The sequence below is a fragment of the Mus caroli genome, unplaced genomic scaffold, assembly GCF_978045245.1.
Source record: "Mus caroli unplaced genomic scaffold, Mus_caroli_1 scaffold_8, whole genome shotgun sequence".
Classification (NCBI taxonomy): domain Eukaryota; kingdom Metazoa; phylum Chordata; class Mammalia; order Rodentia; family Muridae; genus Mus; species Mus caroli.
The window spans coordinates 2,844,664-2,913,916 of NW_028227263.1; the positions used below are offsets into that span (position 1 = coordinate 2,844,664).

At 51.0% G+C, this 69,253-nt stretch overlaps 5 protein-coding genes across 9 annotated transcripts in view; 1 reads left to right on the top strand and 4 right to left on the bottom strand.

Moving 5' to 3' along the window:
* Tnnt3 (troponin T3, fast skeletal type) overlaps positions 1–190 on the bottom strand; it is a 13,999-nt gene extending 13,809 nt beyond the window's left edge. Inside the window, exons 1-2 of the mRNA XM_021168319.2 lie at positions 174–190; positions 1–10 (exon numbers count right to left, since the gene is read on the bottom strand). The exon at positions 1–10 is cut by the window's left edge and continues 4 nt beyond it. Coding sequence (XP_021023978.1) covers positions 1–10; positions 174–190 — 27 coding nt within the window. The remainder of the gene's footprint in view (positions 11–173) is intronic.
* A 7,033-nt stretch (positions 191–7,223) lies between these two features.
* On the bottom strand, positions 7,224–41,990 carry Lsp1 (lymphocyte specific protein 1). 5 transcript variants are annotated; one of them, XM_021166472.3, is made up of 11 exons: positions 41,886–41,990; positions 17,495–17,641; positions 15,597–15,755; positions 13,607–13,703; positions 13,183–13,257; positions 12,951–12,994; positions 12,717–12,798; positions 11,815–11,949; positions 11,437–11,514; positions 11,193–11,299; positions 7,224–7,592 (listed from the first exon to the last, which is right to left on the bottom strand). In XM_021166472.3, exons 1-10 carry the CDS (start codon positions 41,951–41,953, stop codon positions 11,210–11,212), a joined length of 975 nt encoding a protein of 324 aa, XP_021022131.1. In that variant the 5' UTR covers positions 41,954–41,990; the 3' UTR covers positions 7,224–7,592; positions 11,193–11,209. The 5 variants fall into 5 exon arrangements, with proteins under 5 accessions (XP_021022131.1, XP_085697272.1, XP_021022127.1 ...); XM_085841146.1 differs by having other exon boundaries at positions 12,717–12,792; positions 13,183–13,275; XM_021166468.3 differs by having other exon boundaries at positions 13,183–13,275.
* Positions 8,699–10,021, top strand: Prr33 (proline rich 33). Its single transcript, XM_085841145.1, has one exon. It carries the CDS (start codon positions 8,699–8,701, stop codon positions 10,019–10,021), a length of 1,323 nt encoding a protein of 440 aa, XP_085697271.1.
* Positions 41,991–58,438: 16,448 nt separating the features above from the next.
* Tnni2 (troponin I2, fast skeletal type) lies at positions 58,439–59,738 on the bottom strand. Its single transcript, XM_021168529.3, has 5 exons — positions 59,681–59,738; positions 59,461–59,589; positions 59,232–59,321; positions 58,729–58,905; positions 58,439–58,596 (listed from the first exon to the last, which is right to left on the bottom strand). Exons 2-5 carry the CDS (start codon positions 59,581–59,583, stop codon positions 58,501–58,503), a joined length of 486 nt encoding a protein of 161 aa, XP_021024188.2. The 5' UTR covers positions 59,584–59,589; positions 59,681–59,738; the 3' UTR covers positions 58,439–58,500.
* Positions 59,739–62,536: 2,798 nt separating this feature from the next.
* Positions 62,537–67,447, bottom strand: Syt8 (synaptotagmin 8). Its single transcript, XM_085842495.1, has 9 exons — positions 67,332–67,447; positions 64,603–64,806; positions 64,332–64,501; positions 63,849–63,947; positions 63,567–63,725; positions 63,326–63,493; positions 63,088–63,193; positions 62,866–62,999; positions 62,537–62,782 (listed from the first exon to the last, which is right to left on the bottom strand). Exons 2-9 carry the CDS (start codon positions 64,700–64,702, stop codon positions 62,549–62,551), a joined length of 1,170 nt encoding a protein of 389 aa, XP_085698621.1. The 5' UTR covers positions 64,703–64,806; positions 67,332–67,447; the 3' UTR covers positions 62,537–62,548.
* Positions 67,448–69,253: the final 1,806 nt, after the last annotated feature.

A 69,253-nucleotide genomic window follows, 5' to 3' on the forward strand; every position in this document is an offset into this window, starting at 1 on the left:
AACTTGTTCACTGTCATAGTGGGGTGAGTAGCGGTGGGGTGGGGCGGGTGGGGGAGAGAGAGAGAGAGAGACAGAGAGAGCGAGGTGAGCTTGAGCTGCTGACTTGAGGCAGATGTCTGTAGGTGCCAGGAGTTCCATCCCACCAGCAAGAGAGGTGACCATACAGTACTCACGTTTCCTCGTCAGACATAGTGGCGGTGGGTTGTATCTGGAGAGGGAACATCACCAGAAGGGACAATGAGGAGTTACCTTAGGTTAGAAGCTTCACAAGAGTGGGCTGAGGCCTAGAGGGGATGTGTGTAGACTGCAATTGAGGGCTACCTTTTGATTCCCCTAATTGGCCTTTCTCCCCATGACTTTGATCCCCCTTCCTCTTTTCCTGGCTCCAGCCTGGAACTTAGACTCCATAGCTGATTGGCTATTGAAAGGTTGTCATATGCATTCCACCCTGGACAGATGTCCCCTCTCCAGCATTTTCATGGAATGCCATCCAAACATACACAGGTTGTGGGTAAGCGCTTTGGGATCCTCTGTACCTGGGGATATCCTTGCTTGTCTCAATTGACGGCCTCTGGCTAGGGAATCACCCTAGAATGGCTGAGCTCCACTTTAAGGGTACAGATAGTCTCAGTCTGCCAGCTCTTCTTCCCTGGGTGAGCTCAAACTTTCTACTGTGCCTCACGTTTTCTTTGGGAGTCCAAGCTACATTTGGGGATACCCCAGGTCCTCTTTTGTGTTCTCTGAAATCCTCTGAGGTACCCCTTCAAATTAGAGAGCCCATGAACTTTCAGTTTCTTTGTCTCCATTCCTGTGAAATACATGAAGACTGAACTCACAGGGGTGGGTCTGAGAAACTTCTCTGTGGGAAACCCGAGTTTCACACCCAGGTGCTGAATGGATTGAGCTAACAGAGTCTCAGATCTCCTAGCACTACGTCTGGGACTGGATACACAGGCTCAGGCATGGCGGCTACAGGGAGAGAGAACTTGGTTCCTGTGAACTGGTCACTGTACATGCCTATAGTGTCTGGGGGCCTGGGAACCTTCAAAGAACTATATCAGAATGTTGACTCAGGGTTTGACAAACAAAGGTCATAAAAACACAACACAGCTGACTTAAAGACAATAGCTCTGGTGTCCCCAGGGAGCCCATATAAGAAAACTGTTGTTCAGGGGCTAAAAATGCACCAGCAGCTTGGTGCTAAGATGGGGGCTGTTTCTAGACCCTGTTGATAACATTAGCTTTCCCAGAACAACTGAAATTTCCTGCAGAATTAACCCACAGATACCTGGGAGGCCTGTGGCCAAGCACCAGGCTCAGCCCTGCCTCATCCCAGAGCTCCTGTGTAGACTTCACCAACCACAAGTAAGCCATCTGGCCAGAACTGCCCATCATCTTGCTCTGCTCTGATCCCTACCAGTATTAACTGCCTTCTTTACTGTCTTCTGCACTGCCCCCTCCAACAGGGACACTCTGTGGGGTGGGAAGGCCAGTGGGGTGGATCAGTTGAGCTGAGGCCCCATCTGCTTTGCTACCTCTGGTTTCTACTGGACCCACACACCTGTCAGCAGTGGAGGGAGGGGTAGTACGTTTGCATGGGGTGTCATGCATTTATAAGGAGCCAGTGGCAGCTGAAGTGTCCAAAAATAGGCATCAAAATTAGCAAGACTCCTCTGTCCTGAAACCCAAGATGGCAGGGGGGCAGGGTACTGAGAACAACCTAGCCATCTTGGCTCCTCTCCTGGCTCCTAAAGGCATCCATCCAGCAAGGGCAGCCTTGCACCCTTCCAAAGTGAGGTAGCAATGCCCTTGTTTGAGGTTGAGAAACTGAGGTTCCTGGTCTTCTAAAGAGATCCAGAAGGCCCACTTGAGCATATCTGTGCATCTTCACCCCCATTTCAACATTCCTATAAATTGGGGAGAGGCAGAGGTGGGGTGTCAGGGATGGGACAGAGATGACCAATAAACAACAGAGAGTGAAAACAGTTGTTTTGTAGAGGGTTCTAGGCTTAGAAGAAGGTTCACAAAAATAGCCTGTGAGATCAGTTTCCTTGGGGATCCATGCCAAACTCCTTTCCTTCAAAGGTGAAAAGCCCCAAAAGGGGCAGGGGCCCCTGCCACTCACTTGCTATGGGACCCTTATCACGTCCTGCTTTGGGCCTAGTCTCCTCTGACCAACCTTGCTAGGTCCCGTCTCCTCCAAGGATTCCCAAGGACATCTAGAAAGTTCGACTCAGGAAGTTAGGAATCCCAGCCCGGCAACTTAACAAAGGCGGGAGCCTGGAGGGCTAGGGACCACCTGGTCTCCCAGCCACAAGATCAGATATGAGCTTCCTGCTCAGGCCCAGGCTCCTTTCATTCCCTCTGTCCTGGTTCAGCTTGGCTCCTGTTTGTCTTCACCTGAACCTTAGGAATCTGCCCCCAGGGGTTCACAGATATCTCTCCCCTGAGCTTCTTCCCAGGGTGATCTGAGATAAGCCCAGATCTGCAAAAGGGCAGACCCATGGGCTCCAAGGATGAGTTGAAATCACATTCTTTCTCTAAGGTCATTCTTTCAGAGTCTCAGAGGGGCTCCAGCCAGCTGCCAGGCAGGCAGCTGCAGGCGCCCTTAGAGCTCTGAATGACGTCCTCTGACTCACTCGATCCTTATCTCACCCTCTGCCCTTCTTCCTAGATCCTACCTTAGGAGGTCTCCTTTGTCCTGAGTCACACAGGAGCCCCACTCCTTCTCACTTCCCGTGCCTTTCTATTCTGGTTTAGAACCAGATCTTCTATGTCAGCCCAAGATTCAAGCACCATGCTTCTAGTCACCAAAATACAACACAGCAAGAGGCACAGGACCCATTGAACTCCCCTTAGATGCTAGGCAGCCAAGCCCGGACACAGTCGCACACTCCTATGCGGGCTGTTCACATCCATACACACCTGCAGTTGAGTCTGAGAAAGGCTGGGGGCTCCTTGTGGACAGGACCAGCGGCAGGCACTGTCCAACAGCCTCACCCCTTCATGTTATAGTGACATCTGATCTTCTCTGGCAGCCCATTGGCCAGCAGATGGGTGGCTGGGGCATGGGGCATGGGAAGGGGGAGGGTGTGCCCAAGCAGGCCCCTGACCAAGTATAGGAATGCCCCAGAGGAGACCCAAGGAGGCAAGGATGGAGGAGACATGCCTGGAGGAGGAGGCAAGGTCCCCAACTGTTCCAGAAAGGTGTCAGCTGCTATTTTTACCTACCCTCCCCCTCAGCAATGGGCACATGCTTGACAGGCTGAGGGAGAGAGGAGGAAAGGATTGGGTCTAGACCAAGGCTGTTCTTGAGTCAGGCTGTTGGGGGAAGGGTCATTAGAGCCTGGGTTTTGGGTTCTTTGGTCCTCTGTTCCTCTGCCCGAGGTGGCTTGTAGGAGCAGGTACTTTGTTCAAGATCGGTGTCTAACTCTATATGGCACCTCTTGCAGCTCTGCCCTGCTTCTCCAGCATAGAGACAGCTCAAGATACCCAAATGAAGAACCCTGGGTCCCTGGCCCATGTCACACACAGCCCCTTCTTCGAGGCCAGGCCTATTTTTCAAGTGGACATCACTGGAACACGTCTCATGAAAAGATAGGAGAAATGATGACCTAAACCTTGCCTTTGGTTGTCCATCTTCTTCAGTAACTGGGGAAGGCTGAGCAATGCTTGGGCCTGTTATTGGTCTGGGGGCTCCATACTAAGTAGTGGACCTACCTGGAGGTCATATCTCTGTCCAGGGACGTGGGCCCTGCTGAGCAGACCTGGCCATGAGCTGACCTGGCCATGTGCCTGGCCTTTTTTTCCTCAAGACTCCAGGGGGCACCATCCAACCATGGACACTCTTCTGGGCCTTGTGTGCCTGGTCAGCCTCTAGGGAAACTGAAGCACCAAGTAGCAAGAGACCAACCTGGCATTTGCCATTCACTCTCTTAACCCTCCCAGACCCCATGGCTTGGGCCATGGCTGGTGGGGTCTGTAGATCTGTTCAGTTCAGGGAAAAAGCCAATGTGGAGTGCAAAGTAATGGTAGGTGAGCCCTAGGGGACACAGACAGGGCTCTGGTCCTTTTGCATCCTGAGATTAGAGACATCAGGATGACCAGTAGGAGGCCCACAGTATGCCAGCCTCCACCGAATCTTAAGAGTTTCTGGAAGGTTTGGATTGACCCACCATCCACCTCCTATGTGTTAGAGATGGGGCCATAGAATGCCAGAGACACAAGATCCAGTGTGTGATCAGAAGGAGAGTGGAACCAGTCTTCTAGCCTGCTGGCTCATAGAATAGAGCTTCTCTCCTGCTCTCCTCTGCTCCAAGCACCTGCCCCTTAGAGGCCCCTGGAGTTGTTGGGCCACCCCAACCTTCCTGGACAGGGCCTATGTGTCCCTCCATACCTCCATCTATACCATTAGATAGATAGGGTTCAGTGAGCTCTAAATATTGTGGATGCCCAGCTCAATCTGGCCTTGAGGGTCATGTAGAGTTTATGAAGTCCCACACTAGTACCAAAGGGACTCTAAATCTCTTCTGTGGTGAGGTCGCCCTCCCTTCTCATCTGGCTCTACTGAGACCAACCAAGCACACCAATCAGCTGAAGAACACGGAGAGCAGACATGGGGGATTTTGTCCAGTCTATTGTTGTTGAACCCCTGAATCCAGAAGCTCTTACCTGAGAGGAATGAGGGTCCTTAGAGGTCTATAGATGGCTATGCTACCATCTCTGTAGTGGCTCCTCATGGCCAGCAGGGGAGGGTGGCTACCCACTTCAGAAACCTTTGGCATACGCTTTCAGTGAGGTCAGAGAGACCAGGCAGGTCTTATTTTGAGTAACAGTCACCTCCTCCTCAGGGGATCGGGCCCAAGGTACAGCAGGACAGCATAGAGTGGGCACTGCTGGACCAGCTGCTGCCGTCCACCAAAGACTCAAGCAGGTAACACATGCAAGGTAATACACAAAAGGTCCTACTTGGCCTGGCTGGGGCTTGGTGGGGAAAAGACAGGACAAAAGGCTCCCTGGTAATCTGAGAGAGAACTGGAGCCCCTGGTGGTGGTGGTGGTGGGGCAACAAAGTCCATTGGATGGGACATGGAGACTGTCCCTGTTCTATCCAAGAGACTGAGAGGCAGTGGCTTCGCAGATAGTTGTGAGAGATCCCTCAAAGTTGGTGAACATCCATCCGACTTTGACTGGGCCTGGAGGACAGAGGAGGCTGAGAAGAGCCTGTCCTTTACTCCTATGGCCTATACAGGTGACTCCCAGAATAGTGGGGTTTTCAGAAGCTACTCAATCTGGGTGCTGAGCAGACTGGGAATAGAAGAGCCACTGGACCCTGAGCCTCACCCAGCGCCCCTACTTGACCCACTGTGGCTGGCTCTGCCAAGCCCAGGATAGGATTGGCTGACATGGCACTTGGGACTCAGCCACTGTGATCTGGGCAGCAGCTGTCCCCATGCATGACAGTGCCTCCTGGTTCAAAAAACACTCTGATTGGCTGTAAAGGTATTAGAGCAATTCCCGAATCCCAAAGTGAAGTGGGTCTTTAAGTAGGGCTTGGAGGAAGCAGCAGCAGCTATTGGGCCTTTCAGGAGGCTGGCAGGAAGATGGAAGGGCAGTATCCTGGTGTCCCTGGCAGGGTGGGCAGTGTTACAGCAGAAGGTAGACTCCACATCTGAGGCCCAAGTAAGATTTAGTGAGTTGTACTCTGAAGGCACACCTTGCACTCTCCTCTTGAGGCCAAAGAGAGAGGCAGGGCAAGTCACAGGAGCATAGTGCAATAATACTCTGCTCTGTTACTTGGCATGCCCATTTTGGACTATGCTAGAGTTTAGTTCCCCATCCTGTGATGGACCTTGAAGCAGCTTCTATCTGCTGCTCTTGGTCACCACCTCATTTGAGTAGAAAGGGCAGGGAGTGTCCTTTGGCCAGAGAGAAGTTCCTGGTTGGACAGAGTAGGGTTCTATCATGGTAAGCAGGAGGGATAAGGCCATCTACCTGTCTGCTTCAGCAACTGTACCTGCTGAGCTATGTGTTCCTACCAGTGGGGTTTGAAGCTTCTAAAAAGTCAAGATTCTGAATGTCTAGGTGGATGTCACAGCCAAGGTTAGACCACTGAAGCTGTCAAGAAGCTCCAGATTCTAGAGATACCAGGTTTTAGAGGCAAGCCTAAGGGTAGGCCTGGCAAAGGGAGGGTGCCCCTGAGAAGGACATCCCACTGCCTGCTGCCATTCATCCACTTGTTCAGCCCTTATATGCTTGCTCATCCTCACACATCAGCTCTCACATCCACTATTCTCCTTCCATTCTTCTCTCCTTTTACCATCCATCTACTCATATACTCATCTATCGGTCCATCCATCTATCCACCCATCTTTCCCATCACCCTATCCACTTACCCATCATCTATTCACCCATCCACCTGCCACTGTTTACCACCCATTATCAATTCACTTCTCCATCTATCTATCCATCCATCTCCCCATCCACCCATCCAGCTACTCCTCTGTCTACCCATCAATTATCTGCCCTTCCATCTACATGCTCACCCACTCATCAATATATCTATCCATTTATTCATCTCTCCATCAATTCGTTTTCCCACCCATGAACCCACCCATTCATCCATCTGTCTATCCTAACACCCACCTGTCTATCCATCTATCATCCATCACTCATGCATCTACCCACCCATCCACCTAATAACATCAATCGTTCATCTTTCCACTTTTCCATCTGTCTTCTCACCTATCTACTTACCCACCTGCTCATCCATCCATCCACCCATCTATCCATCCATTAGCTACAATCCACCTAATTGCCTATTCATCCAACAATCCTTCCATCCATCTATTCATCATCACACTTCCAGAGAATAGTCTCTGGATACGAAGATAGGAAATGCCTGGTGGCAGCACTTGTCCTTAGTGGACACTACTAGGAACAGACTAAAGTGCCCTTGTTCAGGTGCTGTGAGGTTTATTTTGGTCCAAGTAAGGAAGGGTCACCGAAGTGTCATGTTCTGGAAGAGGAGTAGGCCACATCCATTATTGATACCCCAGCTTGGGTCACCTCATACCTCAGATCCTCGAGCATAACACACTGCAAGGCCAAAAGACAAGACAGAGTGGTTGCCCACAGAGCTGATCAAGTCTCAAGTGGCCAACAGATGTGGCCCTTTCTGTTTTGATCACCGTGTTCCCTGTTAGTGAGCATAGAAGATCCAAATGCATAGGGGACACTCAATGCACTTTATTACACAAAATGAGGGATCCACAAACAGGGCAGGACTCGAGAGTCCTGAGCATTCAGTATGGGGACAGTGTCCCCTTGGATCTGGTTGGGATGCTTGCCTTCTCTCCTTCATCCTTCCTTGGGAGCTCTTGGCTCCTCTAGGGACTGGTCCCTTTAGCTGATGGTGAGAAGCAGAGTTGGAGGGTTGGTCAAAGGATGAGAGGGCAGAGAAGATGGAGGGTCCAGGAGCAAAAGGAGAGGCTAGCGGCAGCTTAGTTGTTGGAGGCAGGAGAGCAGGCCAGACTGGCAACAGGAAGCCATTTCTTGGTCAGGGCTGGGAGTGGCATCTGGCCGGAGTCTATCCTGGAAACATAGACAAGGGTATGGGGTCCATTAGGCTAGAATTGAGGGAGAGGCATGGTCTGCCCCCTCCACAACCCTACCTTCCTAGTGGTCACCAGACCCTACTATACCCCTTATTATTATCCGGGGAAAGCTCCTGCTTACAGCGGTCAGTCACCTGGAAGACCTGCTGTCAGAGTGAACTCAGTATTCTTGGCCTGGACTGGCTTAGGAAAGAATACTGACTACCTACTGAGGCAGACTTCTGGAATAGAATCCATGGTTGCCCCAATCCCCAAGTGCCAGTTCCCTAGAGGTAGCCCAGAAGCTGGGAGCAAGTGGGAAGACTCCTGCAGCCCCCTTCCAGGGTTTGCTCCTGCTTCAGCAGGGCCAGCCCCTACTGTAACAGCCACAGGCCTCCTTCCACCCCAAACCAGATGGCCTCCAGCTTGGCCCAGATGCCATTTGTCAATGTCCTTGCAAACACGTGGCGCCCAGAAACCAAGATAGGCAGCGTGGCCAAGACCACCCTCAGCAGGAGGGCTATGGGGATATCCCATTTAGTATAGCTCAGCGAAAACTGCTCCCGTCTTCCAGCCAATCTACCTCTAAGAATACAACCTCAGCTTGCCTGAGCCTTTTGGCTGCCACCCCTCACCACTGTCTCAAAGCACACGGACCCGCCTGTGGTCAGGCTGGCAACAGCATGGAGCCCCTCATGTGTCTGCAGACAGCCTGCTCTCCACCACTGTCCGGTAGTTGGCCAGGCAGAGGCAGTTTGCTTGGCGTTCATCAGCGGGTCTCTGTTTCTGTCCTGCATTACTCTGAGTCTGGGGCCAAGCAGGCACTCGAAGGTGGCTGTTTTGTGCTAGGCCATCTTAGAAGACAGAGCTTTGAGGGCAGATACTAGCCATTGTCACTCACAAGTGACCTGGAGCCACTGTAGGTTCACCTCCACACCAAGGTATGGTGAAGCCACACCCACAGTGACTAAGAGGGGTTTCTAGTAGCTGAGTCTACACATTCCCCCACCTCCTCATACAGTAAGAAAATGCCCAGCCTCTCCTGTGGGCAGGGGAGGGAGGGTAGTCTAACCACTGTTTCTCCCCTCTACCCCCAGGCCAGGGATGCTTATTTCGGTTGTGTCGATACCCCCAGCAGCAGGTGGCCCAAGACATGAGCCCTCCCCTGGGCCCCCACCACCCTTGCTGCCCAAACCAGGAAAGGACAACCAGAGACTTCAGAAGCTACTGAGAAAGGCTGCTCGGAAGAAGATGGTGGGCGTGACCCCCACCCCACCTGGGGCCTTCCGTACCTCCCTGTCCCCTGTGAGTGAGGCCAGTCATGACCTGGAGACCACAGTCCTGTGTCCTGCTGAAGCCCCTCACACAGTGGCCCCTTTACCTCACTCCCCACACACCCCCATTATTCACCATGTGGCATCACCCCTGCAGAAATCCACTTTCTCTTTCAGCCTTCCCCAGCAAAGGTCTCTGGCTACTCATTTCAAGGCACCTTCTAGTCTTGAAGCTCCAGCCCCAGAAACTGCCTGCCCCCGCAGTGGCTTTGCCCATGTATCTGCTCCTACAGTGGGTGGTACCCACATCACTCAAGTGCATATTCGGCTGTCACCATCCTCACATACTGGGACTTCTGAGTCCCCCAGAATGGCCCTGGATGGAGATAAAAGCCTGTGTACTTCTAGCACCCAGTCTCTCATCCCAGTTGCTCATATTCGGCCACTGCCTGCTGGGGTACAGACAGTTAGTCCTGGGCCCGAGGAGCCCTCTATAACAAGGCCACCACCTAGCTTTCAGGCCTCAGTGAACAGAGAAAGTGGCGCTAGGGTGGTGGTGCCCATAGCCCCTACATACCGTTCACCTGGACCCTCACCTTATAGCCCACCTCCTGCAGCTCCTGAAGCAAAACATCTAGAGGAGCCGCCCACAGCCAGGCCTGCCATGGAGCCCAGGAATGTCTCTAGCCTCCCCAGAGCCTCAGGCCCCTCAGACCTCCACCCATGCCCTGTTCCCAAAGTTGCACCTAAGCCCTCCTTTAGTGGCTGGACACGGCTAAAGAAGCAGCTGATGGAGGAGGCAAAGGAGCCTGTGTTTCCAGAGCTGAAACCGAACCTGGAGCCAACACAACCAGAGGTGCCAGCCCCTGTGGTGGGCCCGCAGGCCCCTGCTTCCCGAGCATCCAGGATGTGGGATGCAGTGCTGTACCGCATGTCACTGGCTGAGTCCCATAGAGACCGCCCTGTGGGGCCTGGAGATAGGGGCCACCCTCTGGCCTGCCTCAACCGCCTGCCATTTCTATGCCGACCTCGTTTCAATGCACGGAAGCTACAGGAGGTGGTCCGGCCCCCTCCTACCTTCCACCCCATTCTGGAGCTGCATTCTCAGCCCAAGAATTTCAACCGGACAGCAGAAGGTTGGAGACTCCAGTAACAAAGCCAGAGTGGCCTCTGGGACTCTGGACTCTGGTGGACAGAGACTGGCTGAGGCTGAGCATACAGAGCAGAGAGACTTAGCCCTCTCAAGTGAACAGGATGGGTCAGCAGGGTATATGACCTTGGTAGCTGAGTGCTAGCTGCTAAGAGGAGCCTATTGGACAGATACAGATCAGTTGGTGGGAAGAGATATGGCAAAGTGAGAGAAGTGAATGAAGCTGAGAGCATGTGGCTGGAGGTGGTTTGGGGTTGTGGAGAGTGTGCATTGGAGAATGTTCATGGATGGTGGGAGCCTGGCTTCAGGTCTAGGAACTGTGGGGGGGGGGCTCTAGTTCCAGAGAAAGAGGGCTTGGATGAGGAGTATTCAGAGGCACATAGGACTGGGCAATTGAGAAAGAATTTTCTGTGGTTCCATAGGTATCCCTTCTGGTTTCCTGACAGCAAGGGCTTACTGATTAAGACTGCACCAAATGCATGGTGTAGTGAAAAAATCACAGCCAAGTTTCAACAGTTGGGTAAGGGTAGGTCAAGCTAGAGGGCTACAGAGAGGCAGGATCAAGGATTAGAGAAACTCCTAAGATCTGCCAGACTCTCAACAGCTGTGAGAGGAGGGATCCAGAAGAGCCAGGTGTGGCTTCCCCTTACAGCCACCATAACAAGACTCAGCAAGGACTGAGCTGGTAGCCCCACCTGGGATGTGATGGGTATTGTGGTTGTAGATGGAGCCATCCAATAAATGTATGTATACTACATAGATATCACTTTGTCTTCTTAAATGGGATGGGGAAACCCCGCAGAGTTCTCAGGGGCCTTCATTTGGGTAGAGGGGCCAAGGCAAGGTCTCAGCTACTTTACTGGATATATGATAACCCACACTCTTAGAGGCTGTGCCACACCCACCCTCTCCAGTGCTGGTTCACACAATGATGAACCCGACTGAATAGAGTAGAAATTCTTAAATGGAGTTTTGAGTCTCTTATGGACAGTACTGGGTGAACAAGACCCTGCTTATAGGGACCAAATTCTAGGCTTCAGGGAGCCAAAGATAACTGGTAGCCAGACAGAAGATATGGCAACTCTAAGGCCAGGTCTTCAGTCTTCAAGACCTGAGATAGGGTCCACCCATGTCCTCAGGAAGAGCCTTGTCATTCTCTAGTTCTTGGACTCACCAGGATGCAAACATGGTCTATGGTACTGAGCCCTCGTCCACAAGTACTTTCTCGTACTTCCCATGTCCAGTGGCCACGAACTTGTACCGCTTTCCAGATGGGGTGCTCTGTTAGGTGAGACTAAGTGTCAGGGAGAAGCTATGGAAGGAAAGACTGACTCTGGGAAGACTTTGGAGATGGCAGCAGCAATCATCCTTAATTACTATCAATCAGTAATCAGCCTATCACATAGAGTCCTACCTACCTTGATGGTGGATGAGATCTTGGAGCCTCCTTTCTGCTCCCACAGACTTTTCTTGCTCATGTCTCCAGCTACTATATCCTGGGGGCAGACAAGGGTCTATCACAGGACAGATACTCATCATGGGACCTTTCCTTCTGCCTGGTGTTTCCTGGCTGAAAGGTGGAGGATCTACCCGGCTCACTTATGGCATGGAGGAAAGGAGAGTCATACTGCATTCAGGACAGCATGAATTTTTCCTTGAGCCCTGAAGCCTGTCCATCCATGCTCCACTTTGGCTATCTCAGGTTTGCTTTTCCAAAGCACAACCCCCGCCCCCCATGATGGCCAACTTCCCATTCTCAGCCTTCCCAGTTTGGCCATCCTGGAAAGAACTCCTACCTGGCAGGAGGGTGTCTTGGAAGCAGACTGACTCTGCACCTCTCCTGTTTCCCAACGAGTCTTGGTACTGGCTACGGCCATGCTGGGCAGCTCTATGGAGGGCTGGCGGGACAGCTTAGGAGTTCGGCCAGAAGACTGTAGAGGAGATAGAGCCCCAAGACAATTACCATGGTAGACATCAACAGCCTCATTCATCTTTGCATTTGCTGGAGGTAGGGATTCAGGAGAGATGTCCTACCTTTATCTGGCACCCTATGAGCTACCCCTAGTTCTGCCTCATGCTACATTCATGTCTTGGGGCTGGAGGAGCATTAGTTGGATGGAGTATGTAAATTAGATGGAAAAGTTATTCACTGTGATGGAGGAATACCTGAAGAAAGGGTGTTGGTTGACTAGAAGGATGTGGACTTGATGGAGGAAGACTCACAATGGAATAGAGAAAGAGCATACAGAAGAATGTTGGTCCAGTGGTTGAGTGGAGGAGTGCTGGTTGAGTATAGAGACACTGATTGGATGGAGGTGTGCTAATTAGATAAAGGGATACTGGTTAGACAGAGGGTGTTGGTTACGTAGACAGGTATAAAATGAAGAACAGTGCTGATGGGGGAGGATAGGTTAAATGGAGGGATGTTGTTTAAGTAAGCGGGCTTTGTTAGACGGAGGAAGGGTATGCTGTATAGTGGGAGGGGGCATTGGCTGAATAGGGTGTATGACAGGACAGAGGCATGCCTGCTGTGATGTAAGAGACCTAGGGTTTACGGAAGAGGCAGTGTGAGTTGGATAGAAGGACATTGGTTGGATAGAGAGGGGGGGATATGATGGGATGGAGAGAGTTGCTTAGGTGGATGTGTGATGTCATATTAAAGAGAAGGTTTGGTGTCAGAGATCTGAATATACTTCACCTCAGTGGCCTGGGTATACTGCTGCAGGCGTTCATCGATTGTGGAAATGGGCAAGGTTGGTTGAGACTTCTTCACACTGTTGCTAGGGATAGAAGAAAGGATAAGCCTTATGTTACCTTCCAAAATCCTCCCAGCCCACCCAAAGCCCCTCCCAGAGCACTACATCCCTTGATCTCCACCTACAGACACTCTCCCACCCTGTCTTTGAGAAGGCCAGAGAGCAAGTAGACACACCTCTTTTTAATGGAGCGGTTCAGGGACTCGGTCCTATCAGCCAGCTGTGGAGTATGCACAGAGGTATGGGTCATGGATAGCAACCTCAGGTCCATGTTCTATCCCCCAGTGAGTCTACCCACTACCCAAACCCACTCTCATATCCCAGAGGTTTATCAGTATAGCAGGAGGTTCGGAGAACATGAAAAGCAGACATAAATAGCAACAAAGTGGGTGCTCAGACTTCACCTACTTTGGTGGTAGGGCTCAGGGGAGGTGAACTCAGCTCAATGGTGTCTTCTAAGGCCAAAGGGCTGGGGGTCCTGACCTGATGACGTATCAGATGCTAGGGATAAGAAACACAGGCAGCTTAGATGACCCCTCCCTGCACCCTCCTGCCCCACCCAGGGCCTGTCAGAGCAGCGGTCTTCCCCTTCAGGGGCCTCAGGCCTGGTCTGGCCCTGACATGCTATAACTCTGGAATCCCTGACTGCAGGGAAGAGTCTCTTGGTCATGGAGGAGGAACTTGCCCAGAGGGTCACCAGCCTCACCACCCTCCAAAAATATGTCTTGGAAGGACTCAAGTATAGGGTTGGGGGTGATGTCTCTTTAGGCCAGTTTATGAGAGCATAGCACCCACAGAGTATCACAGACCCAGCCCCTGAGCAGGCTCTCACCTCTTCCGCCTCCCCAGAACCCCCGACAGCATCCTCTGGATTGGGCTCCCTGTAGCTCAGGTTTGACTCCTCCAAGTGGACTTTGGCTTGGTGAGAACTATGGGAGAAAAAGGAGACAAAGACAAATGTGGAGGATCATTTTTTGCTTGGTTCTAGGCTATTTACAGTTCTAAGCCTCTGGTGTGTTATCTGTAAAATGGGGGCAGTCCAATGAGTCAATATGCAGAGCTCTTAAGACTGCAGTGATTAAAAAAAAATGGTCTCTCTCTCTCTCTCTCTCTCTCTCTCTCTCTCTGTCAAAAGACAACTGAGGGAGTCAGTGCTCTCTTTCCACCATGTGGGTCCTGGGCATCAAACTCAGGGTGTTAGGCTCAGCAGGTACCTTTACCCATTAAGCATCTTACAGGTCCAGCCACAGAACTTTTGTAAAAGGATGTATAGGGCTTTGTTCAAAGCCAGCACTGTCTGCTACGACCTCTGTGCGGAGAGGTCCTACAAGGCCCTTTTGAAGACGCTAGCTACTCACCGTATAGGGCCACCCAAGTACTGAAGCTGAATGCCTCCTATAGCTATCTGAGCAAGGCCAGCTTCTGGGGGTTTTTGTTTTGTCCATATATGGGCAAAATGGGTCAGTAGAACATAACATTGAGGAGAGGCCATTAGGGGCCCAGGCCCAGAGTGTATGGGGGTGCTGGGTCAGCAGAACACTCCAGGGAAGGGACTGTATTACTGAGGCGAGGGGCCTTGGGGAGGGGCAGCTAGCCAATGGGCAGCCGGGCGTGACTCTGCATTTGAGCGGCTCTGAACCTGGAGGAGAAGATAGTAAATTCTTGTATTTTCCATGATGTCAGGCCCCTTGGTGAATGTGCCAGCCAAAACCCAAACCCACCGCCCAAGGTGGGCTGGGGTCGGAGCCAGCAGCAGCCACACAGAGGGGCCATTCAAGAGCTGGCAGGCCAGGCAGCCAGGCGGGTTTGAGGGTAGGGCGGAGGCTCGAGCACCAGAGTTCTGCTGGAAGATCTAAAGTGCCCCCTGCTGTTAAGCAGGAGAAAGGAATGAGCTAAGGGCAGGGCTGCAGCTGCCTTCCTAGAAACCCAGAATATGCAGAAAGCACACAGGCAGATAAGGGGAAATCGAGGCTGGTGATGGGCAGACCCAGGATAGCTGGCAGTGGGCAGGCTCAGAACCAGGGCCTCAGGAAAAGACAGGGATTTTGGAGTGTAAAGGACGATTGTGAGTTGAAACTGAAGTTCGTTAAATAAGAAAGAGTTCAGCAGTTGCTCCTGCTGGCCCAGGGGCCTCCGAGAGGCTAGGAATGGGGTAATTGCTGAGGGAAGACAGCTCAGTCCTTGGCTCTGGCTCACTCAAGGCAATAGGGCTCTGGCCTCCAATTCTGGGGCTCCCTAGTAGGGCCAGAGACCCTAGGCCCGATGGAAAAAGCAGATTTATCCCCACACCTGGCCCTGAACAGTGTGGGAAGGCAAGGTGAGACTTCAGCAGCAGCCCCTCATCTCCAGACCCAAGGGGGCTTTGGGCCTCCGTTCATCCTGATTTAGACAGGCACACACGTCCACACATCTGGAAAACGTGTCCCCTGGGCCGCCTCACAGGCTCACATCTGGAAGTACCTGCTCCCCTTCCTGGGAATGGAGTTCAGCCAGCCTGGGGAGGGCTGGCGGGCGTGGGCTGTACATTACGTAAGTGGGCTGCAGCTGTGTGCTGATGTGGCAGCCCCCCCAGTTGGCCACAGCTAGTCAGGATGAGGCCCCCCAGCTCTGGGGAACCCAGGAATGCAATATCTCCATTACTCTCTCCCTGTAGCCCTCCTCGCTGGCCATCCTGCCCTCTATCTCCCTTTCTTCCCTCCTCCCTATCCTCTTCATACTCTTTGAGCAATTTGGGTTTTCTTTTTTAGGGGATGGGTGGGCAGAAAGAATTGTCCAGACTCAGGCTCGGGTCAAAGAGATCCAGTGCCTTGGTTCACACTTGCCTCTCCTCTGTTTGTTTCTCCTCTGGTCTCTCGCTTTGAGAGGGCTCAGTCCCTTCTGCAGTCCCCTCATTCCCCCAGAATTGCTGCCGTGGCTCCGGCTTTTGGGACCAGTCACCAAAACCCTCATCTTCATCCAGTTCAGAGGACTTCAAGCTGATGCTGCAAGGGCAGTGAAAGAGAGGGTTAGGGATGATCTTCATGCTACAGCCTATGTTCCTTCCCTTGTCTTTCCCCTTCAACCCTGACTTCCAGTGTGAGAGTGACCATCTGCTTCAGAGGTGGCTCTCCATGACTAAGTTTGTCTCCTTGTGGTCTGAAATCACCCAGGGTAGAGCTGTGCGTTCCCTAACAGCCTATAGCTTCCTGAGAACAGCATTGTGCTCGTTTTCCTTATTCATCTAGGGCTCCCTGAGGGCAGGACTATGGCTCTACCATCAGTCTAGGGCTTCCAGAGGATACAGCTATGGCTCCAGCACCAGTCTAGGGCTCCCCAAGAACAGGTCTATGGCTCTACCATCAGTCTAGGGTTCCATGAGGGCAGGGCTGTGGTTCCACCATCAGTCTAGTGCTCCCCAAGGACTCAGTTATGGCTCCACCATCAGTCTAGGGCTCCCTGAGGATAGAGCTACAGCTCTATCATCAGTATAGGACTCCCTGAGGGCAGGACTATGGCCCCACCATCAATCTAAGGCTCTCTGAGGGCCAGGCTATGCCTCCTTTATTAGTCTATGACTCCTTGAGAATGCAGCTATGTCTTTTCCTTCCTTCCATGGAAGGCTCTCTGAGAGTAGGGCTATACCTTCCCCATCAGTCTAGGGCTCCCTGAGGGCAGAGATATTTCTCCCCTGTCAGTCTAGGTCTCTCCAAGAGCATAGCTTTATCTCTTCTTCCACACTAGGACTCCCTGAGTACAAGGCTATGCCTCTCCCATCAGTCTAGGGTTCCCTGAGCACAAGGCTATGCCTCTCCCATCAGTCTAGGGCTCCCTGAGCACAAGGCTATGCCTCTCCCATCAGTCTAGGGCTCCCCGAGCACAAGGCTATGCCTCCTCCATCAGTCTAGGGCTCCCTGAGCACAAGGCTATGCCTCCTCCATCAATCTAGGGCTCCCTTAGGGTAAGGGCTGTGCTTCCCTCATCAATCCTCAGTTCCCCCAAAGCAGGGATCTGCTTCTTCCTTCAGTCTAGGGCTCCACAAGAGAGGGCTGTGTTTTCCTCCATCCATCTAGGGTTCCCTGAGGCTCCTGTGGCCCTCAGGCTGGTCCTCACAGCCTTTCTCAAGCTACAGGGTGAGCTCCTGGGTAAGAAGGAGTTGGGGGCTAGCAAGGACCCAGTAACTGAAGACCTGGCTGAGAGGCCATGACCCCAGCAGCACCCCACCCCGCCCAAAGCTGCTGAGTCCGAGAAAATGGAACAAAACAGAGCCAGGAGGAAGGGGAGAGTTATTGGAAAAACAGCCCAGCCCAGCCGCGGAGGCCTCCTGGGCCTGAGGAGGAAACGAGCCGGCCCGTGGCCGCCAACTTGGACGTGGCCTCCGTGAGTCACCGGCAGCCAGGAGTTTGGGCGGGGGGCTTGGGAGCCAGGGCCTCATGGCTGGGGTCAGCACCAGTCCAAGCCAGGGCTGGGGCCATTCAGGGTGTCTAGAGCCTGAGTCAGGGCCCCTGGAGGTTGGGAGGGGGAGGAGGTCTCACATAACTTTGTGGACCCTTTCCTTTGGCTAGTCAGCATCCCACAGATGGTGTTTACTGGAGACTGTAATGATGCTTGCCCCACAAGCCAGTCCCTTCCTCTAATTCCTACATTGTGGCTCTAAGGTCAAGACACCCCCCCCGCCCCCAGTATATGTTTCTGCCCTGGTCCTGTGTGGCAGTAGATAGGGGTCCAGGACCCAGCAGCTTACAGTGTCTGCTGTCCTGGCTGTTCCAGGGAATGGCCACCGTCATCTTCTTTATCTTTGTCCTGGTCCTGTAGCTGCCTTTCTCGCTCCCGTTGACGCTGCTCACGGGCAGCCTCTTCCTCATCTTCTTCTCTCCACTGAGTTGTGAGCCTGGAGGGACCATCACAGAGACAGTCATGCTATGTGACTGAGATAGTCATACTATGAGGCCTTTTGCCAGCTGGTGAGGGTAACCTGGACCAGTCTGCAGGCCTCAGCTTGGTCCAAGATAAAGGCTATGCAAAGGCAGTTGTAAAAGCACCTGTGGCCAGGGGAATAATCCCAGGGCTCTACATACAGGTGACCCTCTGGAAGAGACATCAGTGTTCACATAGGCTTCAGGCAAACCAATGTTGGGGCTGATGGTCAACTGTCCTGCTGGCTGTCTCCTAAGTTAGAGCAGAGTTCCATGTAGGGGACCAAGGAGGGCTTTGGAAAAGGTGATGGAAAGAGAGAGGGAGGGAGGGATCAGATAGCTACCTCTAAGGTCCCCATCTGGAACCTTCTTTTCTCCCCCCCAAGAATGCCATGTTGGTAGCTACCACACAGCCTCCTCTAAGTGTGAGACTGCATCTAGTAGCCACCAGGTCAGACTTTCTTTGTCTTTCTACAGCCCCTTCCTCTACCTTGAACTTAGGGACATTAGAGTACCTCACCCTCACCCCAAAGTTCTCTGTGGAGTCTCTCTGGGTTATTTTCAAGGAGGGGAAACTGAGGCAAGCAATATTTACAGTCCTTAGAGCAAACTGACACCCAGGCTCCTTAGAGTCCCTTTCCCCTAAGCCAGGGGATGGTCAGAGGAATCAGGCTGGCTGGGCCCAGAGGATCTGGAGACCCTACGCAACAAACCTGTGTTTCTGGTGTCTAGTAGATACCTTAGGCCTTCATCACTGCCCCCACCACCCAAACAACCCAGCTAGAGCTGAGAGGGTCTGGGTCCTTTGTTTCTACAGTTCTTGCTGCCCCAAGCCCAAGGTGCACAAACTGCTAAGAATTGTCTCTCTGCTGGGGTCTCTGTGCTTCCCGGGCAGTGTCCGCCGAATGACCCCACATCCCTCTCCCCTCTGGGCCTCAGTCCCCTGGCCAGGAAGCCCTGCCAGTACATGATCTAATCTCTCCAGGTCTCCCCTAAGCCTCTCAGACGAAAGCCAGGCCTCTCCGCAGGCTTCAGGATGAGGTTTACTCCTCCCTCATCCCCCACCTCCCACCCCACCAGCCACATGGGACCGCAGCCACGCAAGCTGCCTGCCCGCTCCTACCTCGCACCCCCAAGCCGAGCTGCCTGCCTCAGCCTCACAAGGGCCTTCAGCTTCCAGCCTGAGAAAGCCCCTTAATTCCCAACACCTGGCTCCCATCACAGGCAGATGCAGAGGGCCTCCTGGCTCCCTCCATGGCCTCAATCAATGTGGGGGCTGCTTTTGGCCCCTCTCCACCTAGTGAATTATAGCTCTGTGTGTCGCTCCTTGCATACACGTTTACCAGCAGCCCCCCAAAGATATCAGGGCAGAGTGGGTGGGGAGACGAGAGCTCCCCATTCTGCCTGCTTCAGAGGCAGACCATAAAGAGATACCCCCTGGGGTCAGTTTGTTCTTGCTATCTGAACCTATGCATGTGCAGGGTAAGTGTACATGTATTTGAACCTATGTGTAAAGTTCTTGTATGTGTGTGCAAGCACTTTAAGACTGGAGACTGGAGCACAGGGCTGAGCTCATCTCTGGAGTATGGATATCTTGCTGGGGGGGGGGGTCCTCACTTTGAATGGGACCAGAGCTTCACCTATTCTAACAAGGGCAACCTTCCTGCAAGCATTTTTATTTGCAGGAACCCTTGGGGTACTTCACTCTTGGAGCAGAGAGTCCAAGCTACCATGGCCTGTCACCGGCATGCAAAGCCTGGGGAAAGGGGCTGGGGGCTTGGTTTGCAATGAGTATAGGAATGAGTATAGGGACCCAAACACAGATCTCTCTCCTGACCTGGGTACAGGATACACACACATCTTGTGTGGCCACGTAGGCACTCACACACAGGCCCTCATACACACGTGCTCACACATGAGTGAGTACACAGGGTCACTCTCAAACCTGTGCAGGCAAGGGTTGGGAACAGGGGATCACAAACAGCAGGTCCCATCCCCTCCCAAGCTCCCTCAGGGGGCCGCCCCTGCCTCACTATTTACTGTTTTGCTAACCATCACCCCGACAACGTGGTGCTGGCCTGAGCCTGGGACTGGCAGGAGGCCAAAGTGTATTTTCTGAGAACATCCTTTGTGGGACCCACACCCCTCCAAAGTTACCCTAATTTAGCCCTTCCTGGACAAAGTCTTGGGGACACGGTGGGGGTACAGGATAGGGGTCTACTAGCATCAGCCCTCCTGTTTCTTGCTGGAAAGAAGCTTGTCCCAGCTCCTGACCCTGCTCTGAGGCTGAGGAGGCCTGGGGCCCCTTTCCCCTGCCTTTTCCCTCCCGCCTGCCTCAAGCAATGAGTAATGCGCCCCCTCCCCATGACCTCACCCCGTCACTATTCCACAGCTGGGCTCCGTTCTGGGAACTGGAAGGGGGTGGCTCTCCTGGGGTGGGGTGGGGTGGGGGCCTCTGGCCTGGGAAAGGCGCCCCCCGGCCGGCGGCCCAGACCCCTTGGCACGTTCTTCGGAGCTGTCAAGACGCTGGCGATGGCCGCCCCGCCCGTGGCCCTGGCCCCGCGCAGCTGCAAGGGATTTGGCGTTCCCGTACAAACGCAATCAGACCATTTCCTGAGTCTGTTCTGGCTCGGGGGGCCCAGGGCTCAGCCTGGGGGCTGAGGAATGGGGCCCTGTCCCCCCACATCCTGCCCACGCAGTCACAGGGCTTACCACAGGCTGGGGCTGGGGTTGGAGCTGGGCCTGGGGCTGGGGCCCCACCCAGGTGCTCCAGGGTGTATAGACCCCCACCAGCTCCCGCTCTGAGTGGAGCTCTTTAACTCAAGGCAGTTACGCCTGCCTTCTGCACCCCTGCTCAATGTCTTGTCCCTCTTCACCCTCTGCACCCCTGCACCCCTCCTCCCCCCCCCCCCCCCGCGCTCCCTAGATCCTGCTGAGAGCTAGGAGCGCCCATCCTGGGTCCAGTTTTCCCAGTTACCCACCCTCTTTGTTCTCCCAAGAATAATTCCAGGTCCGCAGGCTTCAGTCCCTGTTGCAATTCTGCCCCCTGCAGGCTGCCCATGTGACTGCCCCCTCCAGCTAATTTGAACCCAAAGGTCAGTACTGTTTCTACACTCCCCAGGGAAACAGTAGAGAGGACTGGGGAGTGGGATCCTTCAGGCCTCCTCCAGGGACCCCTCCTATCACCATCTCCTGAGTAGCAGGGGACTGGAAGTAGTGAGGAGCCTGGGGGCAGCCACCCAGAGCGGTTGAATGGATTCTCTAGGACTACCAGGGTCTCTTACCCTCTGGGGAGTATCTTTCCCAAGGTCACAACCCTGCTCATCAGGGGTGCACTTGATGTGCAAGTGGTAGAGCCTTTTGGAGAAGGGGCAGAGCAAGGAAAAAACCTCCTGGTGCAGGCTCCCAGAGATAGGGGCAGACCTCTGAAGGGGGGTTCAGGGTAAGTCTTGAGTGGTTACTGTAGGTCCCCACCCATGTCTCACACTTCTAAACACCAGTCCCTGTAGCTGTTAGCTGCAGGACCCATTGATTGTTGGATATAGGGGTCCCATTCCCTGTGGACAATCTACAGAGGGGTTCGGGTGTACAAATGCTTAATTGCCACCCAACTCCGGAAAGAGGCGTGGAGGTGGGTATGTGGGGTGAGCTCAGGGTGCAGAGCCTGGTTAGTAGGAGAGTGGTTATGTAAGGCAGGCAGGAGAGTACAAGTTCCCTCCCTCCCTGAGGCTCAGATGAGGAGAAAGGAACCTGGCCCCATCTGGTTCTGGTTCAGTGTGCTCTCCATCATCTTTCTAGCACAGCATGGACATGGTGGGATTACTCTTTTCTTATTGTCAGGGTCAGTGTATTGAATTGGGCAAGACCCTGTCTCTACTGCCCAGAAAAGCACTGCAGAAAGTTGTTTGAAGGGGTGGGGCACGATCTTGACCACAATTATGAAGGATGAATGGGACCTTTGGGCCAAAGAGAAGGAGAGTGACATGAAGTCAACTGTTCAAGAAGTATGTAGACCTCGGAGGGACTCCATGGGCCAGCAGGGTGGCCCTTCCAGGCATGAGTGGATCCCACATGAGGGAAGCCCTGGTTCTGTTCAGGATCAGACATGGAAGGATGGAGGAGTGAGATGCAGGCCAGAAGTAAGTGGGAGAGAGACGCCAACTCTGTCCTAAGCTGGGCATGGGGGACAGGGAAGTGGCCTTCAGAATAGTCCAGTGTCCATGACATGTGCAGCAAGACCTGGGTCTGGGCTGGGAGAGACACTGAATGGAGCCTGGATCTGCAGCATGGGATATGAGTGCCCCTGGAGATAGACAATACTAGGTCATGGCTGCCAGAGCCCCATCCTGAGGGCAGAGACCTCTAAGGGGTCCTGCAGCAGTAGCCTGAGTAGCTCAGAGGTAGCCAAGGGGAGCTGGGGTAGATGGCACAGGGAAGGCTGGGTTATTTGGCTGCCTGGTACCCAGGCCTTCCCACCCCAGGGTACTGCCCAGGGCACTGTGGGCAGTATATGCATCCAGGAGAGGAGGAAAAAAACACCCAAGTTAATACCAGGGGCTCAGCCTCAGTGGCTCAGATTCTTAGGCTACTGCCCGTGGTTACAGATACGGACAACCTATGGGATCTGGGCTTCCCACTTTTAAGAATTGAGCCCTCTATTGTGTTCTGAGTGCTTCTCTGCCCTGTCCTCGGGACACAAGCAGTCCACATTCTTGGGACTCGGTTAGTGTTTATCTGTACAAGGGATAGATAGCTCTAAAGGGTTATGGTAGCCAAGCCTAAGGGGCGGGCCTTGGGAAGATTAAAAAGTTAAGATTGGTTGGCTGGGGCTATGGGAGTCATAGAAGGTTCTGGTCAGGAAGAAAAGATACTCAGAGCTAGGAAGCTCTGGCTGCCTCAAGGGTAGAAGGCAGATGAGGGGTGAGCACAGTCAGTGAGGAGTTAATTGCTGTCATGGGAGCAGCCCAGCACAAGGGCCCTGGGATGGGGACACAACATGGAGGAAGCTGCAGAATCAGGATGAACATACCTGTTTCCTGCCCTGGGGAAAAGAAGAATGGGCTAGCAGGTGGGAAGGCAGTGGGGAGAGTCTATGGGTGCATGTCCCTGGGAGAGCAAGGATAAGGGTTAGGTGGGATCGCAGCTCTGCAAGGGAATGAGGAATGAAGAAACTCTCCTACACACGTGTGTGCCCATACACACACAAACACACACACACACACACACACATCCTATACACGTCCAGGCCCAGCCTGGGGTTCTAAGAGTTAGACCTCCTGCAGAGGGCCTCAGAAGAGGCTGTGAATTCCAGCTCTCTCCTTCCCACCAGATGGAGGTGCTGTTCATTGTAGGTGGGCCAGATGACTGCCACTCTTGGTACCCTTTGAATGCAAAGGCTCTGGGGTGGGCGGGGCTCCTGGGGACTGTCTTCATGAACAGCTAAGGCAATGTGCCTCCATCATAACCTGTGTTGTCCCCACAGGCCATACTCTGCCCACAAATCTGCCTTTTCTTATGGGGCAGCACACTGTGTTGGAAGACATCTAGTTGTCTCTACCCAGGACCCCCAATCCTGTAGTCTTCCCAGCTGATCTCTGCCTGGAGTTCAGTGCCAGGGACTCTTAGAGAAGGCTGTCTGCCTGTCAAGCCTGTCAAACCACAGTGCCAGGCTGTGCTTCTGGCTCTTTCCTCTGCCTTAGTCCCACCTGACCTCTCTTGACCACTGGATACGAACCCCACCTGGCCAGCATCCCTTCAGTTCTTTCTGTGGAACAGAGCAGGGCTGCCCTTCTATTTTCTTGCAGTTGAGGAGTAGGCAAGCAGAGGCTGTACCTGGGCTTACCACCCGCAAGGGGAGTCAGAGAGACCAAGGCTTCTTTCTGACCCCATCCCTGGCTCTGAAGGCTTTGGAACCTGCTTCTGCTCAATGACACCCCAATATCTACTACATGCTCGACTGCCCCCACACTAGCTGCATTTGCCTTCCTAGGACCATGGTACCCTCCCTTTCTTTCTTAAGCATTCCCCTGACAACTGGTGCCAACTATGGTAAGCGTTCCACTACCCAGTGCATCTTAGTAGTACGGAGAGGCCAGCCCTGACCCTTTGGTGTAGATCAAGGGCCACATAAGCAGTCACAGGTTCTCTCAGTCACACAGGGCAACGGGTAGAGACATGCAATCAACACAGGATACTTAAGGCAAGGTATCATTACCCATGCTGCCCTGGTGGCATGGGGTGGGAGGGGCTGCTACAGAGTAATCAGGGCATCAAAAACATAGGCATCTGGGAGACATCTCCAGGAGAGACCATGGTGTGGGGGATCTGGGGAGAGGAAGGTGTCCAGTGCCAAAGCTGTGGAGTGTTCTCATAATCCCATCTTTAACAGAGCCACACCCTTTTGTCCCTATGTCTTTGGTCTAGGCCCACAACCATCTTATTGTGGCTCCCTGGCCTCTGGGGGCCTTACATGGGAAGGGGGTCTTGTGTCTGCTTCCCATCTATCCTTACCCCACAATCTAGGGCTACCCACTTAGTATCTTGCCACCTGTGTACTCTTTCCTGGGGTGATGCACACTCAGGTGAGGCAGGTACCATCTCTCCTCTGGGGTGAAGAAGGGATGTACCTTGGAGTCACACTTCAGAGAGGGGATATATCAACCCACCTAGGGACTACAAAACCCTTTGAAAGAACCTGGCTGACTCAGGGGTAGTCCACATCGATCCATTACAGCACTCAAACTGCCCAAGCAAGCACCACCACCCCCCACGCCCCCACAAGTCTGCATTTGGAAAAGGTGTCAGACAGTCAGAGCCTCAACTCAAGGTGTGGCTGTTTCAAAGGAGTCTATAGCTGGGTTCTGCCAAGGCTTTCTTTATGATCTTGAGGCTGAGAAAATAAGAATGGTGCAGGCCCCTCTATCCCACACCTCATCCAGAAGCTGGATCAAGATTCTGCCGTCAGTGTAGGGTCTAGAACCAAGCTGGTTGTCCCACAAAGAAGCCCATCCCCTCCCCTGGGTTTGGGAACCCTACCTCTTTATGATGTGTTTCCTGGTCAGTCCATTGCTGGCAGCTTCCTCATTCAGAACTCCTAACTCAAATCATCTCTGGACCAATCTGACCAGTCCCAGGTCACCCTCAGGTCTAGGGGTGGACACCAGGGTCTAGACCTCCCATCTGTCACATCTTGTCATGACGGCGGCTTGTGCTGGCCTGAGCTTGCTTTCTCCCTTCACTGGCTCTGCACACCGTGTCCTCCGTGTCACTGACCAGACTTGTCACAGGCGGAGGCCAACTGCACAGCAGGCATGAGACTTCCCTGGTGCCTGAGCTCTGCTGTTCAGAACTGCCTTCGGCATCCTCATCACCAAGCTTCCGGTGGGGACTGCGCTCAGAGAGACTGTGGCTCACAGCAGCAGACAGCCCTGGCAGAATGCTCACAGCGCTCAGGAGGCAAGGCTCTGGCATACTCCCTGACACGCGACGGTGGCTGGCACTGGCTTGAGACTGCCATTCCCTCCTCTTTCCTCCCTTGCTGGCTGTACCCAGATCTACGTCGCCCCAAAGGCCTGGCTACAGCTCTCTCTTAATGGATGCTGCTCAAATGGCTCATCCTTCATCTGGTCACAGGTTTACACATTGTCTCACTTAGCTGCCCACCTGGACAGATGTGTGGCAGGTGACGGTGTGTAGTCAAGTCACTCTCCCAGCCCATCATCCTATGCCTGGCCCTGAGTCCCTGTGTGCCTCAGTTTTCCTGCCTCTCTGAGGAGCCAGGCAAGTAGCTGGGTACCCACTGATTGTTTTCAACACATATCTGTTCCCGGATCAAGGGATACCCTGCCTGGCCCTGTAGCCACATCTGTGCCCTGAGTGCTACCAAACCCCTCAGGGACTGTTCATTCCTGGGGTGCGAAGGGAGAAAGAGGTCTATCCCAGGTCGCCTATTTCAACTTTCAGCCAGAGATAATCGAACAGTCCTTAAAGCTGAACCCAGTTACTGCATGAACCAGGAAAGGGCAAACCTCCCATGGGCTGTGAGAGACTCACACATCCCTATGGATGTCACATCAGCTGAGGCCAGTGGGACCTGAGCTGGTCCCCTGGGCCCATTTCCTGGCCAACGCCTAGAGATAAACTGAAACAGCCATATTTGAGAGAAAGAACAAGCATGATGGTTCTCACAATGTCCCCACCACTTAGGCTGAGGCTCAGAAGGGCAGCGTCCTAGACCTGGGAGACCTGTGCATGACAGGGTGATCCCCTTGCCCTCTTTAAAATAAATGCTAGGAGACAAGGCAGCAACAGGAGTCGAGGAGCAGGACCTAGTGTGTGGGGGGGTGTCCTGGTTCAGGGGGATACCAGCTTCTCCCTCTCTTCCTACAGCTCTTTATCCTTTACCCATCTCTTGCTGGCTCCCGAGCCTCTTCCTGCCACCGCCGCCTTTATCAGTCCCCTTTCAATACCAACGGCTCCCTGCCCAGTTCAGCTAGGCAGGGATAGCACAGAAGGTACCCTCCCTCCGTTGCTGGTTAGGAACTCCCTCCCCTCACCAAGCCCCTTTGTGTGTCTTACTCTTTTCTGCCTTCTCTGCTCTTCCTCTTCTCCTTTCCTACCTGATAAGGCACATTTTCTCAGGGGACCTTCAAAGCCTTCAGGAGCACCCAATGTGTTACTCCCTTGGCACCAGCATCTCCAGGGCAGGCCCTCTGTCTCCCCTGAGTACCATCGGCTAGTAGTAGACCCTCAGAGCCACATTCCTTATCCTTGGAAGATCAACCTGCACAGCCGGATCTTAGGCTGAGGGCCAGATCTGGTCTCACTTGGTAACAGAGACGGAGAACCTTTCTCTGCCCACGGAAACATCTGAGGGGTTTAACCCCAGATACCATCTAAAACCCCTATGCCTACTTTTAGCCACTTTCCCACTTCAACCCCTATGCCCACCTGAAGCCCTTTGCCCTCCTGCCGTCCATGTGCCCACCTGTCCTCTGTAGACCTTGGTGGTCCATCCTGTCATTGTTCTCTGGAGAGATGCTCTGGGCCTGTAGCAGTGTCTCTGGGGGCTATGCCCCTGCCGCTATCCCAAGGGTCCCAAGAGCCCCTGGGTGTCCCCTCCTGATTCCAGCAGAAACATGGAGTGGGTGAGTCTCTGGGTGCTTTGGCGCCCTGGTTGTTGCTTGCTGCCTGATCTACCCAGCTCTGACGCACCGGCTGGGACTGGAACCGGAACCTCAGTCCTCTGGGCTCTGGCCCTGACACCCTGCCCAGGGGGCTGGGCCACTTGGTCCCTGTACCCCCTGCTGCTAGCTCGGCCAGGCTCCAGGCAGGACAGGCTCTGGCAGACAGACCACCCGGACCGTGGGGGTGCCGCCCACCGGCCACCCGGCCTGCCAGGGTGGGGCTACCCCACCCTCGGGATCTCGGCCTCCAATGGGCCCGTGGAGCCACGCCTCCCTGGACACTGTGGTTGGAGGCCTGGCTTCCCCTCCCCCCACTGGGCCACCCAGCAGACTGCCAGCCCCATCTGCTACCCTCTGCCACACTGGGATCCCCAAGGACCCAGTGGGCCACATGTTGGGGTGGGAGCCCGCCTGAAGAGTCTTACACCCCTGGGGAGCCATAGACAGATGCCATGCTATCTGCTGGCTGATGGGTGCTGGAACAGATGAGACAGAGGCTCCTACTACCCAAGGGAGCTTTGGTTGGTGATGCTGGCCAAGGGACTCCCAGCTCAGACTCTTAGGCCAGAATCAACACAAGGTGCTCCTGACCAGTCTAGCTGCTCTTAAATCTAGGCTCAGAGGACTACAGAACCAGGTAGCTGGCTGAGAGCCCAGGTAATCATCCTTAACCCTGGTCTGACCTATGGTGGACCTGGAAGGACCCTGACTCTCCTGGGACAGGAAGTGGCTACTTAAATCCCTAGGACAAGGGAGTAGGAGTAAGCCTGGAGTTTGGCCAGCAACATGTTACGATCCCAATTCACACACAGACTCAAAGTAGGAGATTTGGGGGGACTTACTATCTATTTTCTCATTAGTCCATAAAATTGTATTTTTTTTTTAATTTAAACTGGATTCACTTTGCACCTTGGCCTCTGCTGACTGTCACACAGCAACCCCTCCAGAGTTTGTCACAGAGGGGACTGTCAGGCCTCTGCTACCAGGTGTGGTGAGAAAGCCTTGGGTTCCTGGGGAAGGATCTAGACAAAGGCAATGGATGGGAGGAGGTAGGTTCACCATTGCCTGCTGGGTGACCTTGAGCAAGTCACTCGACCTCTCTGAGCCTACTTTCTTTGTCTGTCTAACAGAGACAAAGTAGAGAGCTGTCCTCGAGGGGTGGGTGAAGTGGACAGTGTTGGATGCCACAGACATGTGGACAAGGAACATGAAGGGGTCAGGGGTGGAGGGTGTTAATGGTACAAGATGGTAGCATACATATGTCTGCACATATGTGTGTATCAGTACACATGAGGGTGTGTGACCCCAGTTCAATCGCAGGACCAGGCTCTCAAAGATGCACAGCTTAGCATATATCTACCCCAGACACCACCCCATTTCATCTATTTTAGACCCACTGTACATGTGGACACGTATTTCTCTATCATCCCTCACAAGGGACAAACCCCTGGATCCATTCCCCCTCTATCCTCTACACCATCGGAGTTCTCTAAGACCTCCCAGGGACCTGCCCCCTTGTCCTGCCCACTGCTTAACCATTGCAAGGCCTTGGTCTCTGGGTTTCCTTCCACATTTCTTCAGCTCAAGACTTTGAGTGGTGCCAAGCCTAACCCCTGCTCAAGGTTTTGCCTTGTCTAGAGCTTTAGTGGCCCCATCGCCCTACTTCTGGGTTACCAGGACATCAGCTTGGTGGTAGGACTTGAGGCTCTGCCACCCTACAGCCACCAGGGTACTGGGACCAGTTTCCTGCTTGTTATATGGTACTAGTGAGTTAGGAAGATTGATCAAAGCTGCTCCTAAATTTTCAGGACACGGGACACCATAAGGGATGGTGACAATGGAGGGCACATCCCAGTCTGGACCAGAGAGACATATAGCCTGTGTGAGGTGGCCGTGCATAAGGACCCTGAGCAGGTTGGGCGAGGCCTGAAAGACTAGCATGAAGCACAGACATAGTATTTGGTTGGGGGCTAGTGTGGAGAAAGGCTGGGAGGCCAGCTTAGACCCACTGCTGGTCCTGACCTTGGTTGCCAGCTCGGACCATGCTAGAGCTAGAACGTAGAGGTAACCATCTGCCTACCACCCCATCTGTGCCCTGTCTCACCACAGAGAGTCAGGACCAAAACACAAAGAAATATGAAACAATGCCAGGCGTACCCTTCAGGAGCATGGGGTTTAAGCAGCCATGGAAGTGGGCCAGGGAACAGGCCACCAGATGAGTAGAAGAGCCAAGCCTTCCTGGCTAGGAAGACCATGGCAGGCTTCTTGGAGGAGGTGGTACTGCAGCAGAGCCTTAAGGCTGGAAGAGGGAAGAAAAGAAAGGGCACAGCAGGTGGCACGGAGAGCAGCAATGAGCCCTTAATTATTGGCAGTACCTGAGAGTTGCAGGTTCTGGGCCTACCATTGTCTGCTTTCTCTCACACACTTTACATAGGAGAAAACAGACTTTCAGATGAAAGACTCAAAGACCTAAAGCCCAGTGGCCAGAGAGTCAGGGTACCAAAAGGTTGCAGTGCCTCCCACTCCCAGGACTGTCAGCTCAGTGGTTTTTGAGATCTATGGCTGCAAGTCCAATCTCATTTGTAAAGTGAGGGTGACTGGTTAGGAAAAAGACATGGGGAGGGAGGCTTGTGGCAGCTACTCTGAGGATAAATTCTCTGTGGGTCCTGGGGACACACAGGGGGTGCTGGGAGGAAGAAGTGCAGCTGGCTGGCTGGCCAAGACAATGGTTTCGTGCTAGGCTTCACTACCTTCCTATACACGTGCATAGGCACAGCCTGTGGGCCACATATCTTGCCAGTCTGGGCACAGGGGTTACCACTGTCAGCAAGGGCACCGCGGGCACCGTGCCTGGGCTGGGAGGGACCTACCTCAGCAGCTTCTCCAAGCCCCGTTTGCTAGCATTTCTCCTCAGGAGTGCGGGGCCATTCATGCTGCAGGCCTGCCCGACGACGCTGGTGACCTGGCCTGACCCCTGGCCCTGGGGACACAGCCTGCAGCTTCAAAGGCTCCTGGTGCTCTGGCCCAGCACCTCTGTTCTCCTCTGCCTTCTTCTCTTTCTCCTCTTTCCCCTTCCCTTCTTTCTTTTCCTTTCTTCTTCCCTGCCCTGCCCTGTCCCTTCTCCTTGTCCCTCTCTTTGTGTCCTTGTCCCTACCCTCCTCCCCCTGTCAGTCTGTCTGGTCTCTCAGGCTCTGACAGCCCTTCCCTGTCTCCTCCATCTGTCTGTCTGAAGGATATCTGTCTGTCTCAGCCCCTCCAGCCCTTGGGGGTGGGGGTCTGGGGCTGGCTCCCAGATGGCAGCCCCAGGCCCTTCCACTGTCCCTGGACCCTGTTTCTGTGGGTCTCTCTCCCCTCTCCTTTCTCAGGATGCTTAGCAGCTGCTTTCCTTTTGTCCCCCAGCCCCCTTCTCCGCCCCCTTGGTCTCCTCCACCTCCACCACCTCCTCCTCCTTCCGAGACTAGTAAAAATGTCAGAGAGAAACCCTCCCAGCCCCGCAGTGTGGGGGCCTGGCTGGACCTCCACGCCCGCTTGTGGGCAGCATGGTGGTCTGCCCCCCTCAGACCATCTTGGCAGCTTCTGTCATTTCCCACCTCTCTGCCTACCACTTCACTCTGGGTGCCTGGCCACAGGTCACCTTACCATCATCAGAGCCTCTTGCCCACCTCTGCCTGCCTGCTGGTCCCTGCTTTGAGTCCTGTTCTCCCTGACCCCTGATCCTCTCCTCCCAGGTCTGGGCCTCAGCTGCCCCTGACCTGGCTGACTGCCCCTCCTTGCCCTTTTCTCCACTGGCGTTTCATCCCTATCTCAGTATTCTTCCTACCTTCCCTCCCCCATTCCTTTCCCTCCCTTCTTCCTCTCCCTCCTCCCCCTCCCTCTTTCCTCCCTCCCTCTGGGTCTTCATTTTCCCTCTGTTTATTCCCAGCTCCCTGCTCTTGTATAACCTCCAGGGGAGGCTGGGCACCCCAGGAATCTTCCCAGGTCTTTTAGTTGGAAGGCTACTGCCCTCCCCAGAATCTCAGGCTACATTCGAAGCAGGGAGTAAATGCCACAGAGAGCATCTTCCTTGGTGTAGGGAGCCAAAGTCCCCAGAGTGTAGGAGGGTACCGGGTGCCCTCACCAGCCAGCCCCCCTACCCTATCCTCTGGCTCAGAACCAGGGACAAAGCAGCCCAGCCCATTGTTTTTCTGGTTGGGCTTAGTCACTGTGACTCACTGGAGAACACTGGAGGCTAGTGGCTGGGCTGGGGGGAAGATGCCATAGGCCAGTTTTGGGCGAGTAGGCTTACATCTGGTGGCTTCCGGGATCACCCACACTCATAGCTGTGGATAAGCAGTACTGCTAGACCCATGAGCTGGATGGGAAAACCAAGGCTGGCCAACAGCACTGGGCCAGGTCACAGAGCCAGAGTCTGGCAGAGCCAGCACCATAGTTGAGTCTTTGACTGCCAGCAACTGCCCACTGTGTCTCTCTCTACACACTGGCCTCTAGTTGTCCTCTATCTCCACACTTGGAAAATAGGCACAGACAAGTTACTGTGACCTCTAGGTGGGCCAGGAAGTCAGATCCCAGGAAACCTGGGGACTACTGAGGACGGAGGTAGGTGTTGGGGGGGTCACATGGACAGCTCACTGGTGGCAAGGAGAAACACCTTAAAGTGGCAACACAGACGCAGTCGCCCATGGATCCCCAGCTCAGATCTACAGTGACCAAAAAGCTGACTACCCGCCTTTTCTGCCACACTTGCTACAGGATGAGATCCGGCTGTTCCGAGCATAGCAATTACAGCATCTCCCTCCCCCAGAATCTCCCAGGAGGAGATAGAGCCAGGGTGTAGAGCAGAGACAGCAGAGTCCACCGTGTTTCCTTAGTAGCACAAAGACATAAGAAACAACACACTCTGAAACTCCCTCTGGTGAGCCCAAGTTAAAAAGGTCACCTAGTGGAACCAGATTGCCCAGGAAACCAGCTTGTTCTGTGCCTGCATCATAACTTAACACACCACTTCCTGGCCCCTGTTCCTATTCCAACTAGACAGCCAGGAACGACATGTGGTTGGGGCAATTTGGGTTCAAAAGAAGGAAGAATGTGTCCAGACAGGGGAGGGCTGCCTTAATCGGTGGTAGTTTTCCTGAAGAGATGTGGGATGATTTAAGGTTTTGAAGCCATGACATATATAGACAAGGGGACAGAATGATACTGGCCTTACTATCTATTATTTTTCTTCCTACCCACCCACTTATCCATTTATCCATGTATACCGGATATGTACCCCCACTCATATACCTACATACTCATTCATTTATCTACCTACCTATTTATCCATCTATCTATCCATCCATCCATCCATTTATCTGTTCATCTGTACTTTCATCTATCCACTTATCCACTTATTATTAAGGGAGACTGGGTATATCACAGTGAGCATGCAGGGGTTAGAAGATCTTGTGGATCTTGGGTTTGTGGATCTGGTTCCCTCCTTCCTTCTTTATACAGATTTTGGAGATCTAACTCAGGATACCAAGCTTTTATGGCAATTACCATTTTACCACACTGAGTTTTTTCATTAGTACACTCAGAAGAAATGTTTAGCAAGCCGCTTGGAGCACAATAACCTCCTGTTACATACTAACTAATACTTTCTGCATATTCACCCTCCAATTTGTATGTGCATTTGTCTAACCAGGAACATTTCTTCAATCCATACTTTCATCTCCAAATCAGTCTTCTGCTCTTATTTTCATTCATCTTCACAGATATCTATGTTTTATTTATACATTTTCCATATTCATTCATAAATCTGTCTAAGACATCTTCTAGGAAGCTGCACATACAGCTGCACACATCTTTGTGTGTTGCACTGTATGCATGGTCATCCAAGCAAGTCAATAACACTATAGGAAATCAGCCTCCAGCCCAATTTTCATTATCTACTCTTCCCCTGCCCCAGCCATCCCTCTACTCACATATCCATGTAATTATCCACACGTTTATCCATCAGTCTGTATGTTTATTCAAGAAGCACGAACTGAATTCCAGTAACTTTTAATGTTCTGGGAATTCAGCACCACTCTCCAAGGCTCACTGACATTTTAATGGGAACAAATAAGTAAATATGTATCAACACATTGCAGATGATGGTTAATGCTGCTAAAAGCATGAGTCAGGGTCAGGAAATAGGGGGGACCAGGGCACTGAGATGCTTTGTATGATATTAAGGAAAAAGAATTTAGTGGGGAGGAATAAGTATTTCCTGGTTTAGAAATGATGGAGAGAGACTTTCTCACAATGGGAGAAAGCAGAAAGATAGTGTAAAATTTATGATGGAGAGGTGTCTTTTTATACATCTGTATCTTCAATAGTTCACCTCATACCAATTTATCCATCTCTTGATTTGTCATTTGTTTATCTTGCCACCCTCAAATCTATTGTTATATCTATGTACCCATTATTTATTTACAGTCACAATCTGCCTGTCTTGATGTTATATCTGTCTAGTCATTTATCTATATCCTACCTATCTCCTCATTCATCTACCTATTCTTTCATCCCGTGTGCCCATCCTCCAACACATCCATTTATCTATTCCCTGCATCCATTTATCCACCTATTTATCTATCCATCCACATATCCATCCACATATCCATCCACCTCATGCACTTATCTATCCAACCTCCATCCATCCATATATCTATCCATTCATCTATTCACCCATCTGCTCACTCATCATCCCATTTATCCAACTACCCACTTACCCATCTACCCACTTATAAATCTACTCATCCACCAACCAGCTCATCCACTCATCAACACAATTATCCACTCAGATCCATCCAACCACCCATATATTATCCACCCATTTACCCATCTATCCACTCATCCATCCATCCATCCATCCATCCACCATCCACTCACCCATATATCCATCCATCCACCTATCTATTCATCAATTCATCCTTCCATCCAGCTACCCCCACCCATCTATCTACCCATATATCCACCCAGTCAGTTATCCATTTATGACTGCACTCATTCACTCACTCAATCATCCATCCATCCACCCATTCAACCACCCACCACCCACCCACCACTCACTGTATACGCACCTGCTCATCTATTTTCCTACATACCCATCTACTTACCTATATATCCTTCCATTCATCAATCCATCCATACAACCCCCATCTACCCATCCATCCATCCATCCATCCATTCATCCATATAGCCAAACAACATTCAGTCATCTATTCACCCTCCCATTCAACTACACACCCATTTATCTATCCAACTATCCACTCATCCATCTATTTATCTATCCATACATTCATTCACCCATATACTCACTCATTTATCCATCTATCCACCCATGCATGCATTCATCTACCCATCTACTCACCCATCTTCCTACTCATATATTCAGTCATCTACTCACCCATTCATTCGTCCATCCACCCACTTATTCATCCATCTATCCACCCACCTACCTATTCATCCACCCACCCACCCATCCATCAATCCATTCAACCACCCATTCACCCATATATCTACCCATTCACCAATTCACCCGCCCACTCATCAATACATCCATTCACTACACATCCATCCCTCTACACCTATTCATATATCAACCATATATCCATCCATTCTTCCATTTTCTACTTCATTCATCCACTCACGTATATCCACCCATTTAGTCATTCATTTACTCACTTCATCCACCTATACATTCATCCAGTCACCCATCCAACTCACATATCTACTCATTTATTCATTCATTTATCAATCCACTTATCTTTCCATCCATCCACTTACTCATTCATCCATCTACTCAGTCACTCATATCCACCCATCCATTCAGCCATCCATCCATCAACTCAGTCATCTTCCCAAATATGCATCGACATTCAGTCATCCACTCATCTCCCATTCATCCATCCACCCATTTATTTATCAATCCATCCACTCATTCATCTAACTCCACTCACCCATTTGCCCACTTATCCACCTACCTACATATCCACACATTCGGTCATTCATTCACCCCCATTTATCTAACCAGCATTCATCCATCCATTTACCCACCCTTCTACTCACTCATAAATCTTCCCATCCACTAACCAACTCACCCATTCATCAATTCACCTATCCATCGCACATTCACCTAACCAACTATATATCCATCCATACACTCACTTATATATCATCCGACCATCCACCCATCCATCCATCTACTTCCTATTCATCCACCTACCCATCCATCCATGCATGCTTCCTCCCACACACCCATATATCCACCTACTCATCAATCAGTTCATTGACCCCATCTGTCTATCTATCCTTTTATGTATCCATTCATCTGTCCATTTATTGATTTATCCATAGATCTATCCACATATTCATCTATCCACCCACCCTTCCATACATTCATTTATCTACCCACATTGCTGTTCCCATACTTTCTTTTTTCATCCATCTTTCCCTATATTCATATATTTTCCACTACTGGTTCTTCTTTTATTTTCTTATTTCCTTCCTCCTCCTCCTCCTCCTCTTCTTGTTCTTCTTGTTCTTCTTGTTCTTTCTTCTTGTTGTTGTTTGTTGTTGTTGTTGTTGTTGTTCTTCTTCTTCTTCTTTTTCTTTCTTCTTGTTGTTGTTTGTTGTTGTTGTTGTTGTTCTTCTTCTTCTTTTTCTTTCTTCTTCTTTTTCTTTCTTCTTCTTCTTCTTCTTCTTCTTCTTCTTCTTCTTCTTCTTCTTCTTCTTCTTCTTCTTCTTCTTCTTCTTCTTTTTGTGACTAGACATGGCTCAAAAGCTCATGGCTTGAGAATAAAGCCTCAGGAGGTTAGGTCCCTCTTATAAAATAGACCCTAAACAGAACTTGGGAAGCATAGATCTTCTTCCTTGTCCAAATATCTTTACAACCCCCAGCAGACATATTCCAACAGACATGCTTACAGACCAATGTACTATATGGAGAAAGACACAATAAACCTACTGGTGGCAGGGTCTGGGATAGTGGCTTTTAATAGTAATGTGGCTCTGATTTATATAATAGAAACTCTCCAAATGTTTCCCCACATTCATCAGCTCCATGTGTTCCCCTTTCCAAGCAAGGTCTGGTGGGCCAGAGCTAAGGGTGGAACCAGGGATCTGGGTGTGGTGAAGCCAACTGTGGTTGGAGCTGAGACTAGGAGAAAGGGTAACAGAGTCTTTCCAGATTTCTTTGGAATAAACTAGCTATATTCATCTGTCTTGAGTTCTATTGCTCTTTGGGGAGATGTTCCTGGGAGAGGAGGGAGAGGTAGAAGGTGGGGAGAAGAGGAGGAGGAGAGAAAGGAGAAGGGAAAATAAAAGGAGAGAAAGAGGAGAAAGAGAGAGAGGAGGGGAGAAGGAAGGGGGAAGGAGATAAAGAAGAGAGGAAAGGAGGAGAGAGAGGGAAGAGGAAAAAGAGAGGAGGGAAAGGAGAGGAAAGGAGAAGTAAAGGGAAGAGAGGAAAGGAAAGGAAGAGAGGGAAGGGAAGGGAAGAAAAGGAAGGGAAAGAGAAGAGAAAGAAAGCCTTTCCTAAAGGCTGCTTTTAGGAAAGAAGGTACAGTCACCTTGTGGAGGGAGGGTGGTTTTCCTTCATGCAGACAGAAGGATGTGAACCTGAGAAGACATATCTACTAGGGATGAAACCCCATCCTCATGTACATATCCAAAAGGCAGGTGGTAAGACCAAGGCTCTGGAAGGAGAGTTGAGATAGGACCCATGCCACCCATGACAGACAGGAGCTCCAAGACATTCTAGACAGCCTTCCCATAGCACCTGGTCACACTGGGCTAGGGTTTATACTGGCCCTATCTATACCACCCACAGCCTACTTTGTTCCACCTCTAAGGTGTCCTGATATGAAGAAGGGCTCAGAGGGAACAGATGCATCTTGAATTTGCAAATTAGTTTCTTCTGCTAACTGATGGGGGCAGTCTTTCTTCCATGCCAACTTACAACTTCCCAACTTGGAGGTGATCAGCAAACTGAGCCTGGTAATAGTGACCTGGCCACAAGAAAAAACAGGGGCTTCCCTGACTTACCTACTGTCCACTCGCAAACTCCTACACTCTAAACCCATAGCCCCTTGCTTTTTTTTTTTTTATACTTATTTTTTTTAATTAGGTATTTTCCTCATTTACATTTCCAATGCTATCCCAAAAGTCCTCCATACCCTCCCCTCCACTCCCCTACCCACCCACTCCCACTCTTTGGCCCCTATGTTCCCCTGTACTGGGGCATATAAAGTTTGCAAGTCCAATGGGCCTCTCTTTCCAGTGATGGCCGACTAGGCCATCTTTTGATACATATGCAGCTAGAGTCAAGAGCTCCGGGGTACTGGTGGGTTCATAATGTTGTTCCATCTATAGGGTTGCAGATCCCTTTAGCTCCTTGGGTATTTTCTCTAGCTCCTCCATTGGGGACCCTGTGATCCATCCAATAGCTGATTGTGAGCATCCAGTTACGTGTTTGCTAGGCCCCGGCATAGTCTCACTAGAGACAGCTATATCAGGGTCCTATCATGCTCCACTATGTTCATAGCAGCCTTATTTATAATAGCCAGAAGCTGGAAAGAACCCAGATGCCCCTCAACAGAGAAATGGATACAAAAAAATGTGGTACATTTACACAATGGAGTACTACTCAGCTATTAAAAAGAATGAATTTATGAAATTCCTAGGCAAATGGTTGGACCTGGAGGGCATTATCCTGAGTGAGGTAACCCAATCACAAAAGAACTCAAATGATATATACTCACTGATAAGTGGATATTAGCCCAGAAACTTAGAATACCCAAGATATAAGTTACAATTTGCAAAACACATGAATCTCAAGAAGAACGAAGACCAAAGTGTGGATACTTTCCCCCTTCTTAGAATTGGGAACAAAACACCCATGGAAGGAGTTACAGAGACAAAGTTTGGAGCTGAGACAAAAAGATGAACCATCTATAGACTGCCATATCTAGGGATCCATCCCATAATCAGCCTCCAAACGCTGATACTATTGCCCCTTGCTTTTCTGCTAGCTCCTTGGTGCTGGGTAGGAGTGGCTGGCTGGTGAAAACCTAATCTTGAGAATTGGATGGGCTGTCATCAGGTAGTCCCTTTATCCAAACCTGTACTCTGCAAGAATTAAAGCACTGAAATCCAAAAAGAGGCCCTATGCCTCAAGGCCAATGGGAAATCACCCAAAAGTTACTGTGTGACAGAAAGACTGGGGCTCTGTAGAACCAGAAGAACTCCCCACAGCCTTATGGTCCAGTGCTACCATAGCAGATGCAGAGATTCATGGCTATACCAATCTGGACAGTGCCCCACAGAACACTTCTACTGCAGCCTGGGATGTCCCCACAGATCACTTGCCACTCAACCTGGGCTTTCCCCACAAAGTATCCCTCACCTTGACCCAGTCTATGTCCAATAAAGACCACTGATTCCTTATCAACCTCCTTTGCATAATAGCATTGGGTACACTCTGGGGACTCTCACCAGAGTACCCTAAGAAGCAGCCTGGAACAGCCTTACCCCAGCTCTTCACCCTAAGCTCACAACGGGCATGTCTAGACACAGAAAGCCATCTCTAAAATGGCCATTCTTGCAGTGATGGTGTTACAAGATCTTTGCCTGCTAGAGTCTTTAAAAGCTTGGCAAAGACACTCAGTCCATGAATGCTAGAAACAAGCAGCTGCATTCTGAGTGTGTAGTTGGGGAAACTGAGTCACAAGAGGGTGACACTTTACCCTTCTTCCCCTCACCTTGAAATGGCATCTCAACCCCTATCCCAAAAGTCTGAGTTCCTAGAGGAAAAGGCCTGGTCCATTTCCTATGGCTCTCTTCCCCAGACAAGCCTTTACCTCCTCATGGCTCACTAAGCCTTCCCACATAACCCTCTTAGGGATACTGAGGCAGTGGGAACCCCTAGTGAAGTAGCAGTGTCACCCTGGTAAGGACATCCCATCCTGGGCCCTCAGTCCCCAGCCTATTCCAGATCTGCCTAACTCAAGTGGAGTAAAGGTGGGCCTGTGATGTCCCAAATGTGCCAAGCATCTGGTTTCCCCTTCCCAACCCAAGATGGGGATCTGCTGAAGCTGGATGGAAGGTGGTAGAAAGCCTAGGACCTACCAGGAGGAAGATCACTGATTGGCCTCCTTTCTGTCTTCAGGAAGCTCTGACTTGGCCCTGCCTGGCTCAGCTCTGCCATCTGGAGAGAGAGCTCCAGGACTCAGCTTCTAGGCTTTCAATCCTCAGAGCACACCTTGGGAGGGCAAGGTTGAGGTGGGGGTCCCTGCATCTTAGAAGAAGACTCTCAATAGTGTTCAAAGTCTCTGACTAGAGCTCAGGGGTTAGAGGCACACGTGGTCCATGAAGGAACCCTGCCTAGGTAACCCTTAGATTGTCCTGTTGGTCAGCAGGTCTGGACATAGGCCAGAAAGGTTTTCAGGATAGATAAAGTTCTAGAGCAGGACCCTCAGCAAAGCAACATCAGATGCTGAAAAAAAAATCAGAATTCAGACATCCCAGGAGCCAAATAAACCATACAAATGAGAGGACAGATGGCCAGGTAGAATGGGTCAGGCAGGCCTGTGCAGAGACATCCCTCTACATGAGACTGCTCCCAGTGAGAGGAGGCATGGCTCCACACAGAGCTAGGGTTCCAGGACATGGATAGTGTTTGAATCTGAGGCCCGTGAGGGCATGCTGAGCCTCTCTCTGTGAGCTATATGACTGCCTTGTAGCTTCTAAGGCACCGCACAGTGGAGGTGTAAGGGTGTTCAAGTTTGGTCTTAGGGCAAGACATTCCCTAGGTATCACCCAGCAGAATCAGCAAGTCACTTGCAGTCCTATGGAGATGCCACACACTGCTTCCAAGGGACAGGAATAATCTACTGTTGGGTAGTCAGGCTGGGAGAGAGCACCCCAGCAGAGGAAGAGTGGCTGGCTTGCATCAGTGGTGTGGGGAACTCAGGAGTGGTGCACAGCAAGCAGCCTTCCTGCCTTCTGAGGCTCTGTGGGAGGGGCTTGACTGCCTTGGACTTGGTGTGCATATGTGTCCTGCCATGCTCACCCTGGTATACCAGGGCAGGTATGAAGGAAGTGCCTGGCTTCTGCCTGATGCCTGGTCCACTGTGGACAGCACAGCATGGGGATTCCCCTGATCTGATCCAGCTCAAGCTGACCCTGTTCGGCTCTGGGCTTCTGGGGCTTCCTGAACGGGAACTTCTTAGACCAAATAACCCCTTCTGGGCACTGGGGACTTTACCACTTCAAACAGGAGAATCCCTGGTCTGTGAGTCACCCTGTACAGCAGGCACAGTGTCTCCTCCTCCAGGGTCTCAGTTTCATTTTGAAAGGTCGGTGGTGCACTTTGTTCTTTCTTCCTCCATTTTGGGGAGGAGGTCTTTAAGGGGCTCCCAGGCCCCTTTAAGGCTGTAGGATCATGGAACAGGAGTTCCTGACTGACAGGCACAGGTGCAGCCCAGCTCCGGTCCTACAGCAAGATGACTAGGGATCGGCTGGGACCGCCAGAACTGTGGGCACCCTTCACTGTGCTGCTTAGACCTCGGCATTTGAGACAGCTGAGAGAGGGGGCCCGAAGAAGAGCCTAGGAGGAGGGTGGGGCTGGCTTGGCTGCTTGAAGCTGCCCTTCTATGGGCACAAGGTGGCAGGGGCACTGACGTGCAGTCATTTCTGAACAGGGTCACAGCTGTTGACTGATCACCCTGTTCCACACACCCCACAGCTTGTGTCCTCATCCAGCCTGGGCAGAGTGTCCTTGGAGCCCTTCTTGGGATGTCACGATGCATGTCCCCCTTCCCAGGAGACAGACTTCATAGAGCCTTTCTGGGAACAACATGACCCTGGAATCCCAAGGCTGGCACAAGGGTGCTGACCCAGACTAGGCCAGTCTCTGCTTAGCCTCAGACTCCTTTCCTGGCCTGAGGGTTCCTTGGACAGCTTTCTAACCAGGGTCCAAATGCAAAGCAATAGTGTGGAGACCCCCCAACATGCACCCCTCAAAGTGAGGCTTCTTCCCATTATCATTGATAAGGATTGAGGAATCGCTGTTCCTGCCCAAGATCTGGAGTCCAGCTCCATCTTACAAGGCAGCTTGCAAACTGCAGAGACCCTGCAACCCCTGCTAAGGTGGGCCTTATCTCCTTGAGCCTGTGGCTGAACCCTAAGAGTCACACTCTCCCTGGCAACCTGGCAGCTCCGGTAGCAATTTTATGTTTTACCTCTTTCTTCCCCTTCCTCTTACACACCTGGACCGCAGCCCCCACATCCTGCTCCCATGAGGCTGTTAGCCTCTGACCTGTCCCCAAGACCTGACACCTTCTTCTGAGACCTGTTCCTGGGACAGGGCAGGGCAGGCACCAATGACCTGGCTTGGTCTCCATGTCTACCCACTAACAGCTTCTCTTCTCATTACCCCCACCCTCACCTTATGACCCAACACAGGAAAGACAGGGAAGACCCTTCACATCCCTTTAAATTGCAGATGCCCTTAAGCAGCTGACAGCCTAAAGGCCTCTGCCCAGCCCTGTCTGTTGCAGGGCAGTGACCCCCTTTATCTTTGCCAATGTTCATTCCCATACCCACTGTACTTAACAACAGTGCCTGGTCCACAAGACACCATTGACCTTCTCTATCCTCACATAGCAGCTTTGGGAACCCCTGAGGTCTGGTCACCTCTCAGTATCTTAAGGCAGGCCAGACCCCTCAGACAAGCCTATAGGTGCGTGAGGTCAGGATTCCTAGGCCTAGTTTCTCCCAACACAGCTACTGCTCTCTCCTGCTGTTCAGGCCATATCCAGCCACTCCCAGTCCCTTTCACACCAAGCATCTATCTTCTCTGCTCTGGCTATGAACCCTAGCCAGGAAGACTTAGCCTTCCCCAGTTAGGCCAAGCTGCAGAGGGAGAGAGAGGAGACATCAATTGGTAACCACTATCTGAGACTCTGCCTACTCAGCACTTGGCACAAAGCCTATTGCCCATAGTGGAACTCACCCTTCGCTGTCTTCTGCATGGAGCTCTTCCTGTTCCTCGCATCTGGGATCGATGGCAGCCTCCGCCATGGGCCTGGTGTCTTCGGTGTGGGTGCACTTGTTATGGCTCCTGGTGCTTCTCTGTAGATGGGCGGTGGCCTAGAGCCTCAGCCCCCCACCCTTCCCGCCCCAGGTTTCACTTCCTCCTTCCTGTAGCAGGTTGAGGTTTGAAACCTATGGGGCTTGGGTTTTTTTTTTTTTCACTATGTTGCTGCAACAGAAGAAGAGTTAAAACAAAACAAAACAAAACAAAACAAAACACACACACACACACAAAAAAAAAACCCCAACTAAACCCAAACCACTCATCAGGAAGTATTGAACAAGCAAGCTGCAGCCTCCTGAAATGACAGAAAAGGGCTGAGGGTAGAGGTGAGTAAGGATACTCCTTGCAACTCTGGTCCATAGACCTGAGAGTAGCTATGTCTCCCACAATGTCCAGAATTCATGGTCCCTTTAGTGTCTGTGGACTGCTTTCAATTGCTTTGCATGGAAATCTTCTGTGCTTCCAAGTGTGCTCAATGAACATAGTGGAACGGGTTCTTGATGCTCCAAGGTCATGGCCTTGGACACTCTTAATTAGCCTTTGCTCTCCAGCCACATGTGGTGCTCCTCTAGTCTGTGGTTCTAGAGCTTGTCTCTATCTGTCTTCATTCCTAGCTGCTGGACACTCTTGTCTTCCTGCTCTGTCAGCTCAGTTCTCTCTAATCCTGCCTCTGTGCTCTGGGCATTTGGAACCAGTCTAAGAGTTGGTTGATGTTCCCAGCTATGATGGGGTGGGTCATGGGTTCTCCTGAGAGGCAGCACCAGAGGAAGGACTGAGGCTTTTGGGAGGGAACCAAAGGGATCATAAAGGAATGATGTGGAATGTGATAACCAGATCCCAAAGTCCCGGGACTTGGGCTGAAGTGTCACTGGGCTAAGTTGAGGCAGCCACAACATGGTAGAGACTCTCTCCTTGAAGCTTGCTGATCCAAGAGATAGAAATAAAGGAACCAGTGCCCTCTTTTCCAGCACTGGGCAATGGGTGACCTCGGAAATCTCACTATGGGGTCTTGCAGGAGAAGAAGAGCAGAAAGGCAAGAGAGCCTTAGGGTGTTGGGAAACTTAGTGGAAGCCTTAGAGTATCATCTAGAGGTAGACCTGTGTTTGCAAGCCTGCCTGACTGCAGGGAGCCCTTCCTTACCCACATGGTGCAGTGGAGGGCAAAGCCTTGCTTACTCTATCCCAGTCCTGAGGAGGGGGCAACAGGAAGACCGAGGTGAGTATTGTTCAGCAGACTGGGCAGGACACCTGCCTGCTTTTTCTTCAGCCTCCTCTCTCCTTTTGCACTTTGCTTCCTTGGGACCCTCCTAAGTGCTCTGTTGATAAGTGGCTGGGAATGCATTTGGCAGGTGACAGAGCTATGCCACTTCTGTCCTGACACCTCTTAAGAGGTTTTCACTGGTTCCTATGTCTCTCACAGGGCCTCGCCATCCAGGCACCTTATCGGTACATTCCAGCCACTAATCTGTGAACTTTCTGTGGCCTGTTTGTCCTTAGGGCTGGGGGATGGAGAGGTGGAGACCATTGGCTACCTACAGACTAGATTGGTCTCATAGTTTTCAGGACCTCGAATCCAGCAGCTAACATCTTTCAGATGGAAATTCAGACCCTAACAGCACAGACCCTTCAAGCCTGCAGAGCCAGCTCTGCCCAAGGGGAAAACCCCAGTCTGGTTCTCTCAAAGCTGAAGTGTTATAAAGTCAGCCGCAAGAGTAGCAGTGTGGAAGGCAGGACTCCTGAGAGAAGATGGGTCTTACGCCCAGGTCATATCACAGGAGTGACTTTCCTGTAAAAGTAAATTACGGGGTGGCAAGATGGCTCAGTAGGCAAAGGTGTTTGAGACCAAGCCTGATGATCTGAGTTCAATCCATCAGACCCACATGGTGAAAGGAGAGAACCAATTCCTACAAGTTGTCCTCTGATCTCCATACACATGCCCTGGCACATACACAGCAGTATTATCTGGGAATTCCAGACACTGCTTATATGACCTCCCTTTGGCCTGCTGGTTGGTTTTTATGGCTGAAGGACAGGCAGGCAGAGGCCATTGGCCACCTATAGGTTGGACGGACTTCCTAATTTCCAGGCCTCTGATCTAGCAGCAGCTAACATTTTCCGAACAGAAATTTAGACCCTACCAGCAGAGATGTGTGTGTGTATGTGTGTGTGTGTGTGTGGTGTGTTTGTGTGTATGTGTGTGTGTGTTTATATGAGCCCTTCCTAACGGGTTGTTTTGCCACTTGATGGGCATTAAGAAGGCCTCACCAGGGGTCACCCCATGTTCCTGTATGTCCAGCCTCCACATATGTAAGCATGTCTTTGTTGTTTATAAGTTACTCTCCCTCAGGGATACTTTGTAGCAGCAGAAAGCATATTAAGATCCCTGGGACATGTGGGTGCTATGTGAGCTGCCTCATTCATTATTTTAGTCCCATTTGAAATGGGAGATTTTTACCTTTTCTGAGTTTCATGCGGACCCCAGCCATCAAAGAGGGTGCCCCTGCATTCCTGGCCTGTCTCCATCTTCCCAGACTGATGCAGAGGCTGAGCCCTCCCATTAAGGATTGGATTGCATATTCCAAGATGCATATGTTGAAGCCTTAAACCTCAGGACTTCAGAATGTGGCCTTATTTGGAAATTGCCTCTCGTTGCAGATGTAACCAGTTAGGATGAGGTCATTGAGGGGAAGGGCCTGCTCCAAGATGATTGGTGTCCTTACAAAAAGAGGAAATTTAGGCTCGCTCACACACACATACACACACACACACACACACACACACACACACACACGCACACACACACCACCACCACCACACCACACACACACACCGAGAGAGAGAGAGAGAGAGAGAGAGAGAGAGAGAGAGAGAGAGAGAGAGAGACCCCACTTAACCCCTTAGTGCCTACTCTATCTGTCTAGTCTTCTGCCTCCAGAATGAGAAAAATATGTCCATTGTGCATAAGGTTTAGATCTGAAGTGTTTCTCACAGGCTCATGTTTTGAATGATAAGTCCCTAGCTTGTGACATTGTTTGTGTGTGTGTGTGTGTGTGTGTGTGTGTATTGCTGCAATAAAACCCAGAGCCTTGCACAAGCCAGGAAAGCGATCTACCTCTAGCTGTATCCCCAGCCCATTGTGGTGCTAATTTTAAAGACTATTTGTGCAGACTGCACACACTCACTTTGAAGCCTTTGGGAGGAGGGGCCAGGCTCTGGCAGAAGTAGGTCAGTAAGGACAGAACTTCCCGGGGTCCCCCTGCTTTTGTTTCTGGGTTGTTTTCTTTACTTTCTAGTGAGATTCTGTTGAGGTCAGGCTGTGCCCTACTCTAAGGGACTCCATATGGTATAAAACAGTGTTTTTTGAGGCTGTGACATTGCTTTGGGAGACACCATTTTACAAACAGCTTTGCTTTGACTCCATTTTGATGGAGAAGAAAGACTGCAGCCCCTGGTGGGACGCAGAACTGCACCATCTGTCAGGCACTCCCTAGCCAGTACAGACTGATAAATAAATATTTCCTGGGAACAGAAAGGGAGTCACACCATAAGTATATGTGTGTGTGTGTGTGTGTGTGTGTGTGAGAGAGAGAGAGAGAGAGAGAGAGAGAGAGAGAGAGAGAGAGAGAGAGAGAGAGAGAATTGAAACTGTATGGGCACGTGAGTGTATTAAAAATCATAGAAACCAGACCCAAGAACTTATCAGATACCAGACACCAAGGGAAGGGTATCACTTCCTTACTTGGCCCCACAAACTGATGGTCACCTACCACTGTGATGGCATGGGCCACACCAACGTATCATCTGATACCTGGTGTCAAGGACTAACAGGCAGAGCAATCCCCAGCATGTCTCAGGAGCATCATCTGAACTCAGTCCTCTCTGTTGATATGTCCTCCTTGACTGCCTGCCAGTCTACTTTCATCCCCCAGGACCTGAACCCTAGTTCCCTTTGGATCTTTCACCTGGCACCCAGACTCAACAGCTTCACTCTCACACATTGATTGTAGCAGCTGTTCACCCAGCACTGGTTTGGTTTGTTATCTTATCAATACAGACCCTCTCTCTCAGCCTGCTTGTGGAACCTCTTGAATGCTGCAGGAGCCTGGGACTTGCATTCCTTCTACAAACTGCATATGGCACTATGATTACAGATTCATTTATTGTGTGCTCTGTGGGATCTGAGGGTTAATATTAGCAATTAAGATTGGAAAGCAAGGACCTGCATTTGTTTCAGCCAGGCTACAAGGGGGCAAGTTGCGGTCATTGAAACCACTAAACCTGTATTGTTAGTTAATACATTCTAACATTGTTTAAAGACACGAACTCTTTGTTTCTGATATAGTGTGCTCAGGGCAGCCTCCATGTGAGGGACATCTACCACGTGTTCTCACTGTCCAGGAAGGAGCCTCTCTACCCTGTCCTTCCTGCTGTGATGAACTGAAATGTTCCTCCAACCAAGCGCCAACATAAATTGTTCATTCCTTAAATTGTGTCTGTCAGGTATTGGGCCACAGCTGTATATAATGGTTTAGTCACCATCTACAGAACACTCAGTGCTGACATCCTGTGTGTCTGTCAGACAGGCCCAGACCCTCAAAGGCCTACAGGACAGGAAGCTTCCCTATCTTCCCTAGTCCCACAGGTTACACGATGATGCTCTGGAACCTAGAGGGCCCTATAGGGCGCCTTAGAGTCTTGCACACTCACTCTTTCCTCCTCTCACTCCCCTCCCCATTCTCAATAGACTACTTGTCTGTCCCTCCTGCTTCTCAGAGGACATAGAAACCAGGGTTCTAGGTGTCCTCATGAAGGTCTCTTCCAAATAGGAGAGCAGACAGGCTCTCAATGGCTGCGGCACTCCTTGAGCCCTGGTTTCTAACCCTGACATTTCAGGATCACCCCATTATACAGTCCTCCCCATCTCTTTCAGTGCTCCATTCTCTACCATCACCTTTATTTCATCTGGACCAACAAGTATGCTGAGTTAGGGTGCTCCTGGTAGCAAGTGCTGGCCATTTTGCTGTCTGTCTATGGTGTGTGTGTGTGTGTGTGTGTGTGTGTGTGTGTGTGAACTCCCTGCTGACAAAAGCCCTTGTCATACACAGCCCTTTCTCCTGAGCACACCCCAGTTCATGCACATCATTCATTCACTTGGAGTCATTGACTTCTCAAGCTCCAAGGGCAGTATAGGATCAGGACAAACCCTGTCTCTACACCTAAAATAGTGTCTAGGGTCAAAAGACTGATAAAACAAGGGAGGATTCAAGCTAATGCTGGGATGTACCCTGCTCCGCCTGGGAAGACAGGGTGAGCAGGCCTAGCTGAGGAGAATGCCTATGAACCAGACAGGGCAAGTCACCTGAAACCCTTAAAGCTGGAAATATCTTCCAAAGGCAGGACCAAGACCTGGGCAAGTCCACTTCTGGTTTGTTCCCAGCAGTGGACAGAACTGCAGGCAACTGAGGTGGCCCCTAGGAGGCCAGGGGTGTGAGCAGAGTGACAGGGTGGGGCATTATGGAGATTGGATGGTTTCACTTGAATAAGGGACTGCAGGGACAGTATAACACCCAGGTCCTATATGGTGAGCCCAGGTGGAACTTTGACTAGCGGGTAAATAGAAAGAAAGGCAGACTTGGAGGGCTGAGGTTTGCCTGTAATTTAAGTGTAAGACTTCTAAAGATCCCCAGGCTATAGCCTGGATTTCTTTTTGTGGGGTTTAAAGGAAAGAGGGGGTGAGTACTGTTAGAAATACATTCGGGACCACAAAGAAAGAGATCATCATTCCAATGAAATGTTCGGACAAGGCAAGCTTTCCTCCTGATCAAGAGGCTGGGCTGTTCTGACTTAGGTGGACTGTCTTTGCTCCCATTCACAGGGGCCCTCAGTTCTAATTTAGTTGTGTAGTCTGAAAAGAATCAGCACACAGAGAATGAGGGAGGAAAGGAAAAGGGTCACTGCTCCAGGCCCTCAAATTCTTGGAATGCAGCAGGGAGCCTTTGTGTAAACAAAGGTTTTACTGAGTGGGGAAATTAAACAATTTGTGTAAGTCTTACAAGGTGGGGGAGATAAAAATATTTGAATTCCTTGTTCTTAACACAAGTTTTATAGTCTTTGATAGAAAAGACTCATATTTGATATTGCTTATAAGTCCTTCCTTATTTTTAACCATTCTGCTCTGCCTTAAAGTAGCACACTAAAATGGGGAGGGATTACCCATCTAGTAATAGTTGACTCAATACGATGATAGTTATGTCCTTACAAAGAGTTAATTATTGCTATTTTACAAGCATGGTTTAAGGTGAACCTACCTTCCTAGGGGTAGTACCTTGACCTGGCTCCATTGAAATGTTAAGTCTGCATCCAGACTAGAGAGCCTATTGTTTTGATAAGGAAGGGTTTTCTCTTAATAGGCTGTTATTGCTACTTTATTATTCTGCCCCTCTAAAGACCCTAGAAGCACTTGAGAACAAGATCAGACATCCCAAAACACTTTTGGTATCTTTGGCCCCTGGCAAAAATGAAGCTGCCAAGAGACCTAATGACATTTCTAGCTTGTAGTCAAGAACAAAATTGGTTACTTTTCTTTGGGATCTTTTTACCCTAAACTGCCTAGTCAGTTTCTGCCTCCTGATCTTATCCTTCCTCCCTCTGAAGAGGTAACCCTAACTGCCATTATAGCATTGGGTTCCTGACTGGTCTGGCAGCTTCCAGCTTGTCAGGTCCAAAAGAAACTCTGATCCAGGGTTTCAGCACAAGATGTATAAAATGAGGCATGACTGCTCCAAGGTATGGTTACGGAGAAGGAGGTTTTTGTTGTAGATATAAAGAATGGTGCAGCCAGAGGCATCTGGAAGAGTCCAAAGCAGGGAGAGAAATTAGTAGACTAAACATGACCAGCAGACTGAACCAGGCCATGAGAGGAAAGAGAGATAGAGAGAAGGGAAGGGAAGGGGAGGGGAGGGGAGGGGAGGGGAGGGGAGGGGAGGGGAGGGGAGGGGAGGGGAGGGGAGGGGAGGGAAGGGAAGGGAAGGGAAGAAGAGAGGTTGAGAACAAAGAGGAGAGAAGGCCAAGGGGAGGGGGGCGCTGAAGAGAGGGAGCAAAAAGGATGCATAGCCCAAATAACAGGGTTATATAGGAATGAGAAGCTGGGGGAAGGGAAGCCTATGAACTGGAGAGGTTTAGGGTAGGGGGCAGGACAACAAGAGCCAAGAAGATCCAGGATGCCAGCATGGCCTCTGTAACAGGTACTTGCAATGCTGAGGGAACCTGGAGGCCAGAGTGTGCTTTGATAATAAGCGTCAGTTAGCCATTTGCCCTGGTTTCTTTTAGACTTGACATGGCTAAATTTGGGTTGTCAGGTATGGCAGTTTTGGGGTACCCCTCAAGAGGGTCTATCTAAAAGACCCCAACTGTTAGATATAGGAAAAGGGAAGTCCTTGACTGATGCCTAGAACAGATTTTAAAATGGCCGAATCAAAGCCCATTAGAATCTCTTAGGCTCACATGAGCTTTCATCTATTGGGCTCTTTGTTCTTCAGCCTCTAGATTGGTTTCCAGAGTGATGAATGCACAGTCTGTATTCATGCCCTTTGATGGCTGTTGGATCTGCTAAGTTAGCATGCTGTCCTTCCCATACAGCTTCTAGATAGGAAAAGAAGAGATATTGGGCCATGATGTTAGGTTAAAACAATAGCAGGCATGTCTTTCTTGGCTTCAGGCAGGTACTGGCAGTGAGCCAAAGTCTGAAGTCTTATATCTGGGCAATCTTTTTATCAAGAAGAAAATATTAGTGAGATATAGCTGTCTAAATAACATCTTCTGTAGACTTATGTCTAATGTCTGGGGTGTGTGATCCATTGTACTATTGCCAATCCTCTTGGTTGACCATGCAGGTAGTCAAGATTAATTTCTGTCTCTGTACTGTCAAGGTCAGATGAGGGTCTGGTCCTCAGGAGTCACTTGAGCTTGAAAGGAGCCTCTGACTCCCTAAGCTCTTCTTTATCAGCTGTCTTTATCTGTGAGATAGTCAAAGGCCTTGTGTGGCCTGCCTGTGGCTTCCCTCAGAAGCACTGAGGAAATCTCCCCTCTGTATTGACCTCTTTCGTAGGCCCGATGTTGGTTAGAACTCATTGAGTGGCTCTCCATGGCCTCCCTGAACAAGAGAATAGGTGACTGTTGGCACTTGCAGAACATTTTGAGATGGACCACAGTCCCCTGGGACTTCAGTGATCTTGGAAGGCAAGGAGGAAAATATTCTCCTGTTAATAACCCCTCTAACTGAATTAGTATAGTCTCCAAGGATGGTTATTGAACATCCAGAAGATCAATTACACCAGACTGATCCTTTTAACTACTGTATAATATTTTTAAAATTGGATATTACTAAATAAATTTGACAAGAAATCCATTTAGCTATCCTTAGAATTATTGATTTTTGAACTTAGAAAGCTGAAAGACATTAATCTATCTCTCCTTCTCCCTCTCCTCTCTCTCTCATACTCACAGGCACACACACACACACACACACACACACACATGAATAAAGTTACGCTACTTGGGCTTATACCATATATATAATTTCAAAGTCTCATCCTTTATGTGTCTTAAATATCTTGCTCAGAACTTCATAATTTACATAAGCTTTCTAGTCTTTTCCATTCTGGAAACATCTAGCCATTTTAATCTTCATATATATAAATCCCTCTTTACTAAAACAATTGCCATGTTTACCTCCCTTCTAACATTTTCTTTTCTTTGTAATTTTTTTTCACTTGTGTCTTTCTTAATACCCTGAGATACAATAGCATTAAACAAATGAATTTACTATCTATTGTGACAATTTTCTTCCTGAGGGATTCTTAAGCAATATATATCCCCTCGTCAAAAAGTTCCAAAAGATTCAATTTCATCAAAGTTCATCCTGGGGAATCAATTAATTTATTGGCTTACTTACTGACCGTGGGTGAGGAGTTCCCGGCTAGAGTGTGGATTCACAAGAGCAGCCACACTGGGAAGTCTACACTTGGTGTGTATAATGGCTTTCTGCTAGCTGCACCTCCTTCCCCCTTATCTTTCCTAGCATATATACTTTTAACTCTTCTCCCAAATCATGAGGAAATGTGTGATTAGGCCAGAATTGCATACAACTGTCCAAGAGAGGGGCTAGATACTCAAAATGAGGGCCCAGTGACCATCATTACCCACTGCCTTCTATAAAAGAACATTCACTGTCAACAAACGCAGCATCCGACATCTTTTGTGAGAAGATATAGATGACCTTATGAAGACAGTGATAGCTTGGCTTAGGATAGCTAAACAGTACCAGCTGAATAAAAGAAAGCCAAATAAAAATGACACACATGATAATCATGTATTAATTAACATTGCCTAGGTCCATACCGTTAATTGTGAGGCTTTGAGAGTTTCCAGGTAATCCTTATATAAAGACAAGACAGTCTTTATACACTGTATGGAGTCACTGGCACAACCTCATTTTTGGTTTTGAATGAGTGCATGTAGCATGTACACAGAAACAGTGGATGCAGAGCAGAATATCATCACATTATGTTTACAGTGTACAACAAAACTCAACTAAGAAATCTTTGTTGAGCCGGGCGGTGGTGGCGCACGCCTTTAATCCCAGTACTCGGGAGGCAGAGGCAGGCGGATTTCTGAGTTCGAGGCCAGCCTGGTCTACAAAGTGAGTTCCAGGACAGCCAGGGCTATACAGAGAAACCCTGTCTCGAAAAACCAAAAAAAAAAAAAAAAAAAAAAGAAATCTTTGTTGAAACTGTGATGCTGACGTGATTATTGAGAGATCTTTAGTCAGAGTCCCTCTATCCTCTCCATAGATGTGCATCCCATTAGCTGTTTTTACCACAGACATTTTATCTTGTGAGATAAATACCATTGCACACATAAGGATATAGTTCCTTTATAAAACTGTACACACTGGTTTACATTGGACAAGGGACGCACTGTTGACTCCAGTGGCAACTAGTTGGGCCCAAAGCACCTGCATTCTTTATATTCTTAATAGATTTGTCCAGATGAGTGTCATTATCTGTTGAATCATATATTGGGAAGAATGATTAAAAGAGACAGAATATATATGAACATGTATTATATATACTAATATAATATATATTAGAGTACTATACTAGATAGAAAACTTGAATCTGAATGGGCACCTTCTCAAGATTGAGTGGTGTCAGCATCCATGACTGAGGAAGATCAAGCAGATAGAAGTGTCTGGGACCATCCCTGGATAGACTTGAATTGGCCAATACTGACAGTTCAGACACATCTGTAAACGGAGGCAGACGACCTGAAAAAGCAAGTATCCTCCTCCCTATAAAGAAAATACATTGTTAGACAATACAGTACCCTTATTTTTCTATAAAGGCCACCTTTTCTCCTCTAGCTCATATTAAGATGAGACCTGTGTGTAGAAAAATATTAGACATTTCTTTCTTAAGGCCTATGGATGGAAGCAACTCCAATGGATAGAGATACAGTGAGGGGGAGTCTTTACCGACAGCTATGTGAGACAAGAAGACATTTTGGAATGTCTCCCAGATCTTTTTTTGTCTCCTTCTTGGAGAGTTCCTAGCTCTTATTCCTTTCCTCATGAGTAATCACAAAGAAAGGAGATATCTATCGCATTAGTAGCTTTATTGATATGGACCTGGTACCTATATACTTCCTGTCCTAATCAGCCGCCATGAGGAAGAGTCTCTCCGGATTATTCATGCCTACAAATGTGACTGTAATAACCTGTGACCTTACTGAACTCTCTCTGTATTTCTTCTGGCTGATTTTAATCTGTTTATGCTAGATTCCCATCCAGTAAAACCCCTGGGAAAAATATATCCTCATATGCCAAAGAAATCAATCCACTTCTAATGGTTGTATAGGTTAGGTTGGATTTTGGCTCCCTTGTGGATTAAACTTCCAATGTTTCCTTTAAACACTCCCTTTCGCCCTTCACATTTACAATCTGTCTGTTGCATTTATCAGTCTGAATAGGAGGCAAACGTGAAAGCACTCAGGGTGATTTCCTCTTTTTTAAAGATGGCTTTCTATCACTCGGGTGGCCTGGGTTAGAAAAGGCACAGTATAATTTACTACACACTGTCTTGGAATAAGTATCCATAATTTAGAGAATACAGTACACAGAAATCATTCACAATAACTCAGCGTGAGACAACATCAAGATACTCTTTGCACTTTGCCTGTTTCTGTCAAGTCAACCAGACAGTGAAATCACAGCAGAGGGTTCCAGGGCCTGATGGGGCGAAAACAGGTTGTCAGGAAGCATGGATCAGAGGAGACCTGAGCAGCTTAGAGACGAATAGTCTTGGAGATTCTGGGCACCAAAAGCAGATATTAAGACCCAGCATAGCCTGCCTCTCCAGCCTTGGGCCCAAGCAGATAGGTTCTTTCTTGCCTCCAGCTCTTGTAGCTGCCCACTGGCACAGCCTGTCTAGCACCTGGCCATGTATTCTTTTAGTTCCCTTGTGAGTGTCCTAGTAAGGGTTACCATAGCTATGATGAAACACTGTGACCATAAACAAGTTTGTGAGGAAAGCTGTTGATTTGGCTTACACTTCCACATTGTCGTTTCATCACTGAAGGAAGTCAGGGCAGGAACTCAAGCAGAGCAGGAACCTGAAGGTAGGAGCTGATGCAGAGTGGGGGAGTGCTGCTCACTGGCTTGCTTCTCCTGGCTTGCTCAGCCTGCTTTCTTATAGAACCCAAGACCTCCAAATCAGAGGTGGTGCCACCCACAATGGTCTGGGCTCTCGCCTATCAATCACTAATTAAGAAAATGCCCTACAGCTGGATCTTATGGAGGCATTTTTTTTCAATTAAGGTTCCCTCCTCCCAGATGAATATAGCTTCTGTCAAGTTGACATAAAGCTAGTCAACACATCTTGAGAGCTGTGCTTTCAAAACTCCACTGTGGGCCGATGCGAATTCTCATGAGCATTGTTTTAAGTCCAACCACTTCAAAGTGTCAGCTTCTTTAGATACCTGGCTAGTGTCAGAGGCACATGGCTGAGAAAACTCTGTTTGTTTGTTTGTTTGTTTGTTTGTTTTGAGACAGGGTTTCTCTGTGTAGTCCTGGCTGGCCTTGAACTCAGAAATCTGCCTGCCTGCCTCTACCTCCCAAGTGCTGGGATTAAAGGTGTGCGCCACCACTGCCCAGGAAAACTCTTACATCCCTTCTATAAACCAATAAATAGATCATGGAAAGCAATGAGTCAAAATTACAACAAAGCAAAACAACAACAACAAACAAACAACAACAACAAAACCACCCTAGAACAAACAACCAAGATGGAGATCTGGTGTTGCTTTCTTAGTATATTATAAAAGGGGACAGTCCCCTGAGGGCTCAACAGCATCAGAAAATGTATAGGTTTCTCTACTTTATCACATGGCATTCACTGTATTTATGATGTCATTAACCAAGATGGTGGCAAAACACATGGTTACTTTCTGGTCGTGAGCCCAGCCCCGTGATAAAGTGAGCTCACCCTCTATCAGGGCACAAGTCCCTGTGGTCCCTGTGGAGCCCACACATAACACAGGTTAAATGTGGATAGTTTCACCAATTTATTTAAAAAGACACCTTTGTTAGGTTAACACTGCTATATGGCCTAGCTGGAAGGCCCCAACTAGAAAAAATAAACAAACAAACAATCAGAAGAAGGAATTCCATGGTCTCAACCAAGAAAGTTGAGTCCATATATCTTCCCAGGAAAATTGTAACTGTGGACACCAAGTGTTGTCATCTGGGTCTTGTTTTAACTTCCACTCAGCCCCTAGGCAAAAGGATTTTGCTTGGCACCGTTTTTTCCCACTCAAGCCTGTTGGGGGCTAAGATCAGATATTCTGTGACTCACCATCTTGGCTAGAATTTAAGACCTTTGGAAACCAACTAGTTAAAATAGTTAATCCTAATTTAAAACTTTAGTAGCCTTGAGTGGCACTTTTACCCAGTTAGAAAAATCAGCTGTTGGATGGCATCGTCTAAGGAGGTCAGATTTAACCACACCAAGAGACCTGCTTTTACTTCTAACACCAGGCCTGATGTAAAGCTTCCCAAGTTCTTTGAGGGAATTGGGTAGAGAGAGAAAGAAGAAAGAAAAAAAAAAATCCAGTGCTCAGAGAAATAGAGATTCTTTTATAAGATGGAGAGTCAGGTTGGGCCTGGGGCTCAAACCTACCTGGGAGGTTTGAAGCAGGAGGATCCAAGTTCAAGGCCAGCCTAGGCAATTTAGTGAGACCCTGGCTTAAATAATCACAAAGAGCTTAATGGTAGAACACTTACACAGCTTAATCATAGATCCCTTGCCCAGTGTGAATGAGACCCAAGCACTTAACATGTAAGAAAGATGGAGATCCAGGTCTTTGCTAGAAACTCAGGTTTACATGGTCTGAGGGACATGGACAGTTGGCTCCATAAAAGGGGGTTCTAGGAAAAGACTAGGTGAGGAGCACAGGCTTGGTGACAGATGGGAGATGGTTCATGAGTTGATCATGATATTAAGGATTCAGACAGACCGAGACAGGAGAGCAAAAGGCAAGTCTGCTTTGGTGATTGCTTCTTTAGTAGCTTTGGTAGAAAGAACAGGCAGAGTTGGGGGCATCGAGATTGCTATCTGGGTCTGTGTAAAGTCCCAATCAGCAGCAAAGTGGCAAGGTCTCCTGTGCCAAGTCACTGGTATGGCTTGTCTTTCCAGGAGCATGACAGGCTGAGGAGTGGGGGACCCCATCTGAAGATGGGGGGACAAACAATGGATCATGCACATGGCAGAGCAGAGCCCTGATGGCAAGTTGGTCATTGCATGGATGTCATTGAAGACGGGAGTTAGACAGCCAAGCAGAAAGACAAAGGGAAAGGTTGGAAGCCAGGCAGGAAAATGAGGTTCTGAAGTGGTACCCAGGGTTCAGGGCCCTGCCCACCTTTGTCTGGCTATGCTTGCAAGCCCACACATACTCCCTATTCTTACCACCTACCCTCCTAAGCCCTACTTCTTTGGTCTTCAGCAGCCATTTTTAAAAGCAAGACCTCATACTCAAAGTTTTAAAAAGCAAAACCTCAGCAGGTATCATGTGGGACATCAGGGGTTCCTCAACTTTTGACTGCACTGTGTTCCTGTAGACACTTCTCACCCCTTATCTTTCCTGCCTCTTCCTCTCTTGCTGCTGGTCCTAGGCTCTTCTCATGTCCTAAGAGACCCTGATTAGCATCTCAGCCAAGATCCTACTTCTAGTCCCTACCCAAAGAATCCTTCCAGACACCCAGACAGCCATGCCCATACCCTGCTCCATTCAGCCTTGCTGCTTGGTCAGCTGAGGTAAGACAGGGTCATTCTGGGGGGGGTCACAGACAGCATTAGGCACAGGGGCAGGGCTCTGCACAAGGCCCTAGGGTCAGTCGGCTTGGTTTGATTTGTGGAGGTCTCTTGTATTTTATTCACTCACTGGAAAATGTAGCAAGTACCCATAAATCTGACATCCCACGCAAGCATTCTACCTCCCACGATGTAAGCCTTGTGACGGGCTCTTCTCTTTGCCCACTGTCCCCACCCACCCCAGGCAAACAAACTGGATTTTTGTATTTGGCAACTTTTTGTTTTTTGTTTTGTTTTGTTTTGTTTTAAAGATAGTTTCATCCTAGAGTGGATAATATTGAATGTCAAGTTGACGGGATTTAGAGTCATCTAGACGACACACCTATGAGCATTGGGTGGTTCACATGAGAAAGACTCCCCTTATTTGAACATTTGGTCCTTAGTTGGTGACCCTGTTTGGGGAGGTTTAGATGGTGTAGCCTTGCTGGAGGAAGTATGTCACCAGAGATGAGCTTTGAAATCAAAAGCCTAGCACCACCTCCAGTTTGCTCCCTGTGCTTCATGCTTGTGATTGAGATGTCTCCCTGCTCTGATCACCATACCTACTGTTTGTCCTATGTTTTCTCACCATGATACACTGTTACCCTCTGGAACCACAAGCCAAAAATAAACTTTCTTCCATAAGTTGTTTTAGGTCAAGCTGTTTTATTGTAGCATCAGAAAAGTAACTGACACTTTGACACGCCAGAGAGGAAGTTTCTCATGGAGTCACAGAGGTGGGAAGACCATTGTACTACCCACCTTTTCCCTGTACAAACACGGGTTCCTGTGGGACCCATTTCCCTCTGACATCGCTATGCACAGCTTCCTATCAAGGCATCTCGTAATCCCTGGCCCCTTAGGCACATGCCTAGTCACATAGCTCTGCATCTGAGCCCGTCTGGCTCTGACTTGCTTTGCCTAGCTCTGTGGTGAGGTAGAATTGTCCCTAAGGGTCTGGCTTGCTGCTGTCTGGACATTGGGAGAAGGTCCAGGACTGAGGCTCTACCTTGGATGGGCTTTGGGAGCTGGTGAAAAGAGCATGGTGGATCCAGGACTGCAAATGCTGAAGCGAGAGCCAAGGAACCATCTTCAATGAAATGTATTTTGAGGATTAATGGGCACCTGCCAGGGTTCCTCATGGCTCCAGAATGGGGGCAACTTCTTCTGGAATCCCCCCATCCCACTGGAGATCTAGGACCCTGATAGCATCTCACACAAATCAAGGCTGTGTACACAGCCATTCGAAAAAGACTTATCAGAGTTGGGGATATTGTTCTAGCTAGGCCAAGGCCTGGAATTTAGTCGAAAGAAGACAAGTTCCTTTCTGGACCAAGGTAGGGCCTGCCACAGCTCTACTCAGGAAGAGGGACCCGGGTCTTACCAGCTGAGTACAAGCCTCTGGAGGGAGTGGGGAGTTACTGACTCAGAATAGCCATGTGCACTTCTGTAGGATGGTCTGGAGCCTGTGGCCCTGCTATGAAGTCAAGTGCTGAGCCATCCTAGGCCCTATGTTCCTCAGGGTGACTTTGTGAGGTGCAATGAAGATCCAGGCAAGCTGTGTAGGCCCAGTCTTTCCTTCATCCCTCGTGTACAGAGAGGGGAAGGCACTGGTGTAGGAGGAGGTGGGGTTGATGTAGGCTGAGTCTGGGGATGGACACAGAGGGTCAGACTTCCAGGATGGCTTCTGACTTTTGGTCTCAGATGGGACCCTGAGAAAGGGCAGTGCTGAAAGAATGGAGACTGGGGCTGCCTTGGGGTGTGCCTGCCAGAACCATTCTGAGTGAATGACTGCACCAAGGAACAAAGAAGCTGATCCCAGACTCCCACTCAGATATGTTGGAGTCCATGGTCATCCTTCTCCATGTCCTGTCAGACAGGTCCAGACATTGACCACACCCACCAGTTACAGGATACAGCCCAGGGTCTTTGAACTCTACCCAAGCAGTATGGCCTCTCTCCTGCCACACTGCTGGTCACTGATGATGGGCTCCAGAGTGGGCAGAGACAGAACTAGACCACACCAGTAAAAGGGATGCGAATCCTTTATTGGAGTGAGGCCAAGTACTCCCAGACTGGATGTTGGGTGCTTCCCCAATGCTAGGGTGGGACTGGGGAAGTGGGCAGTTAGGACTCAGACTCGAACATTTTCTTCCGGCCCTCCATGCCAGACTTCTCCTCAATATTCTTCCTCCAGTCACCCACGTCACGCAGGTCCCGCTCCTGAGGGTAGGACCAGAGAGGTCTCAGATCCACCCCAGTCTGCTCCAGACTACCCTTGGCCTTGCTTTACTATCTATGAAAGGGACTGTGAGTGGACTCTCCCTCTTGGCTCTCCCCTGGGCCTTGACCTACCTTCTCAGTGTCTTCCTTCTTGACCTGCTTCAGGTTGGCCCTCAGGTCCATGCACACCTTGTGCTTAGAGCCCAGCAGCGCCTTCAGCATGGCGTCGGCAGACATACGCACCCTCCGAAGTGGGGGCCTCTTGAACTTGCCCCTCAGGTCAAATAGCTTCTGGTTCATGTCTTCCAGCTGGGAGGAAGGAACAGGAGGTTTGGGAGCCTGATAGCCTCCATGTCCCTGATCTTGCCCTGTATCATTGGCCTTACTTTCTCATCACCTGGCTTCATCCCATAGCACCTGGCCTCACCCTCATATCACTTGGCTTCACCCCATGTCATCTGGTTCCACCTTCATATCGCCTGTGCTACCCTGCAAGCCATTGGCTCCACCCCATGCAATATGTCCCACCCTCTCACCATTGGCTCCTCCCCGTGCCATATGTCCCACCCCCCTCACCACCAATTCCACCCCATGCCATATGCCCCACCCCCTCACCACGGGCTCCCCCCTCTCACCTCCTTGCTGCTCTTCTGCACCTTCACCTCCATGTCATATTTCTCCTCTTCCGCCACATCGATCTTCGCATGCAGTTGTTTGCAGAGTTCCTGGGTGGGCAAGCAGTGGGTGGGTGGCCACCCTGATACCTGAGGATCATTGTCCCCTCCCAGTCCTGATCAGGAGGGTTGACCTGCTGAGGAGTCGGGATAGTAGGGTCTTGGGTGGTATGGGGCAGGAAGGAACTACCTGCACTTCAGACATGGAGCCTGGGATGTGCAGTGGCGGGCAGTGTTCTGACAGGTAGTTCTCCTTCTCAGATTCTCGGCGGCTTTCCTCTTTCTCCAGCTCTGTGGCCGCTATCTGGAGCATCACACTCTGAGAACACAGAACGGTGGGAGTGAGGGTCTGCAGTGAACTCCCACCCCTACCTCTATATCCACAGGTCTCTGCAGCAGCCCACCCTTACCTTCAGGTGCTGTCTCCGGGCCGTGATGGCCCTGTTGCGCTTCTGCAGGACAGGACAAAGGGGTCAGAGTCAGGCCTTAGCTGGAGCTCTGACCTGCTTAGAGCCATCTGACTTGGGGTTCCCAAGGAGATAACAAGGCCACTGCCCAGGGCCCTGGTGTTTTCCCCTAGTCCAGGGCCTGCTTCAGGGACACAGGCCTGTGGTCCTGACTCTTTGCTTACGTGGCACATAGGGCTGAAGGGGGTAATGGGGATAAGGAGACAGGATATAGCTAGGCCTCGGGGGCTGTGGGCAAGGGGAGGCCCGGAAGGTGAGTGGTGAACAGAAATTAGAAAGGAGAAGTGATTCCCTTGTGACTAGGCCCAAGTCTTACTTCCCTTGCCTCATAAAGCACCGGGCAGGCACTTCCTCTCTCTCTCTGGGGGTAGTTCAGGGGGTGGGGCACTTGGGGGCCTTGACAGGGGTGTCTTCTGTCCTAGCCTCAGGGGACCATTATAGCCTCTAGAGATACTCACCTCCTCACTGTCCCAGGAGGAAGAGGGAGGTGGGAGTGGGAGAAAAAAAGAGAAGTTAGACTGTGGCTCACAGGAGTAGCCATGAAACCTAGGGTTTGATGGGGTTGAAGGGGTAGGCGGCAGCCACAGAGGGCAGGGAGATAGGACACTCAAGCCCTGGTGAGGGACTGCAGTATGGGTCACCCTGGGTATCACTTACTCTCCCATCCTGAGATCTCAAGCTCTGATCCTGTGGGGAGAGAAGTGATGGTGTCAGTGTCCGCCTTGCGTGAGGCTAGGCATGGAGACCTGGCCTCGCTAGGCTACTTCTGCTCTACCCGCAACTCAGACCTTCTCAGAGGACATCACCCCCCACCCCCACCCTGAGGATGAGAAGTAAGAGGAGAAAGTGTTCCCAAAATGTCCCGGGCGGGGCCTGAGGAGCTGCAGCTGTCCCCGAGGGAGGGATGGGGTGGGGCTGGCCAGCACAGGTGGCTGCCAGGGTGAGCCTGTTATTTTTAACTCTTGCTCCTTTGGCTTGAGAAGTGAATGCATGGAAGAAAGTGTTCTTCTGTGTGGCCTGGGGGCTCAGGTCCCTACTTGCTTGACCTGAACATTTTCCTGCTTTTGTGTCCCCAGAGTCAGGGCCTGTTATCTGAGGCTCATTGTAGACCCCTGTCCTATCCTAGCAGCACCTGTTGCTCTCAACCCTAGATCTGTGGGGTACCTCAGAGAGAGCTGTCGGCAGCAGACCCCCAAACCCCCAAGCCCCTGCCCGGGGAAGTCCTCCTATGAGCTAGCCTGAGTAGTGCTCTAGTCTCCCACCTCAAGAAGATGGGCCGGGCCTCACCTAGATGCTGTGCAGCAGTGCTGGAGGTCAGGCCGGCAGCAGTGAGTTGGGCTGGTGGGCCAGGGGGAGGGGTATAAATTGCTTTCCCTGGGCCGGGCCCCTGCTCAGAAAGGGCATGGAGTCTCCTCAGACCAATGGGGGCACAGAGAGGAGAAGAGCCTCCCCACCTGCCCAGCCGCCTGGTCAGCCAGCCCAGGCGCTGGCCTGTCCAAGAAGTCTTGGGGTGGGGAGTTGGGGGTGGTTTGCTCTATTTATGTCTCAATGACGAGTTCAAGATGCCAGCCTTGTTCCTGCAAGAGCCCTCAGGACAGCAAGGGTAACCTTCCATGTGGGTCTCCAAGGTACCCAGCTCAAACATCCACTGAAGTCTTCCTCCAAAGGAAACCGGACTTCACCAAAAGTAGGCTAACCTGGAGTCATTGTCAAATGATATGTGTGGTCTTGTAGATTTGCACCCACTTGGCCACTCATTGCCTGCTTGGACCCCTGGGCTGACTGTTCACCTCACCAGTCCTCCTGCAAAATTGGGCGCACGCGCACGCACACACACACACACACACACACACACCAAACAAAAACAAAAGCATTCTCTTAGGCCCTGTGTGAAAGGCAGTCAGGGCTCAGGAGAGTGGTGCCCACCTCTTATAGTGAACTTGCCTTTCTGCCCAGGAAGAGAGAAGCAAAAGGGTCCCTGGACCAGCAGCCAGGCCTCTCTCCGCCTGCCACACACCCTGCCCATGGGTGCCTCTGCACAGGCAACTTGGAACATGTCCTTCAACCCCAGAGAGTGGTGCCACCGCCCTAGGAACCTTTCTCTGACCTGTGGGGGCTCAGGGCCCTTGGTTGCCTAGGCAGGCCCTGCATTGCCCGGCTCACTGGGGCCAGGCCCTTACTCCTTTCCCGCTTCTGAACCCCACCCAGAGACACCAGATCATGGCTTGGCCCCAACCCTGCTGCTCTGGGGCCCCTGGGGATCAGAGGAGGGTTGGAGCTGCTAAAGCCCGCCAGATGTGCTAGGATTAAGAGGTATATCACAAGCCAGGGCTGTGAGCCCCCAAAGGCTCCAGAGCAACTTCCAAAGACATCTACTGCCCCCTGCTGGTAGTGCATAAGACACTGTATCACCGTCCCTCATGGTCTTGAGGTGTCTTCCACAAGCTGTACCTACCCACAACTCCCCCTCAATTGCCCTCTTTGCCTTCACAGAGCCAGCTCTAGCCTCCTGCTCCTCTACCAGTCCTGGCTGGCAGAGAGGGTGGTGCCCATTTTCCAAGGAAAGATCTAGGAATCAGGCCTTGAGCACAGGCCTGGCAGAGGACTGGCAAATCTGTTCAGAGCACCCACCCCAACCTTGAGAGGACAGTGGTGCCAAAGTGTAGCCTGCCTTGTATCTCAGATCCTCCTCACAGGGCTCCATCAGGACACGGGAGTGTGAAAGAGAATTCATTTATTACAGAGAGATCTGAAGAACCTGCACAAATATCCACAGCTCTCCATCTGGGAAAACTGAGACCTGCGGTGCTTTCAGGAGCGAGGCCTAAGCAGGGGAAGGCGAGGCTGCAGGGCCAGAACACGATCCACTTCCCTGGGAGACTGCAGGTGGTGCCACTGGGCGATGGGCCGCCAAGCATGGGCCAGCATGTCTGCCCAGTGCTGTAGGGGTTGGCCAGAAGCCCGGGGACCCAGCAACACTTTGCCCACAGGCTCAGTCCGGAGCTGCAGACCACGGGCCCAGACAGCCAGTACCAGGTCCACACTCTGCAGACATGGAGAGGGGACAGTCGTCAGTTTGGCTTGGCACAACGTCCCAGGCCACTCTGCCCTTCCTCCCGACTCCCTACCTGGAGCTGGCTAACGGGAACCAGGAAGACGAAGGCCTCGTTGAAGTAGGGGGTAGTGGTGCCTTTCTTGGAGGATGTTTTGTTCTTCTTCCATTTTCTCTGGTTTAACATAAGCTGGATCTTCACGTAGGCCTCTGCACGAGTGAGAAAGTTCAAGAAGGGAGTCCCATACATGCACATGGCAAGGGTCCAGCTCGCTGTCCACACAAGTATAGCTCTCACCTGCGAGCCCCGGATTCAGACCCCGAGCCTCCAGTACAACCACAGTCAGGCTGCCTGAGCTGGGCACGTAGCGTAGCGAGAAGCACAGCTCCCCCATCTGCTCAGGCTATGGGCAACAAGACGGGGCTGCAGCTGGGAGGGTCATTCTTACCCTTGGGGGTTTGGGCTCAGCAGGTACAGCATTCAAGCCTTGTCCCATGTTACAGGTAGATCCTGAGCCCCTACCAGCCAGGCTCACCTCAGTGGTCCCTGGAGGGCCTAGCTGGTACCAGCTCTCCAGGACATGTTGAAGGTCCATGGTGCCCAGGGGTAGTTGGAGCTCACCCAGTGGCTCGTGTTCTGAAAACCGCTTGAAGTCCCACAGCTGCACCTTCAGAGTGGCTTTGGGCAGCTCTGCTGGTGGGACCTGCAGACAGGGCTATGAGCTGGGTCCTGCTGCCCTGGCTCCAGCCCACTCTATCTACCCAGACTAGACTTACCAGAAAGCAGCATGTCTCTTCAAACATGGGAGAGAGCGTCCCTCGGTGCACCTTTGTCTCGTGTCTTCTCCCAGCCTGGGTGGACACACTAACCCAGGCGTAGGGGTCTGCTGTGCCCTCAGCCTTCAGGTTTCCAGCCTGCCTCAGGCCCACTCTAATCTGAGGGCCAGTGGGTTGGCTCAGCCTGGGGTCAAGAGGTTCTTCTACCCTGCTCCCCTGGCTCTTCATTCATCACATTCTCCATCAACCACAGAGCCTCTGGACCTGCTGAGTGAGTCTTACCTCCTGGCTTCCAAAATCATACTCCAGTGACAGCAGGAGTCGTCCCCACTGTTGGTCCCCTCCAGAGCAGGGTTCTAGGCAGTCCACATCTGGTTGAACCTGGGGTGGATGGTGGGAGATCAGACAAGTATGATTGAGACCAATCTCTAACCAGAGATCTGGACTATTGTAACACAGATCACACCATCACCTGCATTCTAGCCCACACATCCCCAACACAGCTCCCTGAGACCAGCCAATCTTCCTTCAACGAGACATATATGCTACTACTGCTACTATTGTACCTTCCAATGGACCATGGACCAACATCTGCCTACTTCTTGAATCACTCATTCCCTATCACCTCTGCTCATCTCCTTCCTCTGAGAAGAAGGCCTGCCAGGGCTGCCTTGAGCTCCCCAGCTTGAACCTTGCACACCCCCCCTCCCTGGAGTGAACCAGTACAGGATTGGTCACAGGTAGATTTGGGTTTCTGCTCCTCACCAGGTGAGTAGTGGTGCTATTACAGGCACTGCCCAGGCCCACAGTTTCTTTATCCTTGGGTTGCTTCCTGTGGCGATGGCGGTGGCAACAGCAACAGATGACACAGAGCAGACAGGAGACTAAGAGGACTCCAGCAGCAAGGATGGCAATAAAGAGGGTCCAGCGAGGCCCTAGGCCGGGGGCACAGGCTGCTGAAATGTCTCTCTAGACAATCTGGCTCCCCACTAGGCTGGACCACGCCCACACCGCTTTTGAGGTTCCGACCACTCACAGGGGATCCTGGTGATGAGGTCTGGGATGAGACTGGGCCCAGCTGTGGCATCAAGTGGGGCAGAGGTGCTGAGGGGGGTTGAGGCATGCCCCATCTTCATGCTCCTATCAGCTTTGAGGAGATAGTTGTAGAATCCAGGTCACTTGAGGGGTGGTCCTTTGTGTACTGACTCTTCACCTGTCTGCAGCCAGTACTGAGTCCACCCTAAGCAAGAAAGTAGCCCAAGATAGCCAGGGCAAGGACACTAGCCAGGAAGCCAGGCAGAGAGAGGCTCTGGGCCTTGGCCAAAGCACTGACTTAGCTGCTGCAAGCCCTGACTCTTGCCACTTTTCCCAGTTCCCAACTCTAGCCAAGTAGGCCAAGCCTGGCCTGGAGGCAGCCTGGTACCTGCTTTTGCTGGCCCTCGCTCACTGGGACCCTCCAAACCTACATATCTGGAAGATTTTTGTCCTTTTTTTTTTTTTTTTTCCTAGAACTTAGAGGCCTTTTCTCATTTTTGGTGGTGTCTTATCTCCTGCCCAGAGGACCCATCATAGCTCTCTACATTCCAAAGACCTGCCATCTTCTACAAGGTCGTCCAGTTGGTTCACTGTAGCCTCAGGTCCGAGAGTAGCTTGGGCTATGAGGTCATGTAGGAGGGAATTGGGGATGCAGGGCACAGGGCCACCAGCAGGTGGGCATGCGCTCCAGCAAGCCTAGGCTGAAGGAGCTTTGCTGGCATGGGCACCAGGCCAGTAGTGCCTGAGGATGAGGGCGAGGTAGGGGCAGGCAGGGGCAGGGCATAGCTGGGAGAGCCTGAGCATTCCTCCATGCTGAATCAATGCCCGCCCAGACTTGCCTACCTGCCTGCTTGGCCACCCTTGGCATGGGAGTGGAAAGGAGGAGGCCATGAAGCTGCTTTGGCCTCTGTATCCTACCTGCCTGGGGCCTGAAACACCTGGCAGGCTGGCTTCTCCCCCACCCCACCCCCACCCCGTGAGCAGAAAGGGTGGGGTTCTCAGCTGGGGACTGGGAGCCACTGTGACTCGCTGAACTCAGGACCTCCCCCCTCCCCCACAGCTTCCCTAGATGGCAACTGCTGGCCAGAACTCAGTTTCTTAAACTTGAGTCTAACGCCACTGTGCCACATGAGCCTGCCAGCCCTCCTGCCATATCTAAGCCCAGACTGCACACAAGTTACTAGACCAGCCCACTCCTCCAGGGGTGACTAATAGACCCTCTTGCTCTTGTACCCTCAGCCTGGAGTCCCCAACATGATTCCAAAGGATAGCTCCTCCTGAAACACCCATGGTTCACTAACTGGCAGCCACAGCTCACAGAGCTCAGAACCTTGCATCTCTCAGTGATTCGGGGCAGCTGCAGATCAGGAAGGGACCAGGCTCTGCCTTCTCCGTCTCCCTTTAGAGGTCCTCCTGCACACATGGAACCATGATGTTTTCAAAGGTGGCCTGAGGCTGGTGCTCTGAAGTTGGCATGGCTCTGGAGCAGAGGTGCAGAGGGTTTTTTACAAGAGGCCATAATGACTATAAAGAATCTGCTTGGAGCTGGAGCTGAGATGTTGTTCCTCAAGGGTCCCTAGCACAAGAGGGCTAAGGTCAGGCTCAAACAAATCCGGCCTCCACATGGGGCTCAAAAATGTTTTACCATTTGGAAATGGTGGAGCTGGTATGAATGTTGGGATTAAAGTAACATTGATCTGTCTCTGTCTCTGTCTCTGTGTGTGTGTGTGTGTGTGTGTGTGTGTGTGTGTGTGTGTGTGTTCTTGTCTAAAGCCCTCCCTCCCTTATCCTAAGAACAAGTGGTAGGGAACAGAGGATCTAGAAGTTGTGACTTCTAACTGTATGTCACTCAGGAGGGCATCCTGGGTAGCATGGTGGTGACACATGCCTACAGGGGGCTTCAGGCTGTTTGGAAGCTGTCTCCGGAAGATTCTGAGGCCTCAGAAACACCAGCTCCTGGTACTAGGGAGAGTTTCAAGGCCTGGAGACATGGAGGCCCCTTAGGACTCCCAGGTTCCAATGGTGGTAAAGGTGCAAGTAGAAAGACAGCCACCAGGCGGAGCCGTTCTTCCCGCTGGTCCCCACCTACCAGTAGCGCTCAGTTTGCTACTTTAGGGAAAGTGTGAGCAGCCTGAGCTAGACAGACAGAAAAGAGGCGTCATAATTCTCTAGTCCCACCCTATCTTCCTGAGCGGGCAGCCTGTCTTCTGTGACTGCTGCAGAAGACTCTCTCAAAGGACCAGCACTGTTTGACCTAGGAAAAGGAGATGGGAGTCCCTGCTCCATCTCCAAGCTCCTTCCCAGTGGCTGTGAACACCCAGCTCTGTAATCCCTTCCAGGCAGGATGTCTGACTCACAGCTGGGTCTGAGGCCTGCACCCATGGCCCCAGCCTCTCTCAATCCACGAATTCTCCAAGGCTTGCTTGAGCCCTTACCTTCTCCAGGTCTCTCTTTCGAGTCCCTCACAATGACCCAGTCTTGTACTGGATGTCACCCAGTGATTCCTTTAAGATGAGAGCCACTCAGAACAGTGCTAGGCCTCTCCTCCAAATTCTCTGTCAGCCCAGGGTCAGGTACTCATTTCTGGGCTAGACTTGCTGCCAACCTCACCTACCTACCCTCAGCCTAACCAGACCTTGTGCTATTTCAAAGGTAGCAGGTTTCTGAATTTCTTTTCCCCCAGAAAAGCAAGACACCCGCCCCCAAGCATAGAGGTGATCCCTTCCTCACCTGATACCTACTGCTTCCTGTGACAAGTGGACTCAGGCCTGCTTGCTCAGACCCTAGCCACTGGGAGGCTGGTTGTCCACTCTCAGGCAGCGCCTGATGCCCACAGCAGAGCCGGTGATGCCTGTTGCTAGCAATCAAATGAATCTTACGGGGAAGAAGGGGTGTGGAGGCAGGGCTTTGGGGAGCCCCACCTAATGACCGGAACTGCTGGCCCTCATAAGCCAGGAAACTCCCTTGAGAGCGAAGGTCTCCACTCTCTGAGGTCCTGGAGCAGGTATCTGGACTCTATGCTATCTTGAGGTGGTCCTCAAGGCTGGAGGTTACTCCAAGCCACACCAAACTTTGCAAAAGGGGGTGATAGGCCCGCTGGGCTGACCTCTGTGCAGGCTCACACACCCAGAAGTCCTGAGTCACAACCTGCTTAGTTGAAGAATGTGCCCCCTGGCAATGCAGGCCTAGGGAACTCAGCACAAAGAGGGTGGAACCCTGTAAGGGAGCTGCCTAGCGCTGTGGCGGACTATCCTGGGGCCATGAGGGCCTGACTGACTTCGCCGCCACCCTCAGAGAATGTTCTGGAGCCCATCCGGACCTCTTCCCTTGAGTTTTTAGCTTCCCAATGAGCAAGCCCTCTTCCTGGTGTCCGAGGTTAGATCATTGGCAACAATCTGTTCAGTTAGTTTGAGTCCAACCAGGGTTGTAGTCTGGGCTCCTCATTGTGCTCTGACCAGTTGATCCGGTCTGACCACTCTTCAGCCCCTTATCTGTGCCTGACAGTCAGACATTGGAATGTGTAATGGTTAACGTCGCTGTGCTGATGAGACAGGCCTTGTTGAGGAAACTTCTGCTGTAGAATGCTCTGGGACTACCTCATGTGGGACATGGGCATCCATGCTTTTCATAAGTGTCTCTGGGCACGTGGGCAGAGACATGAGATGGGTCTACCCTCTGGTATGATTCAGGTTTTGTAACAGGGACTTAGAAATAAGATCAGAGGGGCCAGTGGTGTGCCTGTAGAGATATCAAGACACCCTGGTAGCAAGCACCTGTACTTTGGGACCCAGCAGACCCCTGTGCAGCAGAGCTTCAGGCCCCCCAAGTAGCTCCCACAACCTGGCTGTGTAGGGGCTTTGTGCCTCTCCAGAATGAGGGCGCCTCCGTGGCGAGACGGCGTCTGAGGTTCTGAGGCAGGAAGGGGAAAACCAAACAGAGCTGGCAGCCCACGGCCAGGCCCGCGGCCCCCAGACGGCGGCTTGGCAGCCAGAAGCCCCGTGGAGACCCTGGCGGGGCTCCTGGACCCGGATGCTTCCTTTGAGGATGCCTGGGGAATGTTTGAGGTCAGAACACACGGCAAACGCTGGCGAGAGAGCCCGGAGCCTCTGGCAGGGAAGCAAGAGACGTGCTGGGATGGGACACGCGTTCCCTGTCTGTACTGACCCTGCTGTGGGCCCTATCTTCCTAGGCACCCCCTTTTACCTGGGGTCTGGGACAGCAAAAGCTGGGTGCTCAACTTGTCCCAGACCTTTGTATATAGCTTGTGTGTCTACTCAGGTTATCTATGACTTTTGCACTGAGAGAGAATGCACCCCTAACATCCAAGCATCAGAACAAACCTGAACCCCATTATCTAGATACTTTGGGAAGGTGAACCCCAACTTCAAATATCTGGGGAGCCTTACCTCATTACTTGAACATCTGGTACGGCTGCATCCATTTACTCACACACTGGAGAATGCACACTGATTTACCACCACCCAGAAACCCAAAGAACACAATCCCCATCTCCTAACCACCCAGGAAGGCTACACCCCATTGTCCCAGAATCTAGAGAAATGGCACCATTATCTAGGCCGCTAGGGGGATGTGCCTCCTGCCTGTGCTTTGACATAGGACTACTACTGCAACATCAGGACCGTGCACCCTAC

Coding starts and splice junctions, on each gene's coding strand:
- Tnni2 (XM_021168529.3), bottom strand. CDS start 59,583: ATGCTCCAGATAGCGGCCACAGAGCTGGAGAAAGAGGAAAGCCGCCGA. Junction 59,322..59,460: donor GCTCCATGTCTGAAGTGCAG/GTAGTTCCTTCC, acceptor TTGCCCACCCAG/GAACTCTGCAAACAACTGCA. Junction 58,906..59,231: donor TGCAGAAGAGCAGCAAGGAG/GTGAGAGGGGGG, acceptor CCTTCCTCCCAG/CTGGAAGACATGAACCAGAA.
- Lsp1 (XM_021166468.3), bottom strand. CDS start 41,953: ATGGCGGAGGCTGCCATCGATCCCAGATGCGAGGAACAGGAAGAGCTC. Junction 15,756..17,494: donor CAGCCAGGACAGCAGACACT/GTAAGCTGCTGG, acceptor CTGCCCTTGCAG/CATCAGCTTGAAGTCCTCTG. Junction 11,950..12,716: donor AGTATACCCAGGCCACTGAG/GTGAAGTATATT, acceptor TCTCCTCTACAG/TCTTCTGGCCGAACTCCTAA.
- Syt8 (XM_085842495.1), bottom strand. CDS start 64,702: ATGAAGATGGGGCATGCCTCAACCCCCCTCAGCACCTCTGCCCCACTT. Junction 63,948..64,331: donor ATAGCACCACTACTCACCTG/GTGAGGAGCAGA, acceptor CATCCACCCCAG/GTTCAACCAGATGTGGACTG. Junction 63,194..63,325: donor GCCCTCCAGGGACCACTGAG/GTGAGCCTGGCT, acceptor TGTTGCCCATAG/CCTGAGCAGATGGGGGAGCT.
- Prr33 (XM_085841145.1), top strand. CDS start 8,699: ATGCTTATTTCGGTTGTGTCGATACCCCCAGCAGCAGGTGGCCCAAGA.